The sequence below is a fragment of the Lactuca serriola genome, chromosome 7, assembly GCF_051521515.1.
Source record: "Lactuca serriola cultivar US96UC23 chromosome 7, Lser_US96UC23_V15, whole genome shotgun sequence".
In the NCBI taxonomy this organism is placed as follows: domain Eukaryota; kingdom Viridiplantae; phylum Streptophyta; class Magnoliopsida; order Asterales; family Asteraceae; genus Lactuca; species Lactuca serriola.
Window position 1 is genome coordinate 43,775,998 of NC_136414.1, and position 72,089 is coordinate 43,848,086.

The 72,089-nt window shown below is 38.0% G+C and overlaps 1 protein-coding gene and 1 long non-coding RNA gene across 2 annotated transcripts; one reads left to right on the top strand and one right to left on the bottom strand.

The window, feature by feature from the left end:
- Positions 1-52,898: 52,898 nt before the first annotated feature.
- LOC145063287 (putative receptor-like protein kinase At1g30570) lies at positions 52,899-57,432 on the bottom strand. Its single transcript, XM_079010877.1, has 6 exons — positions 55,093-57,432; positions 54,712-54,935; positions 54,129-54,264; positions 53,871-54,016; positions 53,642-53,765; positions 52,899-53,383 (listed from the first exon to the last, which is right to left on the bottom strand). The coding sequence occupies exons 1-6, from the start codon at positions 56,117-56,119 to the stop codon at positions 53,085-53,087; spliced, it is 1,956 nt and encodes a 651-aa protein (XP_078867003.1). The 5' UTR covers positions 56,120-57,432; the 3' UTR covers positions 52,899-53,084.
- Positions 57,433-57,683: 251 nt separating this feature from the next.
- LOC145063293 (uncharacterized) lies at positions 57,684-58,153 on the top strand. Its single transcript, XR_013687906.1, has 2 exons — positions 57,684-57,822; positions 57,937-58,153. It is a non-coding gene; the product is annotated as an uncharacterized LOC145063293 (long non-coding RNA).
- Positions 58,154-72,089: the final 13,936 nt, after the last annotated feature.

The window sequence follows — 72,089 nt, forward strand, 5'->3', positions numbered from 1 at the left end:
TCTTCCACTTGCTATTCTCTTTCTTGTACAATCCAAAATGATATGTTATTCTTGTCAATTCCTTCTTACAATATGGTCTAGGTAACCTATATAAATGAGCAAATGTGATCTTAATTATGTGAATATGGTGTGATCACTAATTACTTTAGGTGCTGAAAGATGCTTGAAATTTGAAACGGATTCCATTGAATTCTACCTGGGATAGTTTGGTTAACAATATTGGTGAATAAGCGGTTGTACAGCTCATAAACTACAATCTAAGCGCATGTAAAATACTATGATTTTGCTATGATTATTGCTATAAAGTTTATTGTCATTTTAAAAAAACTTTAGTTTATATAATTTAATTCGTTACATGTTAGGACTAAGGGTCTTTTTTTTCTGGCTCGTCATAGGCATTTGAATCCCCGGGACCGGCCTTAGTCATTGCAACAGATGCTCAACCAATCTTAATAAAAATAAAACTACCTAGAAGGGAATGCCTTAAAGTAGTAATAGTATGTAACAATATGTAAAAGAAACAATAAATCCTCCAAAGAAAAGTCTGAACAAATAGAATTTCATCAAAAACATAAAAGACAAAAAACTATTTTAAGTATAAAACTACCATAAACCTGTAAACTCACCAATATTAAATTGATGTTTTCAAACCGCATGTATTCTCAGGAAAATAAGTTGTGGAGGTAGCAATGTGAAAGAAGGAGTTACGAAGGAAGTGTTTGGAAGTTTCAGTTGATCTCTTATTGTTTAGTGTTGTTAGGATATATTTGTACTACGAATGATGATGCAACCTCTTATGTATTAAATAAATAAATAAAAATAATCGTTATGTTAGATCTTTAGTGTGTTGTTCAATGTATTCAATAACTACGTACCATCATCATAACGTCACATTGTCTGACGTTTCTGTCATCGGCCTAGGGTGTGACAATAACATCAAGTTATCATTATTCTATCCATGGAATGAATGGTCCATCGCTAGTCCTCTCTATTTTTGAGTTAAGGGTTGAGTTATTCCCAAACGTGAACCTCTAAGCACACTTGATTATTTGATCTCGTTTGAAGGTTGAATTGTACAGTATAACATCAAACATCAAGTGATCATTATTCTATCCATGGAATGAATAATCCATCATTGATGATGGATTTGGTAAAAAAAAACATACCCTAGCTTGGTGTAATAGAGTAATCATAATTCCAAACCTTCATTAGGTAGGACTATGAAAAATTGTTGTAGGTGGGATTGGTTGCTTTTAATGATTATAAATTATAATCATTAAAAGCAACCAATCCCATGAAACATGTATAAAAGCAACCTTGTTTTTATATCAAGTAAAAGGATATCATACTTCATTGATGACATGGCTGGTAAACAGTCTTTGACGAATCACTATCCGAATCAGAAGCTTTGATACCAATTGTTGATAAATCGACCACCAATCTAGTAGTCAATAGTCTTCATGATAAAAGTTTAATTTCACCAAATATTGTGATAATCATTTAAGTGGAATAATCAACTATTCGAACAAGCAAGAACAATGTAAAGTAAGAAAAAAAAAGATAAAAACTCCATGACTTTTACATGGAAACCCATTTGGAAAAGCCGCATACACAGGATGACGAAAATCACTTCACCATATCAGTTATATCAGTTGAGGTTACAATGTTTATGAGAAAAAGAGAAAGCGAAAACAAGAAAACTAATCCTCTATTTATAGGGAGGCTTGTCATTGTGATATGCATCATGGATAATACTTAGCGACCAACATCATCTTATAAGAAAACTCTTGTTAGCTAAGTAATGGATAAAATCTTTATTAAGTAACCAAGATAACTTCCTTTTAATTAAGGACTTTTGGAGACATGCTTTACAACAAAAATCAAAGTTTTATTGAATAAATCATAAAAAAATTTTCTTTGAGTGATTAAATTCAATAAATTGCTAACCATAATGGTTTTTATAGAATTTAAAATATTACGTAGCTTTTTTAAAAATAAACATTAAGACTCTCAGTAGTTACATAAAAAAATATTACTTCGTTAAAAAGAAATTCAAACTAGAGTGAATTTTATATAATTTGACTTATAAAACAATATTTCATAGTAAATATTCCTCACAATTTAGATGGTTCAATATAAGAAAACTAAAATAGAGAATGACCAAAACTCTTCAAATATTTGATATATGTTAGATCTTGTGAAACAAGACAATGAAAGAGACCAATAAATACAAAACATAACTTCTTGTAAGATACATTGGTGTCACCGTTTCACCCAAGAGTTCCGGAGTGGGGGCGTGGTTTGGGCGTTATCCGACATTATCGATGCGAACATCACTCGAAGGGTAACATGAACAGTGTCATTATAGTTGGTCGTGGGTTAAACCACCACGGTTGAAGACGGAGGCAATAGTCATTTGGCAGTTTACGATTTATTTATTTTTTGTGTTGTTTCGTTTTTTTTTAAATAAAACTTTACATACACTGTAAATACCGTTTATCACTTTCAAAAAAATTCACACTCTTTTTACTCAATATTTTATACAAACACAATTCAATTATGAAAAATTATTATCATCATCTTCAAATGAGGATGATGTTTTTTTCACACTTTCCTTCAAAGTGACTATTATAATGTTGGATGCACTAGTTGAAAATATGAAACAGTGCAAAGTACATGCTAGAACAAAATCATCTACAAAGTTCATTTTAACCTTTTGGGACGAGCACATGAGATTTGAATGACATGATTTTGGTTGACATTTATTGTAGAGATATATGTTGTTTTAGGATGTAAAAAAATCACTAGATGGTGCAAAATAAGAAAAGTGAAAGTTGAACAACAAAACATAAGTACTTTTAGTACCCTGTTAAACATATATATTATCTGTTAAAAATATATATTCGTTCCAAGTTTAGCAAAACTTCTTCACTAGAAGGTCTATGCTTAAGATCCACAGCTATACATGTTAATGCGAGTGCAACGCATGAAAAAGCCCCTTCTAGGGGGTAATTTGGTCCAAGACGTGGATCTATTACCTTCTTTAGCTCGCTTCTGTCTGCTAGGACTATACTTGCCCATTCTACCAAACCGATGTCAAAAGGTGGGTTCTTTCTTGATGCTCGTTGGCCTGTTAGGGTTTCCAGCAACACCACCCCAAAACTATAGATGTCACTCTTTGCACTCACATGACCTGTGATATTCAAGTGTATTGTTTATAATCACAAAATATATAGAGATCAAATTTTTGAATCACTACACTTGGGTATATGTGTTGAAAACAAACCATCATTTTTCTGGAAGTACGTAGTTTGGAGAAAATGCAAGTATGATTTCATATTTACCCGTTGCCACAAATAGTGGTAAATTTTAATATCACTTTGCTATGTACATGGTAACCTACCAGTGCTTACATACTTGGGGTCCGTATAACCAATTGTACCCACTATACGTGTAGTAACATCAATTTCCCTGGTTTCTTGTCCAAATTTTGCCAAATCAAAACCCCCTAGTTTTCCATTAAAATCCTGAAATAAGGAGTCAAACTAATAAATGGGTAACTATATATAATGGCATAAATCCAGGAGCATCAAAGTGGTTTGCTCATCACCCAAAATCTTATGTAGCTTATAAGTTATAACGACCTTATCCAACAATATCTTAGATGTTTTAACATCACGGTGGATGACTTGATTTTCTGAAGAATGCATATAAGTGAGTGCACGTGCTATTCCTATCATTATTTTAAGTCGTGTTTCCCAGGAAAGTGGTTCGGCAACATCTCGTGCATCTGCAAAATTAATTATGCATGTCACATCAAATACTTGATTGCAACAATTCAACTAAAGTAAAAATAATCCAACAAATGTATCTGAGATAGATGCAAGTATATTAATTACCTGTGAATAAGAAGTCGCCAAGATTTCGGTTCTGCATGTACTTATAAACAAGCAAGAATTTGTGGTCCTTATCATCACAGTATCCCAAGAGACTAATAATATTTCGATGACTCAACCGTCCTAAGATGCTCACCTCTGTCTGACCCAACATTTGAAGTTAAATTTAGCAAAGGATTTGCAAAACTAAAATTCTAGCATTATTTCTTTATTAAAAAGACTCCACTAGTTGCATCCACAACATAAAAACATAAATATTATATATGTTCCATTTTTACATAGGGGCAGTTTTAGTATCATCTTACTTATTCTACAGAAGTAGTTTATTAACTTTTGCTTCTTATAATATTGGGACAAAATATTTTGTTGAATTAATTTTCTGATTTTTAGATCAATGAATTAACTTATTATTTGAGGCTTTGTATGAGAAATTCTACTCTACATTCTCAAGCATAAAGAAATTAAAACAAAGAATTTGTCGTCACTCATATATCAAACTAATTGGTAAAAGCGCTACAATTTTTACTTACCTGCCAATATTGTAGATTATTGTATCTTTTAACAGCAACAGCAACTCCAACACCCTCTGTTGAAGGGACGAATGTGTCTTCGTCAAGCCAACCTAAAAACACCTTTCCAAGACCATCCATATATAAGCAAAAACTGAAGTCTCTTGTAGCCCTTTCTAAATCGGCAAACTTAACTACTTTCAAACTTGTATTTCTACTGTTGTCAGCCACTACAATATCATCATCAGCATTTCCACTGTTGCCCTTGCTTGATAGCTTTAAATCAAGGGGGGCTGAAATAGAGGTATACAAAACAAACGGATATAATCGGTTATTTTAACTCTTCCACTAGGGTTGAATATGAATAATAACAGTTCTAAAGTTTACTCATTTTTATCATAGTATGGACGTTGGGAGATGCCATCAATGTTCTACTAATTATATATGCAAAGATGGGATACGTACATGTATACAAAGAGCTTGAAATACCAGAGTTGTCTCCGTTGGTGGGGAAGAGAAACATATCACGCATTCTTCCAAACATTGTTTTGCCAGCAGCCTGCAAGGAACCATTAGCTTTTTCTTGTAAAGTTAGTACAGAATCAAGACTGACTATTACTTCAGCCATCGTTGGTCGTTGCTTTGGACTGCTTAGCAAACATCTCTCTACAATTCGGACAAACTCCTTCAGACATTTCGCTGATATTTGACCCCTTATATCAGGATCAATTATAGTCTTTAAATTGCCATCTTTGATAGAATCTCGAGCCCATGTCACTAAACCCTCATCAAGGCTCTTATCCACTGCACGTTTCCGACACAACACTTCCAACAACACCACCCCAAAAGCATACACATCAGACTTCCTGGTCAGCTTTCCAGTTATGAAATAATTTGGATCGAAATACCCAAAGGTGCCTTTAACAAGTGTGTTGACATAAGTGGATGGCTGATTTGTTGGGCCTATCCTCGACAACCCGAAATCCGAAATTTTAGCTGCCCAGCTTTCATGTAATAAGATATTTGAGGTCTTGATATCACGATGTATAACACCCAATTCAATCCCAGTACCTGTGTGAAGGTAGTCTAAACCACGACCAGCACCTATACAGATCTTGAGTCGCTGAAGCCATGAAAGAGGGGTACCGAGTTTATGGAGGTGGTCTTCGAGGGTTCCCTTTGGCATATACTCGTATACGAGGATCATCTCCTTTTCATGATTACAATAACCAAACAAAGAAACAAGATTACAGTGACGGAATTTGAAAAGCATTTCAATTTCTGCCCAAAACTCTGCTTCCCCTTGGCTGGACAGGGAATCCAACCGTTTAATGGCAGCAACAACATGACTTGATCCTTTGAAAACATTACCCTTGTAAACTTTTCCAAATCCCCCATGCCCAATTACTAAGGATTCATCAAAGTCATCAGTTGCTGAAAGAATCTCATGAAATTCGAAGACGCGGCATGGTTGTGACTCTTCCATGGAGGACGAGGTGGATGGTTGAGATTCCATGTAGTAGTAGTAGGAGGAGGAGGAGGTGGATAGTTACGATTGATGAAGAAGAAATAGACGTAGAAGGCCATTAATGGAGTTTGGTATTCATTGGTCACAAACAAAATGGTGATCTTCTTCCTAGTGATCTTCGTCCTAGGAGAGATGGAGCCCCTGTGTATATTATATAATGTTTGGAATCGTTTTCATGTTTTATTTTGAAAAAAATGTTTATTTGTATCTATAGACGTTGAAAATATCTAAAAATAGAAAACATCAACCGAAGAAGATCATATTAGCAACATATTTAACTCATACAACTATACAACTATACAACTTTTTCTTTTTTAATTTCTTAGAAAACATCAACCAAAGATGATCATATTAGCAATCTATATAACTCATAACTTTTCATTTATTTATTATGGAAATCACCGGAAAAGTCTTAAAATTTTAATTCAATTTATGATAAAGTTTCAAACTAAATTTTGTTTATATAAAAACACAGAATACCGGTTAAAACTTCGAAACAAACCCTTTTCAATAGGTTTTACAGATTTAGCCGATATTCTGTCTTTTCTCGTTAGTTTGCTTAAAATTTTGGGACTTCTCTGGAAACTACCTAATAACAAAAATATTGAGACTTTTCTGAAAATTACCATGAAATTAATGAATATTATTATTAACAAATCATTTATAAACATAACAAATATTTTATTATAAAAAAAAGAAATACACTTGTTGATAAGTTCTAGGAATAAATTGATGGTCTAAGTATTCCTCTATTGCTTATTTACCACATCAAACGCTCTACATTCCTCCTATGCATCGTTGTGGGTATGATGGTGAGATGTACTCAGTGAGTGTTCCTCTTAGGGGTGTAAACGAGCCGAGCCGAGCCCGAGCCTAACCAAGCTCAAGCTCGGCTCATTTAATTTTGAAGAAGCTCGAGCTCGATTTGAGCCTTAGAATGAAGCTCGAGCTCGGCTCGTGAGCAATTTAGTGAACTCGCGAGCCTAAACGAGCTTAAACGAGCATATATATATATATATATATATATATATATATATACACACTCTCTCTCTCTCTCTCACACACACACACGCACACACACACACACACACACACACATATATATATATATATATATATATATATATATATATATATATATATATATATATAGGCTCGTTTTGGCTCATTTAGGCTCGCGAGCCCACTAGTTGAAGCTCGGCTCGAGCTCGTTTAATAAACGAGCCTCATATTTGGGCCCGAGCTCGGCTCGGGCTCGTTTAATTCGATCTCGAGTCGAGCTTTTAACGAGTCGATCCCGAGTAGCTCGCGAGTAGCTCGGCTCACTTACACCCCTAGTTCCTCTAATGTTGGCGTTCCTCTTATGTTGTTTAACCTAACTACCACCAAACATCCATACCTCACACAGTAACAACCATAGACAAACACACATCTATCAAATGAGAAAAAGTGAATCGTGAATAATAGTTTATATGGAAACAAGTGTAAGGTGATTATCTATTTAAATTACCATTCAAAGTTTATTTTTCACTATGTGTGTAATTTGATGGTTGTTACCGAATAATGTGTCGAGGTTAGGTGGTTTTTAGGTTAAAGAACATATAATGAAAGATCTATATGTTCAAGAATCATAATGTAATGATATTTTCTAATAACATGTGATCCTATAGCGTTAGACCTAATAGAAAGTAGACATTTATTGATTGTGTATTAATAAATATTATCAACTCTTGTATTTAATTGAAGAAACATACATAGTACATCTCACTATGACACCCATGACGATACATAGGAGGAACATAAGGAATTTGAAGTGGTCAACAAACAATAGACCTAGTCGACCATTCTATTCTTAGAAATTAGAAACAAATGTATTTCCTTTTTAATAAAAAATATTTGTTATGTTTATAAATGATAGTGTCTATTAATTCCATAGTAATTTTCAGAAAAGTCATAATATTTTGGTTATTGGGTAATTTTCAAAAAAATCCTAACATTTTGAGAAAACTAACGAAAAATGGCAGAATACCGGCTAAATCTACAAAACCGGCCAAAAAGGGTTTTCTCGAAGTTTCAGCCAGTATTCTGTGCTTTTTTATAAACAAAATTTAGTTTGAGACTTTTTGATAATTTTGACTAAAATTTTAAGACTTTTCTGGAGATTTCCCTATTTGTTATTTTAACTCATACAAATAATTTTAATTTTTTACCTATAATAATAATATATTTATGTTTAACCGTAATAAGTACTAGTTTAACCGTAATAAGTACTACGCAACTTATATTAATTATCAACATATTATAATGTATACATCTATAATAGAACCTACTTATTGATAGTGCTCTACTACCGCATCATAATGGTTGATATGCGGGATTTCACTCAAGAAGTCGATTTAAGACACGTTTATTGTATTTTTAATTAATAAAAGAGGAAAATGACACAAAAACCTTTATTTATCTATTCTAATAAAACAGTAATGGACTGGACACATGACGCCTTTCGGTTAATTATTGAAATGGTTTTCCCATATATTTTTCTCATTTGTACATACGTTTGTCCATGTTCATGTGTCGTAATGGTGTATAAGTTTGTATGTTATTTATGTGACCTCTTAGATATATTTGAATTTGAATTGTATGATATCGATCTAGCTAAAACTGATTGTATTCTATTATATATATATATATATATATATATATATATATATATATATATATATATATATATATATATATATATATATATATATAGATATATATATATATAGAGAGAGAGAGAGAGATATCTTTTATATACCATTCACTTTATTTTTTTATAATCCTCCTAAATGCAAGATGTTCTCATCTTCTTCTTTCATATTCACTTAAATCGAAGTTTCTCTCTCTGATGTTTATGATTTAAAATTTCATTGTTTTTTCATATCATTTCTTCAAATATCTTGCAATGTTAGTATTATATATAAGTTTCTTTTTCATTCATATTTGTTTAGATCAATTTGAGGTTTCTTTCTTTCATGTTTATGGTTTAAAACTTCATTACGTTTTTTTGTATTATACATTCAAATATCTTGCAAAGTTAGTATTATACATTCAATTTCTTGTCGTAAATCGATTCGAGGTTAGTGTCTTTTTTGTAATAAATTTGTTAACATGATTAATGTAACGCCCGTAGATCAGGGCCAGTCAATTTAGAGACGATAAGCGTCAAAAATGACTTTTTGATAAAAGATTATTTAGAATGAATAATCTTAACTAAGTTTTAGTATATGTTACAAGGATTCCGTACATATATAGAACGCCCAAATCTGACTTCGTATGAGGAAGTTATGATTTATTGAAGTTTCGACTTAACAGTATGCAACCCGAAATACTCGATTTGAGATTGAGCGGTTTTTAGTCAAATCAATCTAAACGAGAATTGAAAATCTTGTTGTTGGTATCGAAGCAATGAAAAGTTAGGCGAGAACGGACGTCAAACGAAGAAGTTATGATTTTATAACGAAGTTTTCCTGTCCGGGCCTACTAAAAATAAATAATAAAAATAAAGTCAAAATTAGTCGACGAAGTCTAAACGAAAGTTGTAGAGCGTAGTCTCACCTACGCGTGGATATAAAGAATGTCGAAAACGGAGTTCGTATGAAGAAGATATGAATTTCCGAAGTTTATTAAATAATTAATATTTAAATTTAATTATAAAACCCGGTATTATCCGAAGGGGGAGTCACCAGGCATATTCGAAGTACGCCCAGCGTACTGCTGTACGCCCCGCGTACAACGAAGCATGACGACCTTCGCACTCGAGTTCTTCGGATGACGAACGCAATGACGATTTCGGACCAGTACGCCCCGCGTACTCCGAGGCTCCAGCCTCCTATAAATAGGATGCGAGGGCAACCGACTCCTTTGCTATTTTTCTCTCTTCTCTCTCCCGTTTTGCATCGATTTGTGTGCCAGAAATACCCCGAAGCCCCGGTAATATCCTCGAGCCCCGAAGCAAGTCCCGAGATCCCGAAGATCCCGAGAAGTGCGATTCCCGAGCCGAAGCTCTGCTCGCGAGAAGCTCGATTTTTGTAGAGATCTTCCAGATCTGCTGAGGATTACTACTTCTACAAGCCGTAGTGCTGTTTGATCGTCTTCTGATCAAGTGAGTGTATACTACCTTTCATAAACACGATAATAATACAAGTATGGTTTGAGTGTATTAAGTATATTGTTGTTTATTTGTGTGAGAGTGTAGTTACTTTCTTCTAACACATAAATATGAAGTATTTGCTATGAAATACGTGCTATGTGTTTATATATTATTTGTCTATTTGAGATGGGCGTGGAGTTGATGTTTTATACAAGTGTTAAATGATTTAAACTGTGTAAGTATTTATATCTACGAAAATGTTGGGTAGAACTTGGGTAGATGAGATAGTTGGTGACTATGAAGTTAGCGCTTGTTGAGTAAACCTTGGCGACTATGGAGTTAGCGCTTGTTGAGTAAACCTTGGCGACTATGGAGTTAGCGCTTGTTGAGTAAACCTTGGCGACTATGGAGTTAGCGCTTGTTGAGTAAACCTTGGCGACTATGGAGTTAGCGATTGTTGAGTAAGCCTTGGCGACTATGGAGTTAGCGCTTGTTGAGTAAACCTTGGCGACTATGGAGTTAGCGCTTGTTAAGTGAACCTTGGTGACTATGGAGTTAGCGCCTGATAACTATGGATTTAGTACTTGATAAATAAACTTTGGCAGCAATGGAATTCGTGCCAATTCCTTACGAATAAATGAATGAAGGATAGTTGGTTCTTAGGGTAAAACCTTAAGAAGATAATGGGGATGGATAATTGGGTTGATTGTTTGCTGATTAAATATAATAATTATATTATTGTGGGTTGAAGACCCTATATGCTCACCAGGCTCCCAAGCCTGACCCACTCAGTTTTCTTTTCATTACAGGTAATGGCACAAGGGTATAAGTTGGCAGACTTGACGAGAGATTTTGGATTATAGATCAATAGTTATAAATAACTATTGTAAGGTCTATTTTATATTGTTTATGCTTTTGGTCTGCTTCGAGCATGACATCCCAAGGTTTTATTATTTAATGAAAATACATTCTCTTTGAGAAATGTTTGGATAAATGGTTATCATATTTTTGTTTTTGGGAACAAATTCCGCAACAGTTTTCTTTAAACGATTACTCTGATTTTTAAAAACAAAGCATAAACAAATCGGTATTTTCTGGCCGTGAAATTGGGGATGTCACAGTTGGTATCAGAGCATTAGTTTAAGCGAACTAGGAATATGGATTTATTTCTAGACTTAAACTTAGAATGCTAAGCAATGATTGTGAGATGAGTGTCTACCATATTTTAGGCACGAGCACTAGTATATTTTAGGAAAGATGCCTAAAATGCTTTTATGTGCTAAATGTTATATGTTTGCCATATATGAAATTGTTTGTTTGGATCTATGGTCTGTTGCTGACCAGATCTGGAAACCTTATGTGTTTAGGATTCTAAGCGTACAAATACGATATTAGGACTAGCATGTAAACGTTTCGGAGTGATAAGGAGATTTATATGTCTATCGTAAATAAAGCTTTCTTATCTTAAATTCTCGCCCGGTGCACCGAACGTCTGTTTGGATGTACAAAACGTTATGGTGAAGACTCGTAGAGAATTGAGTAAATGGAGGAAATGAAAGGCTTATGATAGTGAACGACACCTATCGGAAGATATCGTAAGATTGGTGTCTTGCCTTTAGTTTATGTTTGATAAAATAACAGAACGTTTAGAGGAGTATGGTACGTCTGAAGTACACCTTTGATTGGCAGGATGATGGAACGATTGGTGTAATTCTTGAAGTTGTCCCATAATCTAGAATTTCCATCACCAATCGAGTTGAAGTATGATTGATGATAGAAGATACGCATGGAAGAAGTCCTAGTAGAGTCTAGGAAATTTTTTTATGATTAATTGGACACATTTGTATGTGTTAAATTGTTTGGTGATTTTAGGACTTGGGGACTGCGAGACAATACTTGGGACGAGTATGAGCAGGTGTGAATACTAGTAGAGATCTATACTACTGGAAGCACAGGACTCACGCTTGGATCAGGGAAAGTCACAAGGTTACCAAGCAGCTAGTGATTTGGTCTTGTTTTATTCAAGTATGTCGTTACCATTGTTTCGGTAATGACAAAAAAAATGACTGATATTCTGACCCTAGTGGTCATATCAAATTGAGTCCGACTACGATGAGTTTGTTACGTGGTTCAGAGAACCGAGTTCGATGTAGCATTTGACTTAAGTCAGAAGATTGAAATCAATGTGATCGATGGCATCGCGCTCGTTGTTAAAGAAGTTAGTAGCTAGAATGCTACATGCTAAAATGTGAGTATATCACATTAGAATATGAAGGAAGGTATAATCCATTCTGGAATTTGACTCTAAGAGACTTGAGTCTAAGCGTTGCATCAAACGATGAGAGGTCATTAGAACATGACCCATCGGTCTGTTACAATAGATAAAGGAAAGTATTTATCCTAAGAAGAAGAAGGAGTCCTCAAAAAGGATTTATTTTGTAACTCGAAGGTTATGATTGAAAGTCCAACATAGTACGAAGAGCAGATGCAGGATTAAGCATCAAGGTTAATACTTAGGATGGAGAGATAACTTATGGAGTCAGTATACGAATCCTATTTCGTTGATGATTTCGGGACGTAATCATTCTAAGGGGGAGATAATTGTAACGCCCGTAGATCAGGGCTAGTCAATTTAGAGACGTTAAGCGTCAAAAATGACTTTTTGATAAAAGATTATTTAGAATGAATAATCTTAACTAATGGAGTTAGAACTTGGGTAGATGAGATAGTTGGTGACTATGGAGTTAGCGCTTGTTGAGTAAACCTTGGCGACTATGGAGTTAGCGCTTGTTGAGTAAACCTTGGCGACTATGGAGTTAGCGCCTGATAACTATGGATTTAGTACTTGATAAATAAACTTTGGCAGCAATGGAATTCGTGCCAATTCCTTACGAATAAATGAATGAAGGATAGTTGGTTCTTAGGGTAACACCTTAAGAAGATAATGGGGATGGATAATTGGGTTGAATGTTTGTTAATTAAATATAATAATTATATTATTGTGGGTTGAAAACCCTATATGCTCACCAGGCTCCCAAGCCTGACCCACTCAGTTTTCTTTTCATTACAGGTAATGGCACAAGGGTATAAGTTGGCGGACTTGACGAGAGATTTTGGATTATAGATCAGTAGTTATAAATAACTATTGTAAGGTCTATTTTATATTGTTTATGCTTTTGGTCTGCTTCGAGCATGACATCCCAATGTTTTATTATTTAATGAAAATACATTCTCTTTGAGAAATGTTTGGATAAATGGTTATCATATTTTTGTTTTTGGGAACAAATTCCGCAACAGTTTTCTTTAAACGATTACTCTGATTTTAAAAACAAAGCATAAACAAATCGGTATTTTCTGGCCGTGAAATTGGGGATGTCACAATTAAGGTTTGACCTCTGACTATTATTTCAGTGTTTTGTGTTTTTGATTCATTCGAGTGTGCAAGTGTGTGATTGTTCAGCTCTTTGATTTAGGTATGTTTTCTTACTATATTATATATGACATTGTATGTCCAACATGGTAGATTGGATGGGTAGTGTTAGGGTATGGTTGTGTGTTTAGGTCGGTAAGTCAATTTGCTTGATATGTATTGATCCTAGAGGATGTTGGATGTAAGCCTTCATGCCTACTAGGAGGATAGTTAGAAGTCTAGCATGTATTTGGGATGAAGGCTTTGTGCCTATAAGCCCACTAAGGTATTGACTATGAGTTGGCTGGAAGTGTAACTGGTATTTCGGACGAGGGTATGAGCCTATAGGTCCAATAAGGTGCTTACTATGAACCTTGTATGTATGCTTTGTGTATGTGATGTGATATATTGTATTTTTGGGAATTCACTAAGTTTTGTATGCTTACAATTGTAAATTTAAATGTTTTTAGGTAGTTCTGCTGATCATGGGAAGAGCCCAACTTGACTGTACGACACGTGCATCACTGATGATTTACATTTTAGACTTCCCTTGTTTATGATGATCCTGATACATCCATTTTCATGACTTGGTTTGTAGTTTTAAACAACTTAGTATTTCTATCTTTTATGATAAAGGGATATTTTACTTTTGTTTTAAAAAGAATAATTTTTCTTGAAATTTTGGATGTTATGCAACTTTCATTGGTTGCTTCATTATGTTGACTACGGAACCAAGATTAGGGATAAAAGCAAGTTGTTTAGTCCTTTATGTTTCAATGACATTTAGTCCACTCAACTTTCGTGATGTCTTCAAACTTCTTCTTTGAATATTCTATGATTTTGGATTGGAAATTTTTGTAGTTAATATAAAAAGAAGATGACATCATAACTATATTTTTGATAAGTGTACAATTGAAGAGACTAAAGCCTTCGTAGATTGTTGTTTATATAATATGCTAAAATTTGGTTATTTACTGCAATTGATTAGGTGCATCCATTTTTATTTACTTTGATTAATTCAATAAAACTCAATATATTGTTCCATGTACATGTTTAGTATGGCGATATATGTGATAAATACAAAAACAAATACTCTTCCGGTTTACACATATGAAACCATCATAAACTTAAGTGTCGCGTATAATTATTTCATTCAACCGACTATTGATAAAGGGTGGAAAAAGTAATTGTGATGTCATCTCGAAGTGGAAAATTTTTTCATTTAAGATTAAAGTTGGGGTACATCGCGATGTCAAGAATCAAATATTTTGTCATGAAAGCTAGGAGATAAAATATCAAACTTTAGGTTTTCCGAAATAGGTTGAACAATTCAATCAACAACTTAGGTTATCTAATGGTGTATGGGGAATGATCCATACGGGAGTAGGCCGGTAAAGGACAATGCAAAAAGGCCCAAACAATGCCATAAAGGCCGGAACCTGCTTATCAAGCCAAACCAATAATCCACATAATGAATCTTCCATATAAGATCTCGTAAACAACATCCTATGTGTAATACCCAAAGTCAGGAAGGCCAAGAAAGGAAAGAAAACCCTAATTTTAAGGGACGACTTGTCGAGTCCAAGGAGGAACTCGGCGAGTCCGATCGGGATCCGGGTCAAGGAGTAAGTGACCAACTTGGCAAGTCGGCCAAGGAGACTCGGCGAGTCGGGTCTGAACGAGGAAAACCCTAATCCGGGACTTGGAGCCTATTTAAACGTATCATTCTCTCTCCTAGGGTTCCTTTACTGCCTCCCTCACCCAGAACACCGAACCCTAAGCCCCATTGTTGCTCATTCAAGCTTCCAAGCCATTTTTTGGTGATTTGAAGGAAGAAGAAAGAGGGAAATCATTGAAGCTTCAAGGATTGGCCTTAGATCTGGAGTTTGTGGAACCTTTCTGAGTTATTGAAGGTACTAAGTCGTTCCCTTCATTTAGATCTATTCTAGTTGTGAGTTTTGGGGCTTTTTAAGCCATGTTTAGATATCCCTTTGAGTTAGAAGCCAGATCTGAAGTTGCTACTTCGGATCTAAGCGCATTTTGGCCTTGTGAAGCATAAAGTATCTGCCCTTGAGTTGAGTATAGAGCCTCCTTGCCTTAAACTCTAGTTCATGGTGTATTTAGCTTAGATCTCCTTCTCTACACATAAAGTTTGCAGCTTTACGTGAGGAATACGCTTGGGAAGGGTAGATCTACAGTTTGGAGTCCATGCATGACTCAAAATCCCTCTGCATGTATAAATATCTGAATGGACTCGGCGAGTCCTTTGAGTGGACTCGGCGAGTAGCATGAAGATTAGGAGGAACTCGACGAGTGGGATGAACAGCTCGTCGAGTCGGTTGAAGATTGCCTTGGACTCGGCGAGTCTGTTCTTGGACTCGGCGAGTTAGGTCGCGAAACCCCAAACCCTTCGAGTTGAGACTCAAATCAGTGAGTCGAGTAGAGACTCGGTGAGTCAGACAGGTCAGGACTCGGAAATCGGTAGACTCGGCGAGTCATGGACTGACTCGGTGAGTCGAGTCGCGAATGGAAGGACTCTGAGCATATGAACTCGGCGAGTCAGTAGGTTGACTTGGCGAGTAGGGTTGACCTGGAAGGTTGACCTTGACCAGGACTTTGACGTTGACCAGCGTTGACTTGGTTGACTTTCGGGGGTCAGTTAGACTAAGTGTGCATTGATATTGGTAGCTCGGGAAGCTAGTGGAGCAGGAGTTCAGAGAGTTGCCGGGTAGCATCCAGAAGGTTATCAGCAAGTTCAGCAGTTCGAGGTGAGTTTCCCTTTTGTGTGAAAGGGTCTACGGCCACAATGCCGGCCCATGTAGTTATGAGTAAGAAGACTCGGGGGTTAGCCCTAGGCACAGTATGCTAGTATGATATTCAAGACGAGGTCCAATGATAGCGGGCGGGTGCCCAAGGAATGGTTTATGTTATAGTTTGTACTTGTTGTCTGTGTGATACTTGTTTGTGCCTGGTAAGGAGGCGAGTGTGGGCGAGGTCCCATATCTCACCAATAGCAGAGTGTGGATGGTGTTCCACATCTCATTAGCAACAGATCAGGGGCGAGGCCCAAGTTAGGGAAAGAGTGAGTGTGGGTTGGGTCCGTATCTCACTATTAGTAGGAGCATGGACGGGGTTCCATGACTCATCAGTAGCAGGACAAGGGCGAGGCCCAGGATAGGTGAGGCCTTAGGACAGGATCTATTAGTATGTGTTTAGCTTATGTGTTGTGATATGTTTATGTGCTATTATATGTTAGCGGGCGAGGCCCTGTGACAGGAGAGGCCTAAGTGAAACAGATCTGTATCCGAGCGGGGCTCGAAGCTAGGCGGGGCCTGGAGCGGTGGGGCCGTTGTAGCGGGCGAGGCCCGAGGCGGGGGGCGAGGCCCAAGATAGCGGGCGTGGCCCAATATGTGCAGTATGTGGTTATGCATGGTATGTGGTAGGGTGGGGAACTCACTAAGCTTCGTGCTTACGGTTTTCAGTTTTGGTTTCATGTACTTCCGGTAGCGGAGGGAAGAGCTCGGAGTGATCGCATGGCACACACCATAGATTAGGTAGCCTGGGAATGTTTTACTCTGATAACGAACATGTGTTTGGAAATTAATACTCTGATTATGTTTTGGATTGATGATTTTTCTTTAAGTAATGTTTTATTAAAAGAAGTTTTTTTAGTCTTGAATTTTGGGACGTTACACTATGAAACACTGAAAAGGAAGGATTATTGTAAAAAAGGGTTCTATCCTTGTGACTAATGGATCAATGCAAAACATGTTGGTGATTTGTTTCACTAATGTGATTTAAGTGCAATGGGATTATTTTGTGTGACCAAAAGTATCTTGATAAATATTAAACAAGTAAGGAAGGTGTGGAGTGCACACTTGTTTAAATTTATTCAACATTAAAAGTAGATTGTCATTTAGGGGCGAAGCCCCTGAACGAATGGGGGCAGCGCCCCTGGGAGCGGGGTCCAAAGGGCGGCAGCCCCTGACAGTTTTTTGACTGTTGCTAAACTGATTTATGACAGTTTTGACAGTTTTCAGACAAAGGAGGTATTTAACCATTCTGGTCAGTTTTTTCTGGTACTCACGGAATTCATATCTAATTCTCTGTTCTTTTCTCTTCTGAGTCTTATACAATCAAATATTAGGGAGTACCACCCAATACTTTGATTTGATAGTGAAATCACAATTCTCAGAATTTCCAAGGCTATTATTATCCCATTTTCTAACAAAACATAGATGGAAAGGTTATAGACTGGATTAGACTTCATCTATAAAAGAAGGTAATATCATCTCTCAGAGGAGGCAATTTTTTAGCAACATATCTCTAGAATGTGTAAAACAATATCTGACTTAGGCATCGGAGAGCAATACCAGGGTTAATTCATTTCATGTAGCGTGATTCCTAAGTGTTCATTACATGAAGTCCCAACAGAGATGATATCAACATACATGGAAACTTCACGTAGCAACATTGGCGTCATCCATATTAGGAAAATGCAAGACCAGTACATCATGCCCTCATTCCAATTCGCCTGTTAGTCCTATCAATTTGATCCCATCATTCACACCAATTATTGTAAAGACACCAATGACAAGAACGACAATAGCTTCCTCATCAAAACCACCTGCACAACTACTGTTCCACCAGATAGCCAGCTAGAAGAAGAGCTAAATGACTAGAAATTAGGAAGTGGAAAGAAAGATAGAGAAACAATCTCAATAACAGTAGAGATAACTAACAGCTCAAGCACTGGGGGTGAAACATATCCAACAGAACAACCAAGATGACAACCAAGAATAATGAGCTACTCGTACAAGCGTTACCACCCTTACTATAATAAAATCTTACAACGACAATGCTAACAAAGCCACATGCATCGTTGGACATACCATTGTCACCACCATTTCCCTATACACATTATCAAGCCTATTGGCCCTCTCAACATCAGAAAACCTATACTTTGCAAACTACACTAGGGGACCAAACAATGTCACATACCCGCCAAACAACGCAAGTGGAAAATAATAGTGGCCAAAGGAACCTTCTCAAGAATGGTAACAACAACAGGGTTTTAAGGTCAGAAAACTCACTTGTATCAAGGTACATACGAGAATACTAGTTACCAACAGGAACAAAAATACTCAAAATTTCAAAGTATGATGGAACGGGGGATCCTTACGATCATATTGAAAATTACAACTGGACAATGGACCCTTATTATTTAGATGAAAAATTACTGTATTTTCTTCATCAAAAGCTTATCAAGAGCAACACGATTGTGGTATAAAAAACTTACTAACAGAAAGTATACATGATTTTAATCAGTGAAGGAAAAAAAAATTTCGGACATTTCGTTCAACAAAGAAGATACATGAAAAATGCACAAGCTATCCTGGAAGGTAGATAACGAGAATATCATTCTTTAAGTGTTTTTATGTGTTGCTTCAATAAAGCCACACTAAACATATCGTAGAAAGAAGATAACATGGTGATCGGTGCATTCATATACGAGTTACGACCAGGGGTACTGTTCAAGAAATTAGTAGGCAAACAACCCAAGTCATGGAAAGATATGATGGAGAGAGTCCATCATTATATGAAGCAAGAAGAAGAGAAATCATAGAAGTTGATAACCAACCAAGGTGAAAAACTTAATAATAATAGTGCATCATATGCAAGGGTTCATGCCTTAGAAAATACATGATACCAAAATACGAGGCACCTTCGTCCAAATCGCTTCCTCCACCAAAGTCGTAGCCCTACGAAAACAAGTAGTAATAGTTGCAACAAGTAGTATGAGTCTATCTTGCCTATCAGGCCTACAGCTCATTGATGGCTTGCTCCTGAGCCCACATCATAAGTCTGGCTTTCCCTCGGGGCGCACAACTTATGTTTGGCTTGCTCCCTGAGCCCACATCATAAGTTTGGCTTGTCCTTGAGCCCTACAGCTTATGTCTGGACCAGACTGAAATACTCTCAATCCCTCAGTACGAGTCTGGCATACCGCCCAGTCCTCAGCTCGTATCTAGAATGCACCTGAGCCCTCAATATGAGTCTGGCATGCCCCACCTGGCCCTCAGCTCATAACTAGAATGCTGCAAGGTTTGTTGGCTACAACATGAACCAGTAAAACCTCAACCCAACACAATATTGATGGGTTTTAGTCATAAGACATCCTATGTGCTCATACAAACCCTAATGCTTGGATCTAGGTTTCTCTATTGTACATGCTTTGAATCCAAGACTATAAACCCTAATTCTAGCATATGGAAATCGATATTAACATATAATTAGGTTTAAGATGTTACCTTGATTGTTATGTTGCAATAACAATCCCAATTCTTCCTTGAATTGACTTTGGAAGGCTTAGAGTCACAAGTGTCATTCCTCTAATGGCTTACAAACACCAAGAGCAAATGGAGAGGTATAAAGAGAGAGGATAGGTATAAGATTTTGTCTCTAAGAAGCCTTAGGAAGGTTTGGACGAAATCAAGAGCCAAAGGGGGTTTATATAGGTGTAGAGATAGGGTTTCAGTCCTTATCCTTATCTAGTTGCTTGCTTACCAAGCAACCCATAAGATAAGCCTTGAATCCTTATCATAGTCGAATTCTAAGGTCCTTATCACCTCAAATTCGTCCAACCTATCCTTAAGATAATCCTTACCTTATTTTGTAACTATCACATAATTACAATTCAGCCCCTCTAATTTAATTAATTACATTTGATCACAAAATTAATTCTCAATTAATTATAGACCAATATTAATTAAACAAATATGATTTCTCCTTTAATATATTATTCTTATAACATATTAATAAATCATAATAACCTCTCTCTCTATTTATTTCTCCAATCAAGTTGCTTTGGTGAAGGCAACCCAAAAGGACCATGCACCGTCGGGTCAAGTACATACCAAAATAGTTATGGACTTAGACACTAATCCAACAGTCTCCCACTTGGATAAGTCTAATAACTATTATGCGTATGACTTCAGATCCTGATCTGCATTCGTAGCTTTCCAAAGCCGCTGTCAACTTTGATCCTATCAGATACGCGTGTCCTTAGATAAGGGATCATATATTCCTCCATTCTAGATATCGTATGAGACATGATTTCTAATCATTCTCTTTGTACTATATCTCGATTCCTGATTTATGACGACTGACTAATTGAACAAATCAAATTAGCCCTAGCTCGGCCGAGCATTTACGTTTGTCATCACTAAACCATCGAGGGGCCCAAAGATATCGCTTGTATCCTTCTTTGGATAAAAGGAACGGATAAACTTTGATACAATGCTTGCTTGCACTCACTTACCGAATTACACACAACAATATGTTTTATAACACCAAGTTACTAGTGCGTTTACATATTATCAATGTGCAACCGATTTGCAAGATACAACTCACACATCTCGGTTTCAAGAATATAAGATGTTATCGTCTCACCAATCACTCGTGATACAATTCATGGAGTGATCCAAGTGAGCGTGGGTTTAATCCAATGCTCAAATCACATTCATAAGCACTCATGAACGTTGCAACAAACATTTGCTTATGTCTAATACACTTTAGACAATCCACACACCAATTCACGACAGTCTTCTTTCATATCTACTTCCAACATATGAACGACTGTGGCCCGTTCGAATAATTCAATTATTCTTAATAAACTCAATTATTCTGGAAGTCAAAACATGCAAATGTGAAACACAAGAATAATACTAATCCCATATGGCCTCAAACCTTTGAGTATAAATAAAACTCCTTTTATTTATCACCATATCGATTACTCATTATTTGTCGTTTCGGTTAATCAACTTCTTACTTGAATTACAACACTTGTCCCATGCTCCTAGCATGCACACAATGTTTACCTATGGTTCTTACTTTGTGAAATAGACCAAATTGAGCACATTTCCAATCATTCTCATTTCACAACTCCAAATCCTTTTTCATAAGTGAAAGAATATCAAATTCTTGCTACTTATAGAATATGTTAGATTCTAACATTTTATGCAATTGTCCTTTCGTAAATTCACTTCACCAAAGTCACAAAGACTATTGCCAATGATATTACAAAGTCCTCTATCGGACATTGTTACAAGACAATTCCTTAGATATGATGTCTCTCACTCAAAGTACATTCCTTTGAACATCCTTTTACATAAAATTTTCTAATCTAGACATATATTTTCAATATTCAATTCCCAATATGGACACATTTCCATATTTTCCATATGACAACTCATTCTTAATAGAATCTTATCTATTCATAATAATGTCGATATGGTCCATCCAATATGAAACATTTCCACAATTTCCATATGACAACTCATTCTTAATAGAATCTTTTCTATTCATAATAATGTCGATATGGTCCATTCAATACCATGCTTCCAACTACTCACAAGCAACCAATCCTCGTCGAACTTTGGATTGTCCTTTGATAGTTGTTTAATTATTTTAGTCAAAACCGATTCTAGTCCCTTTTCCCTCTAAATGCGCTAGACATTTGGAAAATTTTAGAATGGTCAAACATTAAAGCATTTTCAATCGATCCTATACCCGAAGCGTATGGGACACGATGCACAATGTTTTATTTGCTATGTTCTCAAAATTCGAATTGTGAAGAGGAATGCCGTAATCATAATCGAAATTTTAAGAACACACTATGTACCCTTTACTAAATTTATTAACATTTCTCAACCTAAGCCTTTAGATTTGAAATGAAGCATAATATTCTCTCCCTTAATTATAGCAAAACAACTTTACAACCCTTACGACTTTGCAAGGTATAACTCTTGTTTTCTATAATTAATATTGCCAACTTGCAATATGTACCTTAATAATCATACAATCATAACATTTATGCTCCCACTATCATGATGATTATTATAAAACATAACACTTATGCTCCCACTAGCTTCGACATGTATTCATAAACATCTTAACTTCCAGAAAGACAATACCTATTGAATTTCTTAAGTCTATGTTTCTAATACTTAGTGCTTTGATAATCTTTTATCAAGGCTTCTTGAACTTATACACCTTTGCCTTAGATAGTTCATATGTGTGTCTAATCAATTAAGACTAATTGCCAAACCTCACAATTCAAATCATGGAAAGGGATACCGTAACCATAATCGAATTTGAGAATGCAATTTTACAATCACTATCTTCTTAAAATCTTTCTTAGTGAAAGCATTTCCTCACAATCATTTTCATGAAGGAGGAAATCTTATGACACTTAGATTTAAATGGTGTATTTGTTCCTATCCATGTGAATTTGTCAAAACCAAAGTTTATGACAATTTCAAACTCATATGGATCAAACTTTCTTAATCTCGATTTCTTGCCTCATGGTAGCACAGCTGCCCACCATGTCTTCCAAGTTGTTAAGCAGCTCACCTTTTCCTATCAATGTACTTTCCATTGATCAAGGTCCTTGCCTTTTATGCATTCAAATGAGAACTCATAGAACTCACATGCATAATTAACTCGATTGGAACGACATAGAAACATAATAATGTCAACACGATAGGTTGTAAACCTCAATTCGTGCGCTAGTGATGATTGATAAGGTTTATTTGATTTGTTCTAGAAACATTTCAAGACCATTAAGACTCCCACTGACTCCTTGACATATAAGATTCTCTTTTCAACAAATTTATTGACAAACAAATATTCAAGAGTTAGTGTAGCTTTTATCAAAACTCTTCATAAATTGGTCCTAGTTTGTCTTTGTCTTATCCAAGACATCACAACTTTCCACATTTGATGAATGTTATAAACCTTTTATACTTTTCGCTCATTGTCACAATCTTAACTTTAAGACTTGTTATTGGAATAAAGTATGATTGACTTCTTGATTTAACCATTTCTTCAATTCTTGATTCCCCTTCTTAGACATACAATTGTACTAAGACTCACTTAGAGGATCAATTGAGATATGGTTCTAAATCATTAAGACCTATCATAAAGCATAAAAGGTACTCTCCCTTCTTCTGAGAATGGAGAAACTTTTATCTTTTTACCTACTTGATTCTTCTTATTCGTTTTGCTATTGATTTAAACCTTTTTTAATCAATTCCAAATTATACTTAATCTTATAAGTATAATCATATTTACTAAACCTTAGTAAATCATGACGAATATCTTTGTTACTCTTATGGTGAACTTGATCAACACACAACTTTGTGTACTCGATCTCCTAGTCCTTCACTTGACACCTTGTCAACGAATTAGTCTAATTTCCAAATATGAAATTTCTCATTCATCATGCAACCAAGTTGCGTGATTCCAAATTTCTGTCCAATTGAAACTTGGGCGATGAGAAACTCTCCCTATTTGGTAAATTCTCGATATTTCCACAAATAACATAAATAAGAATCATATTCATTCGTTGTAGAAATATGCAAACATCAATTTTCATAACAATTTCATTGCAAGGAAATAAACAAATAAATAAATAAGTCAAACAAAATTTATTTTATTTATAAAAGCAGCGGAAAACATTTGTCCTTACAATGCAAAATCCATTGAAAACTATGTATCTCATAAAGAAAATTTCTAACAACTCTATCATAATTATCTAAGCTCAAAATCTAATCTTCAAGTCCATTAAATCAAGATCCATTTCTTATGATTAGATTCATCTTGCTCTCTCATCAAGCTTCCTTTCTTTTCACCGATCCTGCAAAACATTCAAATGCAATCTTATCACAGCATGTATTAAGAATCAATGAATAGGAACTTAACGGAGTTAGATAGTGGATTTTACCTAAAGTAGAGCCATACGTTCTGACTCTCCCATCTCTTAGATCTCTTAGGTAAATATGGCAAGTTTGTCTCCAATGCCCCTTCTCTTGGCAATAAAAGCAAATTGACTCTCTTGGAATAGGACATGGAACTACTTCAGACATTGCCTTTCTCTTATGATCAGACTTTTCGATTATAGCATGTCTTTCGTTGCCATTGTCTATATCCATGAAGGCAGATTCACCAATCAACTTTGCTTTTCTATTGCGCCAAACCATTGCTGATTCAGCAGCAATAAGCATATAGGTGAGATCTATAAGGGTCACGTCGTGGTTCATCATATAGTACTCTCTTATGAACTCACTATACGAGTTAGGAAGTGACTGAAGAACCCAATCAACAACCATCTCCTCACCGACAACGGATCCCATCATTCTTAACCTATCAATGTGTGACTTCATCCCTAGGACGTGTGCACACACTGACTTTCCTTCTTTGCCAAAAGGGCTTGAGTGATATTGAACCTTTCAATATTTCGATCTTGTGGGTTTGGGAGAACGATTTGAGGAGGAGGAGGAAGCGAAGCATGATTTCTTATTCCTCAATCGAATCGTGGAATATCATCTTCATGTGGAATGTTTGTTCCACGGGATTCGGGAAGACCATAGTTGTCGAACTTTGACATCTACAAAACGGGAGAAAAAAAACGAATTCAAGTTAGTTGATTGAATGAGTCCTTGGTAGATCACCCAAATGAAATTCCAAGGCTAGGACCCAACACAATATGCTACAACCTAGAAAAGGGATACCGTAATCTAGTTGCAGAATATTTGAAGGTAAGTGAATGACGATTCACTGATTTCCACCATGAAAAACAAATTTAAGTTTTAAATCTATGAAAACTCCTAGATCCTTTGAGATTCATTGAACTTTCAATGGCATGTTTAAATCTCGATATGCCCCTCTTGTTTGTGACTGGGATGCCGAGGATCACAAAACGGGTGTGAATAACCATGCAAACTTACATGGTGTCCTCACATGTTACAGTCACCTATTCGATGTGCCGGTAAACCACACACGCTCCACCGAACTATGACAAACATTGAGCCACCCTTTGCTACCTTTTCTTAGAACCATTTAGTGTGCCGGTAAACCACACACGCTCCACTAACGTCTTCGCAAGGGCACAAAGTGTAATTTCATGGAATTGCATCAATTCACTTTTGCCTAAGTAACTAAGATTGAGAATTTTATGAAAACATTTAGTTACTTTAGTAATTCATTATACTTATAATGGAAGGTTTTTGTCCCATCCTACCCGTTTGGCTAACGACCCTCCACTAGTCAAGAGTGCGGTGGGTAAGAGTGGATACCCATTCAATCTCCATTTTATAGGCAATTTCCTTAAACACCCCTTATAGACTAGCTTCGTAAATGAGGCCTACTAACGGTAAGACTGACTTTTACTCATACATATATATATATATATATATATATATATATATATATATATATATATATATATATATAGTGTTAGACTTTTAATGTTATATATAGTATAGGGTGTATTTTACACTTTTAAAATATTAGGTGGTCAAATTTAACAATTATACTTTTAATTCAATTAAATTTTAAACCAAAAACTTTATGGATTTATTAAACCTCTTTTAATTATACACCTTAATTAATTAATAAAACCATAAGGGTGTGATTTGAACTTTTTCAAAACTATAATAAGGTTTTAGAATTTAACATTCCTAATTAAACTTTTAATCAACTTTTAAATTCCAAAACTTGAGGGCAAGTTTTGAAACTTTTCAAAACAATTTAGTTTTAATCTTTCTTAAAAAATTTCGAATTTATGACATTTAAATTAAAAAAAATTAAATATTAAAACTCTTAATTTAATAATTATCTTGAATTAGACTATTAATTTAATTATTAAATCATAAGGGATTATCTAAATCATGAGGATAGTTACCATTTATACATTTAAGATATCCTAATCCCTTAAATATCTCTATAGATTTCGAAAATAAGGATAGGATAATGCAAAATCTATAATTACCATATTTAACAATTAGAGGATAATTACAAGATATGGGATAATCCAAATCCCTAAAATTTAGGATCTTATCTTGGGGAGGAGGCTAATTTCGAAAATCAAGGGATTAAAACAAACCCTAGATTTCGAAATTTAAGGGTTTAAGGAAAGGATTTGAAGATCTTATTCAAACTCTTGCAAATTAGGGTTTGCAAACCCTAATCTCGAAAAAAAAAAACCTTAGCCTCCTAGGGTTTATTGGCAATAAACCCTAATATGTCAAGTTCATACAATTGAATTTTTCATACATATCAAGCATCAATACAATAGAAACCAGTCTAGGCTCTGATACCACTGATGGGTTTTAGTCATAAGACATCCTATGTGCTCATACAAACCCTAATGCTTGGATCTAGGTTTCTCTATTGTACATGCTTTGAATCCAAGACTATAAACCCTAATTCTAGCATATGGAAATCGATATTAACATATAATTAGGTTTAAGATGTTACCTTGATTGTTATATTGCAATAACAATCCAAATTCTTCCTTGAATTGACTTTGGAAGGCTTAGAGTCACAAGTGTCACTCCTCTAATGACTTACAAACACCAAGAGCAAATGGAGAAGGTATAAAGAGAGAGGAGAGGTATAAGCTTTCATCCCTAAGAAGCCTTGGGAAGGTCTGGACGAAATCAAGAGCCAAAGGGGGTTTATATAGGTGTAGAGATAGGGTTTCAGTCCTTATCCTTATCTAGTTGCTTGCTTACCAAGCAACCCATAAGATAAGCCTTGAATCCTTATCATAGTTGAATTCTAAGGTCCTTATCACCTCAAATTCGTCCAACCTATCCTTAAGATAATCCTTACCTTATTTTGTAACTATCACATAATTACAATTCAGCCCCTCTAGTTTAATTAATTACATTTGATCACAAAATTAATTCTCAATTAATTATAGACCATTATTAATTAAACAAATATGATTTCTCCTTTAATATATTATTCTTATAACATATTAATAAATCATAATAACCTCTCTCTCTCTTTATTTCTCCAATCAAGTTTCTTTGGTGAAGGCAGCCCAAAAGGACCATGCACCATCGGGTCAAGTACATACCAAAATAGTTATGGACTTAGACACTAATCCAACAAATATGTCAACGTATAACAGATAACAACATATAACAGATAATCATATAGACAGAAACACAGGTAGTCCTACAGATCTACCAGACTAGCATATTGGTAACTAGCATAATTATGCGTATCTATTCTATACTCAGTATATCAGCGAATAGTAGGATAAAATGGGTCGGCCTTAGTGCCTTCGACCTGAAAGTATATTGAGGAAAACTCACCTTGCTCCATTGCTAATCAGATAACACTCAGTTGCCAAACCGAAAATCCCACACTAACAACAAATAAATCCCAATTAATAATTATGCCATAATCCATTAACCGTGGTCTTTACTCATAAGTCCCGACTCCTAGGGTAAAAGACCGTTTTACCCTTTCCTTAATGGGCCCAACCCAAACTTGGACCAAGGCCCACTAATGGCCTAACAACACAAATCGAGGCCCAAACCAAACCTAAGGCCCACTCAAAGTACTGAGGCACAACTAGAGCCCAAACAGATAATTCATAGCCCAAAGAAACAACCCAACCCAACCGAAGCCCATTCCAAAAGAGTCCAAGCCCAAAAATCCACTTACCAGGCAACACATGGTGTTTATTGGCTGAACGCATGACATTCGTAGCTGCTCAAACATCGGGGCTCCCACCCAAAATGTGTTGCGCTCCATAAGGATACGCATGGCGTTTCCGACAACTTCCAACTTCTTAATCCAATAGCTTAATCCCTTAAGCCAAACATCCAAAATCTCAAAATAGCTCAACATAAGCGACTTAATCCATAAATTCGAAGGCTTTAAGCCTTTGCATGGCTTAATGAAGCCCAATCACCGAAGATGAACTCTAAAGGTCAAAATCACTCCAAAATGTCTTAAAACTTCTTAATACCTTAAGACTTCACTCCAAACTTCCATATCTGATTCAAAGGGTCTTCTTGAGTCATAAAGTTCCTGACTTTATGACTTAGCATGACTTAATGGGACCTAAATCAAAACCCTAAGTCCCAAGCTTCACCAAGAAACTACCAAATCATGCATGGAAGGTTTATACTCATCAAGATCCAAACTTTATGACACCAAAACCCCAATAAAGACCAAATATGAAGCTAAAAGGTTCTGGAGTAACTTTTACTCACAAGAACCACCAAAAAAAGGACCAAAACCATAAAAAAAATACCACTTAGCTAGATCTATATCAAAGAGTTATCAAGGTTGAAACTTTGTACATACTGGAGAAATATCTATGCGTACAAAGCCTAGATCCAAAATCTCTAAGTCAAGCAATGCCTCTTCAAGAAGTTTCTTCTTCCTCCTCAATTACCAAAAACACACAAGAATCACATGAAGCTTAAGAATACTCAAATGGAGGCTAGGGTTTCATTCTTATGGTTAGAGAGGATGGAGGATGAAGAAAATGAGGGTTGGAGTTGAGTTAAGGTCATTAAATAGGGTCCAAGATCCAAAATTAGGGTTTTAATCTGGCCAACGAATGCCCTGCGTTCCTCAAAAGTGACCGCGTCCACTTTTCCCATGAACACCATGCGTTCCCACCTGATACGCCCTACGTAGCCGGTTTGGTCCAAAACCCTTTTAACTTCAAATGATCATAAATTTTGCACCCCTTATCCGTTTTCGATGTTCTTTATATCCACAAAAAGGTAACGAGAAGCCATACACTCCTATCAACTTACTTTTTCCTGAAATCCAATCGAAATCAAATCCAAAATTCATCAAAGGCCCGAAACAACGCCTCTACAAATACCCTTGGGCTCTAAAGCACAAACCGAACACTTTCATCACATAACCAACATTTTCCACATCCAACTGGGTCTAAATCTCCTTTTCTTAATGGCCCTAAACTTTATGATAACCGATATTCGGTTCGTAGCCCCGAATTAGGAAACGATTCGGGACAGGGTGTTACATGGTGGCGTAAAAAATTTAGTGCCTAAAAAAGGCTTCATGCTCACGCGTCGGTGCGTGGTTGGGCGTCAGAATCTGATGGCGATGCGTGGGGACATATGGTGGTAGGAATGTTGTTGATTTTCAGGATTTATTAATCGGACCCTTGTGAAGATGAGGATGATGGCAGTAAGAAGAAACTCGTTCACGAAGTTGTTGCTTGTCTTGACAGGTGATATGAACGGGCTTGTACTAGTGTACAATCCATTTATGCATGTACTCATAAGATACTACCTCACAAAGGTTTTACCCAAAGGTTACAACCCTTTACTACACGTAGCCACATGGTACAAGCTCAAAATATACTAGCATCTAACCAAAATGCTATGATACCATGTAACTTAGAAAGGTAGAATATATTTTCTTGCCCTTGATGACTGGTTAAACCCTCAATTTATATACAAAGAGATTATTTTAATAGAAAACTAGATAAAGGTGCATCATGAACTAATAAAGCCCTATTCTGCTTATATATATATATATATATATATATATATATATATATATATATATATATACATTCTAACAAGGAAAAAATATATACTTGTAGTTTTTGTAAGTGTAGTGGTTCGAAAATTTGATCTCTCTGGTTTATGGTTATACATAGTACACTTTTAATGTTACATGTCATCTGAGTGCAAAGAGAGACATCTATATTTTTGGAGTGGTGTTGTTGGAAGCCCTGACAGGCCAACAAGCTTGGCAACCACACACATATTATTCTATTTTGGTAAAATGGCCAATTCCATTCCTTGAAGACAAAAGGGAGCTAAAGAAAATAATGGATCCACGTCTTGGAAAAAAACTACCCCTAAAGGTGCTTTCGAATGCTCTACGCTCGACTTAAGATATGTGGCTAAGGATCCTAAAGATAGGCCTTCAAGTGAAGAAGTTTTGCAGAGTTTGGAACAAATATGTGCTGGTAACAAGTAATGGATAAAAGATATGTCATACTTACTTTGGGTGTCTAATGGAAAAGAACTTACTTGTTATTCGGTGTGGTGCCTTTGGTGCCTTGGTTTACATCTATTCTCTCTATACTATATATCTTATAAAACATTTAGTATAACAACTCATAGAAATGATGAATGAACTAACTAATTGTATTGATCAGAAGATATTACATTTATATCAATGAGAAAGTAATCTAACAACTAACTAATTTAGTTAAATTACAATAATACCCTTCTAACATAATTTACTAGAATAACCTCTAATATCCGTCCCTCAAGATGGATATGGAGAACATATATTTTGTAATCCCATCTTGACCATAAAAGGCTTTAACTTGGTAGTAGGTAATAGCATACTGAACATGTCGGCAAGATGCATAGCTAACTTTATTGGCATCAATTTAATGGTTTTGTCCACAACTTTGTCTCTCACAAAATGACAATAAACTTGGATATGGTTTGTGCATTTGTGAAAAGTGGGATTGGTAGCAATTTGTAATGCAACATCACTGTCAAAAAACAGTTGAATAGGTTCTTTAAGAGAGATATCAAAATCGTTCAAAAGTTGAATTAACCAAAGTAACTCAAAAGTAGTAATTCCCATTGCTCGATACTCTGCTTCAACAGATGAACGAGATACTGTAGATTGTTTCTTTGACTTCCATGAAATCAAGGAGTCTCCTACAAAATACATAATATCCAGTTATAGAACATCGAGAATCTTGGCATTTAGCCCAATCTGAATCACAAAATCTTTTGAGTTGAATAGATGAAGAAGATGAGAAGAAAATGCCTTGTCCAGGAGATGGTTTTAAGTATCTAATGAGATGAGTAGTTGCATTGAAATGTTCAACTTTGGGATGGAAATAAATTGGGAAAATTGTTGAACAATGTAAGAGATATCTAGTCGGTGATACTAAGATATAACAATCGTCCCACTAATCGTCTATATTGAGATGGGTCTTTGTAAGCTTCACATATTGCACAAAGATTGGATCTTGGCTCCATAGGAGTATTCTTTGGTTTAGCTGCCAATAAACCAGGATCTTCAGTTAATTTTAAGTTGTAATTTCGTTGAGAAACAAAAATTCCTTTTTTTGATTTTTTAATTTTAAATCCCAAAAAATATCCCAAACTTTCAACTTAAACTCGTTACTTAACTTCTCTTTTATTTCAGCAATGCCTTATTTATATGAACCAATGATGATAATATCATCAACATAAACCAAAAGAGCAACGTATGTGTTGAAGGTCATCACTAGCCTGATAGAATCATGTTATTGTCTAGAAGAAGTTAGCATGTTCTAGAATGATCTGGAAGATTATAGAACATTATGGCATACTATGGAGAAGTCTAGAAGATGCCAGAAGATTCTAGAATACTCTAGAACAAGATGGAAGACCCTGGAAGGCTATGGAACATTCTAGAACACTATGGAAGGCACAAGAATGTCTATACTTATCTAGGACATTATAGAATATTCTAGAAACATATAAAAGCTTGTAATTGATATAGAATATGGTAGATAGTTTTAGAATAGTCATGAATGTATGTAGATCTAGAAACTTCCTATAAGGAGGTGGAAACACCTATAAATAGGTGTGGAGCTCATTTGCTCCAAACCATCCCAACATCCAAGTATCCAAGAAAAGCCTCCAAGTAAGCCAAGTGTAGTAGTCTCTCAAAGTGTAAAATCTTCTTAAGTGTCTTAATAAAAGTATTGTTGTTTTCCCACACAAAGACTCGTGTTCAACAATCTGGTATCAGAGCCAGGTTTCTTGATAGTGAGAACGAGTGATTCTCGTTGTATCGTGAGTAGTTTGTAACTCTGCAAGTTTAGTATCGAAACTAGCTTGTTTGGTATTACCGAGGTACTGCCAACACGATGGGTGATCTCCAAGTCGTCAGAGGAATCAAGAAACTCAACAACAACAACAACTACAAAACGTGGGAAACATGTATGAAGTCCTACTTACAAGGACAAGATCTATGGGAGGTCGTTGGTGGAAGCGAAACTACGCCACCAGAGGAAGACGTTAATGGTGCTTTACGCAAATGGAAAATCAAAGCAGGCAAAGCAATGTTTTCCTTGAAGACCACAATCGAAGAAGAGATGTTGGAGCATATTCGGGATGAGAACACCCCGAAAGAAGCTTGGGACACATTTGTGACGCTTCTCTCAAAGAAGAATGATATGAGACTACAACTTTTGGAGAACGAGCTATTATCCATTTCACAACGTGACATGAAAATTGCTCAATATTTCCACAAGGTCAAGTCGATATGTCGGGATATTACTGAACTATATCCGCAATCCGTCATTGCAGAAGCTCGAATGAAGAGGATCATTATCCATGGACTGAGGTCGGAAGATAAAAGCTTTGTTACTGTTGTACAAGGATGGCCCGTTCAACCATCACTTGTAGAGTTTGAGAATTTGTTGTCCAACCAAGAAGCTATGGCTAAGAAAATGGGAGGCATAACACTGAAGAGTGAAGAAGAAGCACTCTACACAAGTAGAAGTCGGAGGATTTTCAAGCCACCTTCTAAAGAAGGATACAAAAATGCTGACAAAGGGAAGAGTCAGCCAGGAACCTCACAACCATGGAGATCTCAAAAGACCGACAATAAGAGTTCTCGAGGGAGGAGGTTCGAAGGCAACTGCAATAACTGTGGAAAGTGGGGCCACATGTCCAAGGATTGTTGGTCAAAGAAAAAGTCTGTAGAAAGCAATGTCGTAATGTAACAACCCGATATTTCAACTCTTTGTATTGACCTAAAAAGTCAAGTATTGTAACCATCTTGGGGTAATAAAATTTACTTTGAGAATAAAATGCCCCAAAAAGTATCTATTTAAATTACTATTATGTGTAATATAATTAAACCGGGATCATACTTAAAGAGAATGCTCAAATCCGGCTTCGTATATTGAAATTTAGATTTTTCCAAGTTCGGCTTAGCAGCAGACAGCTAAAAACTCGAATCGGAGATCGAACGACTTTTGGCCGGAATGACCTAAACGAGAATCGAAGGTCTCGACAATGGTATTTCAGCGGTAAAAAGTCTGGCAAAAACCGACGTCAGATAACGAAGCTATGAATTTTTGAAGAAATTCCTTAAACACGATGAGTTATAAAATAAATAATAAAAATAATTTCGGAATTTGCCAACGAAGTCTAAACGAAAGTTGTAGAGCGTAGTCTCACCTACGCGTGGATATAAAGACCATCGAGAACGGAGTTCGTATGAAGAAGATATGAATTTTTGAAGTTTATTAAATAAATTATATATTTATTTAATTCAAAAATCAAGTATTATCCGAAGAGGAGTCAGCGTCCTCATCCGAGGTACGCACCGCGTACCCCTGTACGCCCTGCGTACCCAAGGGTATTGGCCTCGGATCGTCCACGTCGCCCTATGCGAGGCTACCGACCCGTCCGACCCGCCCGTCCGTCCGACCCGCCGTCCCATCCGAAGCCGAGGCAGTCGAGGCTTCGGTAATGCATGACGTACGCGTATGCGCTGCGTACGAGCGTACGCCCCGCGTACGAGGCTTCTCAGACCCCCCTATAAATAGAATGCGAGGCTTTCCGAAAAAAATGCTCAATTCTCTCCTTTCTCTCACGATCTTGCCTCGATTTCCGTGCCCGTTCAAACCCGAAGCCCTGGTCATTTTTGCTCAAGTCCCGAGGGTCGATTTTACTCCCGAGATTCCCGAGAATCCCGAGAAAAGTCCGTTTCCCGAGGCGAAACTCTGTCCGGTTTTCCATCTCGCTATCTTCAAACTACCAAGTGAGTTCATATCCCCCTTCGAACACTCTTTAAATACATTTTAAATGCTTTTATACTCTTTTCGGGGAGGAATACAAGTAAACATACCGTTATTATTGTGTAAAATCTCATTTACTCATTTCTATCAAATGAATCACTTGTGATTTAGTTCTATTATGCGAAAACTCTTGTTATACTTTACATGCAATAGTTTTATACAGAGTTTTTAGTAACGCCAAAGCATCTTTTGTTGTTAAAACCGTTTCATATATTCTAAAAACTTATAATTTATGTTGGTCAAACATTGTGAAAAGGGATAAACTTTGCATACAAAACTATCACTTTAATACAGACTTAGTTGAGAATCCATGAGACGAGTATATCTTCAAACACTGCCTTTTAGATAAAAGGTATCGCTATAAGTCCTGTCTATAACCAGAGTCTCCCGTTCGGAGAACGTGTCAAATGTGTATAGATCTATACGGGAAGTCATGATCCCGCGCCCTGACTGTTAGCTACAGTCCGTCTTTTGGGGTGACAGTTTGTCATAACGCTACGACGCCTGAAGAACGTCGCTACAGGCATATTATGTTCAGTATGGTTATAAAACTCATCGGATATACAACTATTATAGTACTTTTGAATAATGAATAAGTAGTTACTACGGTTATTCATTATCTCACAAACTGAAATCTTCTAATAGGTTTATTATATAAATCTATGTTTAAAACTTTTCTAAAGCATGTGGATTGCTTCAAAATGTCAGTCTTGGACATTAAAGAAACAACTATTAGGAAAATAAGGGATTTTCTTGGTTCAACTATCTACGTTTTTCAATACCAACATTCTCATGCATTTCACACTTTTATAAGGAAATATGGGGTTTTCTTGGAAAATATATACACTCATTTTGGAATGGCATTCAATGTTTCTAAATCACTTATGAACTCACGAACTTAATTGTTGACACTTTTTCTTTGAAATAACTTGTATTCTCAGGGAATCGTTAAGCAGGTTTGGAAATCAACTTTTGGTGAATAACGCGCTGGCATTATTACTTCTTTTGAAAGATGTTTATGCATTTATCTTTTGGACATGTAATGAATACAATGATGTAAACATTTTAAAACCTTTATATATGATGGTGTATACTTTTCTTTCTATGAACTGTTATGATACTGAACATGACGTCCTCCGCCCCCGAACGTTTCCGCCGTTCTGGTTTGGGGGTGTGACAGATTGGTATCAGAGCACCGTTTATAGTGAATTAAGTATATCAAAACCATTTTTTGGTATACAACTATAAACTCATCTGGGCAAAAACACTCTGAGAAGAGTCATACTTTTGAAATTAAATTTATTTAGTTTTTGAAAAGTAAGCATGCATTCATTTCGTACTAATAACAGTTTCACATCGTACCATTTTAGAAGTATTATAAATAAGTTGTGCAGTACAGGTACGCCTTGGGACACATAATCGGAACTGGGAAGGATATAGCCTGATCAACTATATTTGTCCGAGAGCCGACTAATGTGTGCCGAGGAGTGTCTGCAGTGGACAACAAATTTTAAAACTTACCAAATCGTTACTAGAATCAAACACAAGAATTTAAATACTATAGGAGTATTTGCTATCTAAACTAGTTTAACTTACATGTTTTACATGTTTCGACTTTATTCAATTCTTATAATCCTATTTCTCGTACAGTCAAATGGCTGGATTTCACCACCCTAATGACCCCTACTTTCCCAACCAAGGCAACGGAGGATGGATCGAAGATGATCCCGAAGAGGACGAGGAACCCATAGAATTGGGTGATGACTCCGGTACTGACTCAGAGCCGGAAGTGATCGATCCGCCACCCATTCAACCTCCTATCCATGTGAGGAACTTCCAAGGACCCACTCCCGTCTGGGGAAGTCACCTCCATCATTGGAGCCAACAACAAGGCATACGCCCTCCCTACGGCATGTGTCGGGACTTCTATGATGTCCGCAGTGGAGGTTCGGCTGATCGAGCACTCCCGGTAATGGTGGGTATGTTAGCCAATCAGTCCTATCAGTCCGGGGTTCAAGCAAGCCGACTTCGGGATGTCAACGTGGAAGTGCAGGTTCACACTTCTGACATCCGTAGGTTGGACAAGATACAAGACAATGCTCAACTCCAGTCTGAGGCATTTCAGGCACAGATGATTGCAGCCCTAGCCGAGTTAAGGGAGCAACAAGCCGCTTTTGATCGGCGTCTAATGGAATCGAAGCAATCAGATACGGAGTCAAGCTCCAAGCGCAACCTACGTCGCAAATAGTGCTTGCCAGGATTTCAAATTTTGTTATAAATTAGGACTTCGGATAAGAATATTATTTTTTTTTCTTAAAACTTTCTGTAATCGGAGACCTTTAGAAAGGTCAAAAAGTTTTGTCTAAACCTTGATGTAACACAACTATATGTTTAATATATATAGGGCATATCTCTTTCTCGTTTTAATTATGTGTATTCCATGCAATTCATAAGTACATCCATTCAAACATTGTTAATGAATTAAGCTCAAAACCCTGTGTTGGCCAAACCAAATTCTTAATCTATTTAAGATAGTTAACTCAATACCATTCAACTCGCAACCACCAAAACTTATAATACCTCATGTTTCTTTTGGCAGCGCAATGCCTCCTCGTAGATCAGCACGTACCAACGCAACCCCACCACCACCTCCACCACTAACTTATGATCCGACAATGGTCCAGGCTGCTATCACAGCAAAGTAGCAGCAACCCTCCCTCAAATAAACTCCAATGCAAATGGAGGTACAGGAAGCAGCACGAATCATCCAAATTGTGGCACCGACCAGGGCCAAGTAAGGGAGTGTACTTACAAGGAGTTCTCCAACTCGAAACCAAAGACCTTTAATGGCATTGGAGGAGTCATTGCACTAATGCAATGGTTTGAAAAGACCGAAACGGTCTTCGAGATCTGCTCGTGCCAAGAAACAAGCAAGGTTAAGTTCGCTGCTTGCACCTTCATGGATCGAGCCCTCACTTGGTGGAAAAGCCATGTGAATTCAGTGACGCTCATTATCGCTAACGCCATGAGTTGGGAAGAACTGAAGCTTCTACTACTGGAAGAATACTGCCCAAGGGGCGAAGTGCAAAAGCTTGAGCAGGAGCTCTGGAATTTAAAAATGGCTGGGTCTGATCTAGTCGCCTACACAGCTAGGTTCAACGATCTCGCTGCTTTGTGCCCTACCATGGTCAACCCAGAATCGAAGAAGGTCGAAAGGTACATTTGGGGGTTGTCACCCCAGATTCAAGGGCATGTCCTAGCTTCCAACCCTATCACCTACAACAGCGCTAAACGCCTGGCGCAACGACTCATCGACCACGGAGTGAAACAGAGTACCATCACAGCAGCCGCAAATCCACCTAGGGAGGCTCAGGGCCAGAGTAAGCCTTGGAACAAGAGGAGGGGACAAACCCTCCAGGAGAACCCCAAGAAACAACAAGTAATAGCGACCCACGCTATTACTGTACCTACCAACTCTGCCCCCACAAGTTCATACAATGGAAAACTACCGAAATGTAACCAGTGCAACTTCCACCACCACGGTCTCTGCCGTGACTTTCAATGCACCAGGTGCAATAAGAAGGGTCATACAGCCCGCTATTGCAAGGAGCCAACCCAACAATCCGCCCCCACTGCTAATACCGGAGTAAGCCGCGCTTGCTTTGAGTGCGGAGACACAGGGCACTACCGCAAGGACTGCCCGAAGACAAACAACAGGAATACCGGCGGAAGAGGCCGAGTTTTCGCAATGGGACAAGATGAAGCCATTGCGGACCCCACTGTTGTTACGGGTACGTTTCTTCTCGATAACTCGTATGCATGCATTTTGTTTGATAGTGGAACGGAAAGGAGTTTTGTGAGTCACGACTTTAAAAGCATGCTAAAACCAATACCACAATCATTAAGTGAACCGTTCATAGTAGAAATGGCCAATGGGAAAACCGAAGGCACTAAGGAGATATATTTAAACTGCACCCTAAATCTAAACGATAATCTCTTTCAAATCAACCTCATGCCAGTCTCGATTAAGAGTTTCGATGTCATCATTGGCATGGATTGGCTGAGTTCACATCGTACAGACATTTTATGTTACGAAAAGGCCGTTCGCCTTAATCTGCCAACCGGCGAAACCTTCCTTGTCTTAGGCGACAAACCTAGTACCACTCTTAGTATTATGTCAAGTATCCAAGCTCAGAAGTACCTATGCAAGGAGTGTCACACATTTTTAGCACATGTTGTAGATGTGAAACGAGAAGTCCAGAACATCAAGGATGTGCCCGACGTATGCGATTTTCCCGACGTGTTTCCTGAGGACCTTCCAGGAATACCACCCGCAAGACAAGTCGAATTCAGAATCGATCTAATCCCCGGAGCTACCCCAGTAGCCAAAGCACCCTATCGATTAGCCCCGGCAGAGATGCAGGAGCTATCCAGCCAACTGAATGAACTACTTGGAAAAGGATTCATCAGGCCGAGCTTCTCGCCATGGGGAGCACCCGTGTTGTTCGTGAAAAAGAAAGATGGATCGTTCAGGATGTGCATCGACTACCGAGAACTCAACAAACTTACCATCAAGAACCGATACCCCCTGCCCCGAATCGATGACTTATTCGATCAACTCCAAGGAGCCAACTACTTCTCCAAGATTGATCTAAGGTCGGGATATCACCAACTACGTGTCCTAGAGAGTGATGTTCCCAAGACGGCCTTCCGAACAAGATACGGACATTATGAGTTCGTAGTGATGTCGTTCGGACTAACCAATGCCCTGGCCGTATTTATGGATCTAATGAATAGGGTATGTCGTCCATTCTTAGACAAATTTGTGATAGTATTCATAGACGATATACTCATTTATTCAAAGAATAAAGAGGAACATAGTCAACACCTGAGACAAGTCTTAGAGACGTTGCGAACTGAGAGACTTTATGCAAAATTCTCAAAATGTGAGTTTTGGATTAGAAAGGTGGACTTCCTCGGTCACATGGTCAGCAAGGAAGGAATCCACGTGGACCCCTCAAAGATCAAGGCTATCGAAAATTGGTCTGCACCAACCACACCAACCGAGATTCGCCAGTTTCTAGGTCTTGTCGGTTATTACCGAAGGTTCATCCAGAATTTCTCCAGCATCGCAAAGCCTCTTACCGCTTTAACCCAGAAAGGTGTGACCTACAACTGGGGAGAAAAGCAAGATGCTGCATTTCAGACTTTGAAACAAGCCCTTTGCAGTGCACCTATCCTTTCTCTTCCGGAAAGGACCGAAGACTTTGTGGTGTATTGCGACGCTTCGAAGCAAGGGCTGGGCTGTGTGCTAATGCAGAGGGGAAAGGTTATTGCATATGCCTCACGACAACTGAAAAAACATGAGGTCAATTACACCACTCATGACTTAGAACTTTGAGCAGTGGTCTTCGCCCTTAAAATCTGGAGGCACTATCTTTACGGTACCAAGTGCACTGTCTTTACAGACCACAAGAGCCTCCAACACATCTTCGACCAGAAGGAGTTAAACATGAGACAACGACGTTGGGTCGAATTGCTCAACGACTACGAATGTGAGATTCGCTATCATCCAGGAAAGGCAAACGTCGTAGCCGATGCCCTTAGTCGAAAGGAGTACTCTGGCCGAAGAGTGAAGTCATTAGCCATGTCGATCCATTCGCACCTGTCAGCACAAGTCAAGGAGGCTCAATTAGAGGTCTTGAAACCCGAAAACGTGGCAGGTGAGGCCCTTAGGGGAATGGACAAGAACTTAGAAATCAAGAGTGACGGAGCACACTACCTCATGAACTGGATCTGAACACCCAATTTTGGTGGATTCAGAGAGGTAGTTATGAGCGAGGCACACAGGACCCCATACTCCGTACACCCAGGGTCAGACAAGATGTATCTAGATCTCAAGCAACTCTACTGGTGGCCAAACATGAAAGCGGAGATTGCTACTTATGTGAGCAAGTGTTTAACTTGCGCCAAGATAAAAATAGAACACCAGAAACCCTCAGGTCTACTCCAGCAACCTGAAATACCTGAGTGGAAATGGGAGCAGATTTCCATGGACTTCATAACCAAACTGCCCAAAACTCGGAGTGGCCAAGATACTATTTGGGTAATTGTCCACAGATTAACCAAGTCAGCCCATTTCTTACCGATCAAGGAAACTGATAGGATGGAAAAACTATCAAGAACCTACATCTGGGAAATCGTACGACTTCATGGCGTACCGATGTCCATCATCTCAGATAGAGACAACAGATTCACTTCCAGATTCTGGCAATCACTGCAAAAATCCATGGGAACAAGGTTGGATATGAGTACGACATACCACCCACAGACTGACGGACAGAGTGAGAGGACAATCCAAACCTTGGAAGACATGTTGCGAGCGTGTGTAATCGACTTTGGCAAGGCATGGGATGTTCACTTGCCTTTGGTCGAGTTCTCTTATAACAATAGTTACCATACTAGTATCAAGACCGCTCCATTCGAAGCCCTTTACGGCCGTAAGTGCAGATCACCCCTGTACTGGACGGAAGTGGGCGACACACAATTGGCAAAAGGTCTAGTCCCTAATAGCACCCTCACCGGCCCGGAGATCATCAGAGAAACGACTGAAAAGATCATGTAAATACGAGAACGACTGAAGTCCTCAAGGGATAGGCAAAAGAGCTATGCCGACAGGAGACGTAAACCCTTGGAATTCCAAATTGGCGATCGTGTTCTACTGAAGGTCTCACCCTGGAAGGGCATGATACGCTTTGGGAAGCGTGGAAAGCTAAATCCTAGGTACATTGGACCCTTCGAAATCATTTCGAGAGTTGGTCCAGTGGCCTACAAACTCCAACTTCCAGTCGAGCTTAACAAAGTACATCCAGTATTCCACGTATTGAACCTGAAAAAGTGTTTGTCCGACGAAACACTTGTAATTCCCCTCGATGAAATCGAGCTAAACGAAAATCTTAACTTTGTGGAAGAACCCGTCGAGATCATGGATAGGGAAGTTAAACGGACGAAGCAGAGTCGCATTCCAATAGTAAAAGTTCGATGGAATGCTAAGAGAGGACCCGAATTCACATGGGAACGGGAAGACCAAATGCAACAGAAGTATCCGCACCTCTTCCTCAGTCCCTAAGACTTCTATTTTGTATTAAAATTTCGGGACGAAATTCCCTCTAACGGGGGGGATGATGTAACAACCCGATATTTCAACTCTTTGTATTGACCTAAAAAGTCAAGTATTGTAACCATCTTGGGGTAATAAAATTTACTTTGAGAATAAAATGCCCCAAAAAGTATCTATTTAAATTACTATTATGTGTAATATCATTAAACCGGGATCATACGTAAAGAGAATGCTCAAATCCGGCTTCGTATATTGAAATTTAGATTTTTCCAAGTTCGGCTTAACAGCAGACAGCTAAAAACTCGAATCGGAGATCGAACGACTTTTGGCCGGAATGACCTAAACGAGAATTTAAGGTCTCGACAATGGTATTTCAGCGGTAAAAAGTCTGGCAAAAACCGACGTCAGATAACGAAGCTATGAATTTTTGAAGAAATTCCTTAAACACGATGAGTTATAAAATAAATAATAAAAATAATTTCGGAATTTGCCAACGAAATCTAAACGAAAGTTGTAGAGCGTAGTCTCACCTACGCGTGGATATAAAGACCATCGAAAACGGAGTTCGTATGAAGAAGATATGAATTTTTGAAGTTTATTAAATAAATTATATATTTATTTAATTCAAAAATCAAGTATTCTCCGAAGAGGAGTCAGCGTCCTCATCCGAGGTACGCGCCGCGTACCCCTGTACGCCCTGCGTACCCGAGGGTATTGGCCTCAGATCGTCCACGTCGCCCTATGCGAGGCTACTGACCCGTCCGACCCGCCCGTCCGTCCGACCCGCCGTCCCATCCGAAGCCGAGGCAGTCGAGGCTTCGGTAATGCATGACGTACGCGTACGCGCTGCGTACGAGCGTACACCCCGCGTACGAGGCTTCTCAGACCCCCCTATAAATAGAATGCGAGGCTTTCCGAAAAAAATGCTCAATTCTCTCCTTTCTCTCACGATCTTGCCTCGATTTCCATGCCCGTTCAAACCCGAAGCCCTGGTCATTTTTGCTCAAGTCCTGAGGGTCGATTTTACTCCCGAGATTCCCGAGAATCCCGAGAAAAGTCCGTTTCCCGAGGCGAAACTCTGTCCGGTTTTCCATCTCGCTATCTTCAAACTACCAAGTGAGTTCATATCCCCCTTCGAACACTCTTTAAATACATTTTAAATGCTTTTATACTCTTTTCGGGGAGGAATACAAGTAAACATACCGTTATTATCGTGTAAAATCTCATTTACTCATTTCTATCAAATGAATCACTTGTGATTTAGTTCTATTATGCGAAAACTCTTGTTATACTTTACATGCAATAGTTTTATACAAAGTTTTTAGTAACGCCAAAGCATCTTTTGTTGTTAAAACCGTTTCATATATTCTAAAAACTTATAATTTATGTTGGTCAAACATTGTGAAAAGGGATAAACTTTGCATACAAAACTATCACTTTAATACAGACTTAGTTGAGAATCCATGAGACGAGTATATCTTCAAACACTGCCTTTTAGATAAAAGGTATCGCTATAAGTCCTGTCTATAACCAGAGTCTCCCGTTCGGAGAACGTGTCAAATGTGTATAGATCTATACGTGAAGTCATGATCCCGCGCCCTGATTGTTAGCTATAGTCCGTCTTTTGGGGTGACAGTTTGTCATAACGCTACGACGCCTGAAGAATGTCGCTACAGGCATATTATGTTCAGTATGGTTATAAAACTCATCGGATATACAACTATTATAGTACTTTTAAATAATGAATAAGTAGTTACTACGGTTATTCATTATCTAACAAACTAAAATATTCTAATAGGTTTATTATATAAATCTATGTTTAAAACTTTTCTAAAGCATGTGGATTGCTTCAAAATGTCAGTCTTGGACATTAAACAAACAACTATTAGGAAAATAAGGGATTTTCTTGGTTCAACTATCTACGTTTTTCAATACCAACATTCTCATGCATTTCACACTTTTATAAGGAAATATGGGGTTTTCTTGGAAAATATATACACTCATTTTGGAATGGCATTCAATGTTTCTAAATCACTTATGAACTCACGAACTTAATTGTTGACACTTTTTCTTTGAAATAACTTGTATTCTCAGGGAATCGTTAAGCAGGTTTGGGAATCAACTTTTGGTGAATAACGCGCTGGCATTATTACTTCTTTTGAAAGATGTTTATGCATTTATCTTTTGGACATGTAATGAATACAATGATGTAAACATTTTAAAACCTTTATATATGATGGTGTATACTTTTCTTTCTATGAACTGTTATGATACTGAACATGACGTCCTCCGCCCCCGAATGTTTCCGCCGTTCTGGTTTGGGGGTGTGACACGTAACTTCCAAAAAGGAAATAGAGGATGAATGGGATGCTGAGGCACTATGTGCTATAGAAGTGAATAAGACTAAAAGAGGAAGGCTAATGTTCATGGATGTCAGGGTAAATGGAGGATACACCAAGGATTTGGTAGATACAGGTGCATCCCATAATTTCCTTGCTAAAGATGAAGCTAAGAAGTTGGGCATCAAATACACCAAAAATCCAGGCCGGTTGAAAGTTGTCAACTCTTTATCCAAGCCTATCATTGGTGTTGCATATGGAGTACCTCTTAAGATAGCAGAATGGGAAGGCACCATAGACTTGACAGTGGTGCATATGGATGACTATCATATGGTATTGGGATTGGATTTTCTAGACAATGTACGACCCTGGTCATTTGAGAGAGATGATACCATGCATATCACCAAGGGTTCAATAATTCACATTGTACCCTTGAAGAGAAATATGATTGGATCCCGAATGCTATCAACTATGAAACTCAACAAAGGTCTCAAGAAGAGTGAGACAAAGTTTATGACAACCTTGGAGGAGGAAGACGTTCATTGGAAGATGGATGCTCCGAAGGAGAATAATAACATGACATCACTAGAGTTGCATAAAAAGTCTCATCTTAGACGAAAAATGGAACATGTGATGGAGAAACTGGATAAGGTGAAAAAGAAGAAAAACACATTAATTCGTAAGAGCAAAGTAGAATTTCTCAACAGAGCAATATCTAAACGAGATGAGCAGATCAATAAAGGATCACGTCATAACATGTTAATATTGTGGGAATATTCCAAGGCTTGTAAAAGGGACAACTCACATGCTTACAAGTTTCTCAAAGGGAGGCATAAGAAACTACACAAGACAGTTCAACAAAGTCAGGAACACTATTATGCTGCAAGAAAATGAAACCACGAATGTCGTTGTCAACTACGAAAACAATATACAAAGCAACGACTGCAACAACTAAGAAAAAACCAAGCATGTGGAAGAGAAAAAGTTCTCAAGGAAGAAGTCAATATGCGACAGATCAAGACTGATAAACAAATAGCAAAATTATTCACCAAAGGGCTGAGTAAAGGAAAAAGTGAAGGTTTTAGATGTCATCTCAACATGATACGAAGAATGGGGGCTAGTGCTGAGGGGGAGTGTTGAAGGTCATCACTAGCCTGATAGAATCATGTTATTGTCTAGAAGAAGTTAGCATGTTCTAGAATGACCTGGAAGATTATAGCACATTATGGAATACCATGGAGAAGTCTAGAAGATTCCAGAAGATTCTAGAATACTCTAGAACGAGATGGAAGACCCTGGAAGGCTATGGAACATTCTAGAACACTATGGAAGGCACAAGAATGTCTATACTTATCTAGGACATTATAGAACATTCTAGAAACATATAAAAGCTTGTAATTGATATAGAATATGGTAGATAGTTCTAGAATAGTCATGAATGTATGTAGATCTAGAAACTTCCTATAAGGAGGTGGAAACACCTATAAATAGGTGTGGAGCTCATTTGCTCCAAACCATCCCAACATCCAAGTATCCAAGAAAAGCTTCCAAGTAAGCCAAGTGTAGTAGTCTCTCAAAGTGTAAAATCTTCTTAAGTGTCTTAATAAAAGTATTGTTGTTTCCCACACAAAGAGTCGTGTTCAACAATATGTTGTACCAGATCCTTTATGAAAAAGTAAATAATCTGAATTTGATTGAGTGAAAATAGAATGAATCATAAACTGCGAAAATCTTTCAAACCATTGTCTAGAGGCTTGCTTTAGACCATAACTTGACTTGTTCTATTTACAAACAAGTCTTGACGAATCTGATTTCAAACTCCTTTGTGTGACATTAAGACTTGGTGGTATACCCATGAATACTTCCTCATGTAATTCCCATTTGTGAATGCATTATTCACATCCAAATGCACAAGATTCCACTTTTTAATGGCTGCAATTTCTAGAAGCATCTTAATTGTAACAAGTTTGGAAAATGGTGAATATGTTTCAAAATAATGATGCCTTCTTTCTGATCGAAACCTTTGGCAACCAGTCTTGCTTTATATCTTTCTATTTCCCCATCACTGTCATGTTTGGTTTTGTATACCCATCTGCATCCCACAGTATTTTTACCATCAGGTAATGACTCAATATTCCATGTATTGTTAGCTTTCATAGCATCTAATTTGGATTCCATAGAATTACACCATTCAAGGTATTTTGAGGCTTGATTATAATGTTTTGGTTCAAAATTGCTAGAAATTGGCATAACAAAGATTCTATGTCTATTGGAAACTTTATCAAAAGACAAAACACTTTGTAATGAAAAAGAAAGATCAGAATGAGAATTATTTTTGGAATGAGAAACATTATTGCAATGAAAATCTCTTAAGTAAGAAGGAGGATTAGAAATACGATTAGTTCTTCTTATTCGATTGGGCTGATAAGAATTTCTTCTTATGATAGTAGGTTGGGGATTCATGTCCTGATCTTGATTCTCATTGATGGAATTTGAAAATTCTATGGTAATACAAGTAGATACAAGAAGCTCAATATCAGAAAATGAATGTGGTAAAACTACATTATGAAAAGGATCTGATGGAATGTTAGTAGAATTTGGGGACAAAATGGAAAATATGTTCATGAAACACCACATCTCCTGAGTAAAATATTTGTTTAGTACTGAAATCAAGAAGTTTATAAGCTCTCATATTCGAAGGATATCCAACAAAAACACACATTTTGGCTTTTGGATCAAGTTTGAGTTGATTATTATTGAGAGTATAAGCATAAGCCAAACACCCAAAATGGATGAAGATAAGAGTATTCATGAATTCACCCCAAAAATGGATTGGTAGTTGTGATTGAAACAATAAAGACCTGGAAACATTGAGCAGATGCTGGTGATTTCTTTCAATAATCGAGTTTTGTTGTGGCTTCCCAACAGAAGATTTTTGGTGTTCTATTCCTTTTTCTTCAAAATAATCTTTGAACTCCAATTCTCTAGCATTATCTGTTCTAAAAGACTTAATCTGTTTTTTTCAAACTGAGTGAGAATGAAAGCATAAAACTTTGGTATAGTATCTTGTATATTTGATTTCTGTTTCAACAAGTATATCCATGTATATCTACTACGGTCATCAACCAAAGTGGCAAAATATATGTATCCAACATGTGTATGTACTGTATATGGGCCCTAGGTGTCACAATGAATCAAAGAGAATAACTCATTACGAATATGATTCACAGATTGAAAAGGAGGTTGTTTTTGTTTTGCTAAAGGACAAATTGAACAATGTTGATTTATTTGTACTTATTAGACAAATAATAGTACTAGATAGTAATAGGTAATACTATAAGGGTTAGTATGTAAATGTGTAAATGTATTAGACTATATATATATATATATATATATATATATATATATATATATATATATATATATATATATAATCATTCCCTGTACGCTTTGACATAATAACAATACAAAATCTATTATCAGGTTTGTTTTGGTATCAGAGCATTCTGTCGTAGGTTCACAAAAACCTAATCCAGTCGCCAAACAAGTTTCTTGTCGTCGCCACTTCTTCTACTGAGAAAAAAAACACTTCCATCACATAAAGAGATTTCATCCTCCTGTTTCACAAAAACCTATCTCCTCTTGTTTCTTTTTTTTCTGTTTCTTTTCATTTACATGGCTCCTCTAATAGCCTTCACCACAACTAAGAAGACATCCCATAATTCTCACAAATTCGGGTTTACCCTATCTCCTACAGATTATGGTTATTGGAAAACCATAATTCAACCCTTTTTGGTTACAAATGGTCGTCGGTTATGTTGATGGGACGATACCTTGTCCGGATCAATTGAATGCAACAACAACCGGAAAAGAAACTGTTCGGGAGACCAATCCTAATTATACGGTGTGGATAGCCAATGGTGCTCATGTACATATGTTACTTCTGTCAACTATATGTCAACTGTATCTGCGGCTTCCTTTATACATGTTCAAGGCTCTACATCTCGAGATATGTGGCTTTCTCTTGAGCGTGCTTATGCTCTACACACATCCTCAAGGGAATATACATTAAAAACTCAACTCCTGAAACTCGAGATGAAAGGTGACGAAACCTCCTCTTCTTATCTGAACAGGGCTCAAATGTATGTTGATACCCTTGCCAATATCGGTGAGCCTATGAAAGAAAAGGACCTGGTCATGCTTGTTATCTCTGGCCTTCGAGACGAGTATAATGGTCTCAAATCTACCATTCTTGCTCGACAAATTCCCACTACTTTCTCCAAACTCCATGGCCTTCTTGCAGATCATGATTATATGGTACGAAAATCTGCCCCAAAACATGAAGTCTCTCTGGTTCAAGCATTCACGACTACCACCACTACAAGTCAAAATAACACACCACTCCCGGCGCCCTCATTTGACCAGTTGTAAGCATTACAACAACTATTGTCTCAACTGGCATTCAAGCTCAACCAACCAACAACTTAAATGCTCAATCTTTCTTTTCCAACACGTCTAGAAACAACCGTGGCCAAGCACAAAATAATAGACGTGGACGAGGCAACTTTAATCGCAACCAAGGAGATTTCAACAATAAAAATCAAGGTGGAGGTAATCGTAGTCAATTTTCTTGGGATTCTATTCAGAATACTGTTTTTGGGACATGTAACGGGTGCGGAATAGGCCATGTCTCGTCTCAATGCCCAAACTGTGATCCTACCACATTCAGGAGACCACCACCCTCGGCCAACTATGCTGACTACCGCTCACAAGCATCGACCTCCTAGCTCACTGATATAGGATCCAGTCATCATGTTACTCACGGTCACTCTGGCTTTGACAATTCTGAGCCCTACTATGGCGAGGATAACCTCCATGTTGGCAACGGTAAAGGCTTACCCATTCTTCACATAGGTTTATCTAAACTTTACTCACCCAATAAATCATTTTCTTTAAAAAATATCCTTCACGTCCCTAATATCAAACAAAATCTTATCTTTGTTCAAAAATTTTGCACTGATAATCATGTTTACTTTGAATTTCACTCTTCTTTCTTTTCTATAAAGGACACGGCAACCTACACTACCCTCCTCACGGGTCCAAGTAATGAAGGACTCTACTCAATCAAGCTAACCCAGATTCAACCAATACCAGAATTTGCTTTTTCTGCTATTCGTGCTTCTTCCCAGACATGGCATCAACGACTTGGGCATCCTCATCCTCAACTTTTACAGTCTATGATATCTACATACAAATTACCTTTATCAAATAAATATTCTAGTTCTGTTTGTGACTCATGTTTTGTTGGAAAATCATCTAAATTACATTTGTTATCTTCATCTTATAAAAGTTCACATATTTTGGTTCTTTTTTTTTGTGATGTTTGGGGTCCTGCTCCTGTTACCTCTATTGATGGTCATCATTATTTTCTTCTATGTGTTGACCACTATTCTAGTTTTATGTGGTTATTTCCTTTAAAATTGAAATCTGATGTCTTTACCACTTTTAAGCGTTTCCTTTCCATGGCAGAACGACAATTTCAAACAAAACTCAAAACTGTTCAAACCGATTGGGGTGGGGAGTTTCGAAATCTCTCCTCATTTTTCTCCTCTCTCGGTATCATTCATAGACTTTCCTGTCCACATACGAGTGAACAAAATGGATTAGTTGAACAACGTCATTGCCATGTGGTGGAAACCGGTCTTACCCTTCTTTCCCAATCTACTTGTTTTTTGTGATGTTTGGGGTCCTGCTCCTGTTACCTCTATTGATGGTCATCATTATTTTCTTATATGTGTTGACCACTATTCTAGTTTTATGTGGTTATTTCCTTTAAATTTGAAATCTGATGTCTTTCCCACTTTTAAGCATTTCCTTTCCATGGCAGAACGCCAATTTCAAACAAAACTCAAAATTGTTCAAACTGATTGGGGTGGGAGTTTCGAAATCTATCCTCATTTTTCTCCTCTCTCAGTATCATTCATAGACTTTCCTGTCCACATACGAGTGAACAAAATGGATTAGTTGAATGACGTCATCGCCATGTGGTGGAAACCGGTCTTACTCTTCTTGCCCAATCTAATATCAAGTACGAGTTTCGAAATCTCTCCCCATTGTACTCAATGAAACAGAAATATCAAGTAATTCCTTATGGGATTTAAACTTTTATTTGAGGGATGTCCTAGCCTCTTATGTAATACATCTAATGAAACATTGTTAACTCTGGAATTAAGACTTTGAAACTTGTCCTTCTTGAGATTACCCCATCTAATATCAAGTCCTTCATGAGTTTGATATCTTGGATCAAGGCATGATTACAAGTGAAATACACAATAAATCTTTGTGTTCTTGTTAATGCACCAATTGATATAAGGTTCATATCAACATCAGGTACATATAACACATTCGGAAGAGTAATAATTGGATCAAGTTGAACATCACCAATCAATTTCACAGGTAAGGAAATCTTAAACTTTTAGAAGATATGGGTTTATTAGCTGCAAAATCAACCCAACAACCTATGGATCCTAAGTACAAGCTACCTATTTGAAGGTGATCTCTTACCAGATGAATTTCAATGTAGAAGACTCATTGGTCGTCTCCTATACTTGACAATAACCAGACTCGATATTACTTATGCAATACATAGATTAAGCCAATTTCTAAATAAGCCTAGAACACATAATTTACATGTTGCAACTCATTTTCTTTGATTTATAAAGTCAAATCCAGTTCAAGGCTTATTTTTTCTTCAAACAGTTCATTACATTTGAGAGCTTTCATTGATGCTGATTGGGCAGGGTGCAAAGCAACAAGAACCCATACGAACTCAATTCCAACTTGCAAACATATTTAGTAAACCATTACCACGTGCCAAGATCTTACCTTTAATGTCCAAGATGTCCTCAAAAAGCATTTTTCAATGGGCATCTTGAGGGGGGATATTAGGGGTATTAATGTAAACTAACATTGAGTCAATTTGTTAATTACTGGTATGATCTATTAGTTAGTGGTTACGAGTTGGTTATGTGTATGTTAGATCAAAGATGTATTGTAACAAGTGTGTGTATATATATAGTTTGTAATCCTTTCTTAATCAGTAATGAGAAATTAAGCTCCCATCTCACATTTCATTTCTGTCATACAAGTTAATTATTGGCATAGGTCCTTAACAAAACACACACAACACACACTAGTCACGTATACATGTATGTGAAATCAATAGATAAAATATAGAGGACTACAAAGCACACTCTTATTCATATCAATATATGTTATATAGCTTCCTAATGCCCACGTGAATTCACAGATTCACATGAAACAAACCATACTACTTTCTTCCTAAAGACCTATACAACTCCTTGAATCAGGTCAAATCAAATACCAATTCAAGTAATAACTATTATCTATAACATAAAACATAAAACAATAATAATTATTAAATCTAAAGTTTCAGGCATGCATGTGAGCTATGCCTAACGAACCGATTAACCCAACAATCACCCCCTTAATCGATTTGTTCATACCGTTCACTCACAACAACGCTGAATCCCCGTCTTCTAGAACCATCCTGACTTCTCCCGGACACCTGACCTCCACCTTGGTCACATCCAAAGTCCTCCATACAATCCTGACTTTTCCCGGACACCCGACCTTCACCTCGGTCACGTCCAAAGTCCTCCATACCCGGCTGTTGTTTGTCACCACACAGAATCCGTTTTCTCCTAACACTTCTGTGAAACGAGAGACTTTTTTCACCGATCAAGAAAACAAAGCAACCCGCTTTTCCCGTCTTCTTTCACCTGCAAAACGAAACAAACCCAAAGCCACCTGCTTTGATGGATCTTTTCTTTTCGTTTACTCACGCAACTTCGGTATCTCTCTCCATTTTCTGGTTACATACCCACAACCTACCGCCGGAATCACCACCTTGTCAGACACCACCAAAAACTAAAGACAGCCGGCAAAGAAACCCACCAACTGAAACACCTTCTCCGCCATTAACCATTGACAAACACCAGCACCTTCACAACCTCTGCTATCTCGAACCTTCTTGTGTGATACGACCTTTAGTTTTCTGCTCCCCGCAACAAAAAAGGTCACTGCCAATCAACCGACTCTGTGATGGTAGCTCCGCACCCGAAAGTTCCTACCCTTTGAAAGTCGACTCTCAAAACGGCCTTGTACCTCTTCACGATCCCTAGGCTCTGATACCAATAATTGGCACAGGTCCTTAACAAAACACACACAACACACACTAGTCACGTATATATGTATGTGAAATCAACAGATAAAATATAGAGGACTACAAATCACACTCTTATTCATATCAATATATGTTATATATAGCTTCCTAATGCCCACGTGAATTCACAGATTCACATGAAACAAACCATACTACTTTCTTCCTAAAGACCCGTACAACTCCTTGAATCAGGTCAAAGCAAATACCAATTCAACTAATAACTATTATCTATAACATAAAACATAAAACAATAATAATTATTAAATCTAAAGTTTCAGCCATGCACGTGAGCTATGACTAACGAACCGATTAACCCAACATTAATATGTCTCTGATACCATATTACAGCTCATAGAAATGATGAATGAACTAACTTATTGTATTGATGAGAAGATATTACATTTATATCAACGAGAAAGTAATCTAACAACTAACTAATTTAGTTAAATTATGATAGTACCCTTCTAACAGAATTTACTAGAATAACCTCCAATATTTAGTCTTTCAATTCAACAAGTTTTTAACTTCTAAGAAGTATACAGGATGTAAAACACAACATACAACTACTAGTTTCATAAAAAATTTCCAAAAAATTAGTTTTGCAGGAAAATATATACCCTCTTAATTTATATAAAGTGTTTCAAAAATCGTTACATTAGATTTAGCCTAATTTACTGTAAGACCCGTTTCATGTTCAGATGTAAGTAGTAGCTTTAAAATGATTAGATGGAGTAAACTAGAAAGAAATATTAAACTTTAAGTATGTTTTCATGTTTTGATGGTAGTAGTAGTAGTAGTAAAGTATAATGTCTTAATTGGAAATAAAGTTGGTATAACCTTCTTCTTAATTAGTTCCTCTTGGCATTAAGGTGTATGCATGCATATAAATATCCTTTACAGTTGAAAACAGCTCATTTGTAATTAGTTAACAAAATCATCTACAAAGTTAGTTCAGTTTAACCTTTTGGGACGAGCACATAAGACTTGAATGGCATTTTGATTGAATTATGATCACATTGTGGTTAGTGGTATTTGAAATGGACATTTATAGTAGAGATCTGTTGTTTTAGGATGTAAAAACAGATTTCATTGAGTAAAGATTCTAAAAAATCACTAGATGCTGCCAAATTAGAAAAGTTAAAGTAGAACAAATAAAAGAGACCACATCAAACAAAACATAAGTTCTGTTAATACCCTGTTACACATATCTTTATCCATTATCTTTTAATGACATATATTCGTTCCAAGTTCATTAACACTTCTTCACTGGAAGGTCTATACTTTGGATCCACAGCTACACATGTTAATGCAAGTGCAACGCATTCAAAAGCACCTTCTACAGGGTAATTTTGTCCAAGATATGGATCTATTATTTTCTTTAGCTCGCTTATGTCTGCTAGGACTGAAGTTGCCCATTTTACCAAACCGAAGTCAAATTCTAATGCCCTGTGGCCTGTTAACGTTTCCAGCAACACTACTCCAAAACTATAGATGTCACTCTTCACACTCACAAGACCTGTAACATTAAAGTGTATTACAGCCACAAAATATGAATATCAAATTTTTGAGTCACTACGCTTGGGTAAATTTGTTGAAAGCAAACTATCATTCTTGAGGAAGTATGGTCTTCTGAGAAAAAGTACAAGCAATTTATCAAAAGGGCTCGATCTTATGTTTTGCAAGAAAGATTTGTTTTTTTTAACAAAAACCAAACAAAATAGTTGTAAAAGTTCACTCATTCATATATCAGTTTGCTACATGGTAATTAACCTACCCTTGAATGCATACTCGGGGGCCATATAAGCAAATGTACCCTTTATACATGTAGTTGCATCATTTTCTCCTGTTTTTGGTCCAAATTTTGCCAAATCAAACCCCCCTAGTTTTGCATTAAATTCCTGAAATAAGAAAGAGTCAAAATAAACACGGAACATAATGGCATAAAACCAAAAGCATCAAAGTGGTTCGCTCACCACCTAAACGCATAAGTAGCTTAAAACTACCTTATCCAACCATATATTAGTTGTTTTAACATCACGGTGTACGACTTGATTGTCTAAAGAATGTATATAAGCGAGTGCACGTGCTATTCCTATCATTATCTTAATTCTTGTTTCCCAGGAAAGTGGTTTCGCAACATCTCGTGCATCTAAAAAATAGTACATGTCACATCAACTACTTTATTGCAACAATTCAACTTTAAAGTAAAAGTAATCCAACAATAGTATTAATTTGTCATAGATGCAAGTAAAGTATATTACCTGTGAATAAGAAGTGGTGAAGACATCGATTCTGCATGTACTCGTAAACAAGCAAATATTTATCTTTCTCATCACAGTATCCCAAGAGGCTGATAATATTTGGATGAGTCAACCTTCCTAAGATTGTCACCTCCGTCTGATCTCACAACATTTGAAGTTAAATTTAGCAAAGGATTAGTAAAACAAAAATTTTAACATTTCTTTATTAAAAGACTCCACTAGTTAGTTGCGTTCACAACATAAAACATAAATATAAGTTCAATTCTAGCTGACGCATTACATTTTTTAAATACCATTTCTTATTATTTAGAATGCCAGGAACTTTATTATCAACTCTTACCCTATCATATGTGTATAAATTAAAACTATGGAGGTAACTCTCCATGAAACGTAATCATGGCATGTTCTACAGAAGTAGTTTATTAACTTTTTCTTCTTAATATTGGACCAAAATTTTGTTAATTTTTTTATTTTTGGATCACTGAATCGCTTGTAGTTTGAGAAATTCTACAATACAATCTCAAGCATAAAGAAAACTAAAACTTCATCATTCATATCAAACTAATATGTTGTAATTACTTACCTGCCAATATTGTGGATCATCAATATGGTATCTTTTAACAGCAACAGGAATTCCAACACCCTCTGTTGAAGGGATGAATGTGTTTTTGTCAACCCAACCTAAGAATACATCTGAAAACCCGTCTGCATTCAAGTGAAAAGCTTCACTAAATTCTCTTGTAGCCCTTTCTAAGTCGGAAAACTTGAGTACTTTCAAACTTGAATTTCTACTGGTATCATGAGCCCCTACAATGTAGTCAGCAGCATTTATACAAACAGACGAAATAGCTTATGGACTGTAGGAGATTCCAACAATCATCAATGTCCTGCTAATATATGCAAAGATGGGACACGTACAAATATTAAGAATGTATACAAAGAATTCAACATGAGTTTGAAATACCAGAGTTATCTCTGTTGGAAGGGAAGGGAAACATATCAAACATTCTTCCAAACATTGTTTTGCCCGCAACCTGCAAGGAACCATTGGCTTTCTCTTGTAAAGTCAGTACAGAATCAAGACTGACAACAACCTTAGCCATTGTTGGGCGTTGTTTTGGACTGTTGAGCAAACATCTCTCTGCAATTCGAACAAACTCCTTCAAACATTTTGTAGATATCTGAGCCCTTATATCAGAATCAATTATATCTTTCAAATTGCCGTTTTTGATTGAATCTTGAGCCCATGTCACTAAACCCTCATCAAGACTTCTATCCACCGCACGCTTCCGACACAACACTTCCAACAATACCACCCCAAAAGCATACACGTCAGACTTCCTAGTCAGCTTTCCAGTTGTGAAATAATTTGGATCGAGATACCCAAAGGTTCCTTTAACAAGTGTGTTGACATAAGTAGCCGGCTGATTTGTTGGGCCTATCTTGGACAACCCGAAATCAGAAATTTTAGCAGCCCAGCTTTCATGTAACAAGATATTTGAGGTCTTGATATCACGATGTATAACGCCCAATTCAATCCCAGTACCTGTGTGAAGGTAGTCTAAACCGCGAGCAGCACCTATACAGATCTTGAGTCGCTGAAGCCATGAAAGACCTGTATCGAGTTTATGGAGGTGGTCTTCCAGTGTTCCATTTGGCATGTATTCATATACCAGGATCATCTCTTTTTCATGATTACAATAACCAAACAAAGAAACAAGGTTACAGTGACGGAATTTGCATAGCATTTCAATTTCTGCCCAAAACTCTGCTTCCCCCTGGCTGGACATGGAATCCAACCGTTTAATGGCAGCAACAACATGACTTGATCCTTTGAAAACATTACCCTTGTAAACTTTTCCAAATCCCCCATGCCCAATAACTAAGGATTCGTCAAAGTTATCAGTTGCTGACAGAATCTCATGAAATTCAAAGATGCGGCATGGTTGTGACGATTCCATGGAGGACAAGGTGGATGGCTGAGGTTCCATGTAGGAGCGGAGGACGAGGTGGATAGTTAATATGGATGAAGAAGAAATAAACGTAGAAGACTATTAATGGAGTTTCGCATTCATTAGTCACAAACAAAATGGTGATCTTCTTCCTAGTGATCTTCGTCCTAGAAAGAGTGATGGAGCCCAGGTCGTGTATATAATGTTTGTAATTGTTTTTATGTTTTATTTTGAATGTTTATTTGTATCTATGTAGACGTTGAAAATATCTGAAAATAGAAAACATCAAGTAAAGATGATCACAAGCAACATATTTAACTCATACAACTTTTCTTGTTTCTTATTTTTTTTAGAAAACATCAACTAAAGATAATCATATTAGTAACCTATTTAACTCATACAACATTTTTTTTTAACTCATACAACTAATTTTTAATCTAAATTTAAGTTTTAAGTCGTAAGTTTTGCAATTAAAAGATATTCTTCCAGAATATATTTGGTCTCCTGTTTTTCCGCTGTTCCTTCGTGTGCTTTGTGGTTGACTATCTCACATGTAGCTTGGTGAACTAGGTATAATCAGTAGGCTAAAGTTCTTATTCTAGTTTTTTCCTATTCCCCTGTTTTGTCTTGTTCTCTTCTTCCTTCCTGTTCTCTGTTCAGTTTCCTTCCTCCGGCAACAAGGTTGCATAAGGTATCAGGTAGATACCTTACAATAATAATAATCTATTGATATTTAACGGTAATACCCACAATATGCAACTTTTATTAATAACTACAGTATGCAACTCATATTCATTATCAACATATTTATATTGTATATATCTATAATAGAACCTACTTATTGTTGATATGTAGAAGTTCACACAAAAGATCCTGGCTCAAGGCACATCCAATACATTGTTAGTTAATAAAAAGAAAATGACACAAAGTCCTTTATCTATTTATTCTAATACAAGAGTAATGGATTGGACACATGATGTCTTCTGGTTAATACGTTAAATGGTTTTTCCGTCCATTTTTCTCTTTTGGACATATGTTTGTCCATGTTCATTTGTAGGGTCTCTAAAGTTTAAAAACGTAATTACATATATGATCTAGGGTAAATTACATAGATGGTCCCTCTAGTTTAGGGCAATCTGCATGTTTGGTCCCTAACAACTTTTTTTTTTAGTTCGGACCGTCTCTACTTTATATTTTTGTTGCGTCTTCGGTCCCTACCAGACTTAATAAGACCATATTGCCCTTATTTTGTTTTTTTAATTAAATTGTTATTTATTTATTAATTTATATTTTATTTAAATAAAGTAAAGAAATTAAATAGTTCAACACTCACCCTCAACCTACCCACTTGTAAACCTAATCAGATTTATCTATTATTTATTCTATCTCCCTCTCCCTTCTCTAAACCAATGTAAAAAAAAAAACTCACTAGGCTACCGGACCAGGCAGGAAAACGCTAACCGTCGTCGGAAAACACTGTACGTCGTCGATATGTAGCCTAAAGCCGTCGATCTGCACTATCAACCATCAACACCATTGATAAGCACCATTGACTGTCTCTGAATGTCGTCGGAAAACTTCAAACATTGTCGATCTGCCCTCTTAGTCTGTCGATCTTCAACATCGAACATCTACTCCATCGATCTACACCACCAAATGTCGGCTCCATCGATCTACACCATCAATCTTCCCTCTAATGTCGTCGATCTACCCTCTAACCACATTCGTATCCGCCATTGTAGGTTTGGATCTGCACCGTCATCGACCTGTGCCATCACACCCACGAACACTCTCCTTTCTCGAATATTTCTCGTTTAATTTTTGGTTACGATTTCTCAATCGACTGTTTTTTTCAGTGGCTTAGGTGGAGATGTTTACTCCGATGGCAAAGGTGGTGGTTTTTCGAATGGGTGGGGTGAGGATTAAAGTGGGATGGAAAAGAAATAGAATGGTGGAGGATGGTGCAAATCGACGACGGACTTGTGCATTTTTTTCGTTCGTTTTTTCGGTAACAGAGGTGGTTTTTTAATCCATGTACTTTTTCTGATGAAATAGATATGTGTATTTTTTCCATAGGGTTTTTTTCTGTGTTTTTCTGCCATGATTTGGGTAGAGCAGATTTTTGCATCTTCCGATGAGAGGTTTGTGATTTTCCGAAGAGAGGAATGTGATTTTCCTGCGACCGAACAAAAGGAGGAGGGGGAGAGGAGGAGCGTTTGGTGGTGTAGGTTCTTGAATCAAACCAATATATATATATATATATATATATATATATATATATATATATATATATAGTCTATAATTTTGTCATTTTTGGTTTCATATTCATTGATTTATAGTCTCCTAAAGTTGGGATATCAAAGCTACGAATTTTTTTTCCTCAGCTTTATTTTTTGTATTTTGTGAAATTTTAAAACATGCATTCGACCCACTTTACCTGGTTCCTCGGGTTTTCGGTTTTAGACCCACTTTACCCGGTTCCATTTGACCCACTTTGATATTTCCAGGTTTTGCGGTTCTAGACCCACTTTACCCGGAACTGAACCGGAACCGGTTTCTATATACCGGTCCGGTTTTCGGTCCTAAAAAATCTCGTTAACCAGTTCCTGGGTTTTCAGAGTCCGGGTCCATCGGTCCGGGTTTGGACCCACTCTTATCCCTATGTGGTACTTTGGGGAGAACTCACTAAGTTTTGTGCTTACGTTTTTGGGGTTTAAATATTTTTAGGTACTTCCAGTTTCAAAAGGAAGAACCCGACTTGATCGCATTGCATCCCTTGAAGACTTTTTCCGCAATGATTGTTTATGATTTTACTCTGCTGTTTTTAGAATACTTTTACTCTGATCGTCTTTTGAGATAATATACGAAGGGTTTTGACTTATTTAAAATGAAAATTTTACTTGGTATTTTTGGGACATTACAAACCACCCCTGACTAAAATGTCTTGTGGTGTTAATGAAGTATATTGGTCTAGGGAAAAGGATTGTATGTACATTCGCGTACTTTATCCCCCCCCCCCCCCCCCCCCCCCACAATGTTTGTCTTTATTGACTAACACCAACTGACAAGGAATCCCCGAAAATTTATAGTCAACTCATTGTTTATAGTGATCCTTCAGGATAGATCTCATAAGATCATTGTTATAGGATCAGTATGTGAGGATCGACGGGATGGGTAACTAAGGGTAAAATGTCTTGTAGATAATTATGTTGTGTTGTTGGACAACAGTTGGTTTTGAAGGTTTATTAATTATGCATTGATATCATAATAATATTATGGGACTGAAAACCCTATGTATCTCACCAAGTTTTCCCAAACCTGACCCACTTAATTCATATGCATCAAAGGTAGAGTGTTAAGGCTGTTGGATCTTGAATAGGATGTCAAGTGATTAAGAGACAGTTTGCAATAGTGTTCAGGACTGTTAGGTCTTTACGTTGTAATTTATATACTGTATTCATTATGACATCCCTAGATATTTGTATTTTGAAACAACATCTTTACTCAAGATATTTTAATAAAACGAGACAGTTTTTGCATATGTTTTATCGGACTATGATTTTTGGCAAACAAAGATAATATGGTTTTGAAAGTGTAAAAGAAAAAAGTTTTTTTCGATTATGGAAAATAGGGGATGTAACACCTTTCTTTATGCCTAAACAAATGTGCTTATAAAAATCAAAAAAGAAGAATGTAAATTCTCCAATAAATCATAAGAACTAGGGATACACATTTGACCTGATGGAACCAGACCGGACAATAATAAAACTGAAACTGGGGTATTCAGTCTGGTTCTCAGTTATTATACCCCACTAAATCGGTTCTCGGTTCGGTTCGGGACAAGTTTAGAACCAAACACATTCCCAAAGAGAACACATACTTAAAGAAATGAACCAGAACCAAGGTATTCATTCCTGATCCCGATTCACCATTTCCCACTAAATCGGTTCTTTGGTTCTCAGTTCGGTTCAAACTGTATCTGAACTAATGCTCATCTCTAATAGGAACGTCTAATTAAGGTGGATCCATGGTCATGAGTTATATATAATAGTCTACTTTACCCATTATGTAAACACTGAGACTTTATTCCAACCCCATATAGGGCTTATCGTGCCTTTCCCTATATTGGTGCATGAGGTCGACATATTGCAGATATCATCTTGTAAAATCGTATTATATCCTAGGGGATTCAAAATGAAATGAGGTCGTATGCATTGCCTATGGACCAACCACCTAATCCTAATCCTAAATATGGTAAAAGTTGTAATTTCTACAATGTTGTAACAACGTAAATTTTCAAAAGAAATTTTCATTTTTAAATCGTATAAATCCTCATGACACATTTTATTAAAATCTCATTTGTTCAATTCACAAAACATAACTCCATGTTTTAGTAATTTATAATCCAGAATCCTCATAACTCTTTCTCTGGTGTGTACAATCAACCGGTGTCGTCCCGCGATCCTGAGAACCTGAAACACATAACACATAACACTGTAAGCACAAAGCTTAGTGAGTTCTCCAATATACCACATAAAACACATATTAGCCACTCGAGGCTATAACTCTATAGACCCTCTGGTCCTAACTCTGTGGACCCTCTGGTCCTAACTCTGTGGACCTTTCAGTCCTGACTCTGTAAACTCTGAAACACACACACACAACATAAATCACATAGAAAAAATGCAGTGCATCACATCACATAAATAGCATACAAAATACTCTGTCACATAACTCTAAATACCACTCTAGGTAAAGTATAGTGAGAAGACTCACCTCGAATGAAGAACAACTTCTATAAACACTGCTGCCACGCACCGACCTCTAACTCTGTGCCAAACCTACAATTATCTCAATTAGGAGCTAAGTCCAACCTCTCATTTATCGGGTCTAAAGATAGACCACCTACCAACCCATTAATGCTCTAAACCCATTGGGCCCACCAAGGCCCAATAATAAATGGGCCCTCACACGGCCCAAAACCCAAACAAAAAGGCAAACCCAACCTAAGGGCCCCAAAGCACATATATACACTTCCCTGGTCCAAGACTCTATTGCATGAAGCCCAAACTCCAGGCCCAACGCTCAAGGCCCAAAATCAAACTCAAAAGCCCACAGAAGGAGTTATGCGGGGCGTACCTCCTTGGTACGCTCAGCGTACCCAAGCGCGCCTGAAAATGATTTGGGACCTCAACCTACTACGCCGCACGTTCTGAGACTTACGCCCAACGTAAGTCCCAGAGTTATCCTTCCTCTATTTCTGGTCTGAATAGGTTAATTCATGGGCTCATATCACAGATCTAGGCTCTCTACTGCCTCTTAAGTCATAAAGTCGAAACCTTTAAGCCTTTGCATGGCTATAAAGGTCACCAACCACTTCCAACATATAACATCTTTCCACATTAAGCCCTAATCTCATGCATGACTTAGTCTCAACGTCCAAGATTGGATTTTTATGAACCCACAATGCATAATACACTGAAATAAGGCAAATTCTAGCTTATGGAGGCCATTTGCTCAAAAAGTCTCCATCTTGGGACCAAAAACCCTAAAAATCGGTCCAAGAAGCACACAACCATAATAACAAGGAAAGTTATGAGATTTTTACCTCCAAGTGAAGCTTCTCCCTTTGTAGAACTCAGATCCAAGCTTGCACTCCAACTTCTAGCCTTCACAAGAATCTCCTCTTCTTCTTTACTAACACACAAAGGCACTTTTAGCTCCAAAAACACCCACGCCAGCTTAGAACGAAGGTTGGCTTCCTTTTAGGGTTTCACTCAATCAAATGGTGGCTGAGGATAAGGCCATAGCCTTCTTTATATAGGGTTGAACTCTAAATTAGGGTTTTGCATCTTGGCCGGTTACGCCCAGCGTAACGTTGGTACACCCAGCATACTTCATGGAGTCCGCGTTTATTATAAGCGAATGAGTACGCGCAACGTACTCCTTAGCAACATTTTCCATTTAGGGGCTTCTTTTGACAATTTGGAGAAGAGGACGGGTTTAACAGATATACCCAATTTCCCGGATGTTACAATTCTCCCCCACTTGGATTAGATTTCGTCCCCGAAATCGCTCCTTGCCATACATAGATCGAACCCAACTACCCGAGCTGCACTACCGAAGGTCCTTGAACCATACAACAATCACTTCCACAGATACTCGATCCCACCAGGGTCTCTTGACCTAAAAGGGCAGACTCAACTGCCGCTGCAGTACACAATCTAAATCTTCAGAGTTTGAAAACTCGTGTGGTCTATCTCCCTGCCAGATCATACTCGAATCATCATCCTGTTAACCGCTCGCCGACTAACAGACTCTAAGAACACTCTTCCAATCCTGATTCCCTGCTCGATCCCGATCACAATTTCGAAAGGACGGAAAGATAAAAATATCCCTCTTTCTCCAGGACCTACCGCAAGCACCAACATCAAGATTCATCAGAGGGGATGAACCCAAAACTCTAATCTTGGACACCAGAAAATGATCATGCTCGCTTGGGAATATTCTCTGACTTTTATAAGCCCGATAGATGAACCTCATGCTCACCCATCCCATAACCAAAAAGGTTTCACCGATTCCCATCTTAATTACGGTCTCAACTCTTCGTGATGCACAAGTCACGCAGTTCGCTTTCCCTCAAGCGAACACTACACTCTATTTGAAGATTGAATCACCCCTAAACTCTGTTGATTACTGCTCAATAGTTCCGTGCATCCCGCTACACCTCCAGAACTAAGGCCCTGACCTTCTAAGACACTCGATGACGAACAATACCCCTCACATGGAACCCACCTTCGATTCTAGAATCTCATCTCGTCTATCCAACACACCACCAGGACTCAACTCAACTCGATAGTTTGGTCCGACCCGTAGTTGGAACCACTCGTCCCAAAGACCGACTCAACTCATGACTCGTGACTCACAACCCATGCGTACTTCACTTATCCAATTCCTTCGGATTGCGATGTCTACACCTTACCCAGAATATAATGATTCCCGATCATTGAGGAGACCCCAGTCTCACCCCTGGTCCGACCACCAGGCTCCCAAAAATCCATAAGTTAGGGCTACTCAAGCCTAAAACTCTTCTGTGTCATGCTCTGATCAAGAGTGCTTCATCGTGACAACCTCTTGCTAACTAATGCGTACTACGGCTCCCCATAGCATCACAACAACCTCCTACTGACTAGCGAGTACTACGGCTCCCCATAGCATCACAACACCCCCTCTCTGACTAGTGAGTACTACGGCTCCCCGTAGCATCACAACACCCTCTCTCTGACTAGTGAGTATTACGGCTCCCCGTAGCATCACAACACCTTCTCTCTAACTACTGAGTACTACGACTCCCTGTAGCATCACAACACCCTCTCTCTAACTAGTGAGTACTACGGCTCCCCGTAGCATCACAACACCCTCTCGCTAACTAGTGAGTACTACGACTCCCTGTAGCATCACAACACCCTCTCGCTAACTTGTGGATATTACAGCTCCCCGTAGTATCACCATACCTCTTTACACTAACTCATTAAACTGCAGCTCTTCGCAGTCTCACCCCACTAACTCTTACCACTTCACAATTTCATCCTCAGCTCGACGCCACACTGCGATCATTACTCATGATCTGCGGACCATCCATAGATAGGTGCACTCACCTATCCGAATTATGCACCACTAACTGACGACAATCGTCATAACAAAACACCTTTCCTTGCTGCAATCCATAGCCTTAGATAATCAACTTGCCGTCTCAACTCACGACCCCAAAATTATCTGAAACCCAAGACGTTAAATTCGGATACCTCGATACACCACCCTAGAACCTCACGATGTCTCGCCTCAGCCACTGATCTTCCTGATATACAACCTGAAATTCGAAATATTTCAAATTTTCACTTTGAAATATGGAGGGATCGTAAACGAACTAGAACATATTGATGACAATCTGAAACTTCTTCCTATCACTCATACCCAAGCCAGAATACTCATAATGACTTTGAAATTGGTTGACTAATCAACTCCTGCCCTTCCCAAACTGCATAACAGCCCAACATTAGACCAACATTCCTCAACCAACAAATTACCCTACGAGCCAACCACCTTGATCTCATCATTATAACCTCAAAGAATTCCTATCCACCACAAGGTCTCCGACCAATGGTCACTTGCCGTGGATCCATTCAGCCTTTACCAAACATATTCCTCATGCATTATCTCGCTCTATACCTCACTTCAAACACCAATAACCCTGATCACATGAATCCGCATCGCAGGTCTCTATATCCAGATCTCTAACCGATCTCGAATAGATCGCTGGTCCTCTCAACAAAATACCCGGTACTCCCGTACTTAGGGTTCGAACCATCACCAATTGGTGCACCAACACTCTATCCCACAGACTGTCTCCGCCAGCAACATCGCACCCTATCCCGCAAGGTGCTACGCAACGCTCGATGATCTCCTTGACAAAGATCAAACAACTTCAAATACCCAAATCTCATAGGAAATCCTCAGAACTTACCACCATGACCGCCTCTAGTCATTCAGAATCTCACATCATACCCTCACCGGACCTCCCAAATGTCCAGTATTAACCCTGACTCCTAATATGGAAATAATGAACTATCATACTCTTCATCCTCAACTCCTCGTCCAACGCTCTGACACGTCCCTTATCATATTAGCAGAAACCACATTTCCACTCTCTATACCCATCAAAGACAATAAGAGTCACCACCCTGACATACTCCTCTTGATCGTCCAATGCTGCAGCTAACACATGCACTACTATACTCCAATAGGGTGTATCTTGGTCCTTGACCAATCTCAATCCCCACTGACAACCTGCTCAAGCTATATCATTCCCTTGCGACAGACCTACTGCCAGATACTCTGATTGAAGATCACCATCAATGCGATCCCACAAGACTCACCCCCAACTCATAAACCAAAACCTCAAAACCTTCTTACGTCTCCTTCTGGAAACGGAAATAGCACCACTCGGGTTACAGAAGGTGACATCTCTACTATCGGCCGGTTGCCCAGATCAGACCGTATTCTTCCATAACGTACCGTTACTACTCATCTCTGAGTCTTGCAACTCTATTGGCATATCACCAACAATCCCTCGGAGCTAACTCGATTTCCCTATCAAGGGATGCTCCACTAAAACTCGTTCGCCCTGGCCTTCTGGGCCCACATCCTATCTCATCCGATCATAGAATAACCCAAACACAACAGGATAACTGGAAAAGCACAAACACTATCCGCTACGAAGCATGGTACTCGAACCATGACATCACCTCTCGCTCTGCTGCCGATCATGGTACCCAAACCATGACATCACCTCTCGATCTGCTACTGATCATGGTACTCGAACCATGGCATCACCTCTCGCTCTGCTACTGATCATGGTACTCGAACCAAGACATCACCTCTCGATCTGCTACTGATCATGGTACTCGAACCATGACCTCACCTCTCCCTCTGCTACTGTGACATCCCCAAATTCACGGCCAGAAAAGACCGGTTTTGTTTATACTTATTTCAAAATCAGAGTAACCTTTTAATAAAAGAGTTGCGGAATTTATCCCAAAACAATAATATGATAAAGATTTATCAAAAGCATTTCCTTAGAAATGTATTTCATTAAAAGACTCGGAATGTCATGTTCGATACAGTACATAAGTATAAACAATACAATATAAGCCTTACTACATTATTTCATATCTACAGGCCTATATTTGTAATCCCTCATCTCAACACATCACAACTATGCTCGAGCGCCACTACCTGTAATACATAAAACTGAGTGGGTCAGGCTTGGGAGCCTGGTAAGCACATAAGGTTTTCAACCCACAATAAATAGTTTATTAATTTCATCAACCAACAATAACCCGATTACCCGTTCCCGTTATCCTCACATTACGTCCCTAAACACCTATCATAAGGGACCTATCCTAAGGATCATCATCGGGATGGACACTACTGCTAAGGGGGTTCCTTAGCAATAAATGTCCTAAAGGCAACCATGTGGGGGATGGAGTACACCGGTGAACACATCGTTCACAACACCTACAGGTTGCGAGTCTGCTAGCGTTCCACTGGACTATCTAGAAGAGTCTATGGTCGTCATCCATACTCCGCTAGATGACAAAATCAACAACATCAACATCGAGGCCTCTCATCATTTTATCACACATCGTCTTATTACATCCACCCATGTTTTAACCCAACATTATTGTAGATATAAAATACATATACAGTTTAAATGATTTAAAACTTATATAAAAACATTCATCCAGCATAGATAGCAAGTATACAGATAATATGCACACACATCACGTAATATATAAAATACTTCATATCTATGTGTAAGATGAAAGTAACTATGCACTCACTTTAGTAGCGGGAGTAGATAGAATCTAAAAACGGTCAATGGCTCGTGATCGTCGGGCTCGGGACGCAGAACGGCTTCAGAAAACGAGAGAGAGAAGGAAGATTTGGTGTAAGAAGTGAATGAAGTCAAACTTGCTATTTATCGGTTGATTTCGGCCCATTCACGTCGTGAGAATTCATTGCTCACGTCGTGAGCCATGGATGAATCACCTCATAGCTTCGACATTTGCGTTCTAGGCTTGAATAGTGTCTGTTTGACTCCTCACGTCGTGAGAATTCATTACTCAAGTCGTGAGCTTTTGAGTTATCGTTCCCGTAGACTTCTAGCTTCGAAATGTGGCTTTTTGACTCCTCACATCGTGAGTCCAGTCAATTTAGGGATTCTAACACGTGTCATGCTCTTAGACAACTGTATCTTCGGAAGGTCATAACTTTTGCATACGAACTCTATTTTTGTCGTTCTTTATATCCACGCGTAGGTGGAGATGTACTCTACAAATTTCATTTAGACTCCTAAGGATAAAAAGTATTTTATCATAATCTCACTTTTTATGTTTCCCAGTCTCGTGCCGGTTTTGACGCGAAACTTCGACAGGTCATATCTTCTTCGTTATAACTCGGATTTCGGCGTTCTTTATATCTCCGGAATCCTTGTCCCGACCACTACAACTTTCTTCATAGATATTAGACCTATTTATTATTTTATTTTTGACGCTTATTTTTATTCTTAACTTATTATATCTTATAATTAAGTATAAGACACATAAAATCACATAATATTCAAATAATTCATATTTATTATTTCAAAGTAGGTTATAAGTGTTGACCCTAACTATTACACCATTAAATTAATGCTTAGCCTAGAAACACAGGCGTTATAATTCTCTCCTCCTTAGGATGATTCCGTCTCGGAATCATGCATCAACAAATAGATGTGGGTAGCGACTCATCATGTCACTCTCTGTTTCCCAGGTGAGGTTTGGCCCATTCGTATGTTTCCAGCGCACAAGCACTAAGTCAACCATCTTGCGGCGCAACTTCTTAGTCTTTCGGTCAACAGTCGCCTTAGGCTCTTCAATTAGCCTCTTATTTTCATCCATCCTTAACTCTGAAATTGGAATTATATCGGGAATTTCTCCTATAAACTTCCTCAAGTAACAGACATGGAAAGTGTTATGAATACCATCTAGTTCTTCCGATAACTCTAGCTTGTAAGCTTGGTTCCCAATCCTCTGAAGAACTTTGAATGGTCCTATAAACGTTGGACTCAACTTTCCTCTCTTTCCAAATCGTATAAGTCCCTTCCATTGTGAGACTTTGAGTAAAACCGAATCTCCAACTTCAAATGTCAGCGGTCGTCTTTTCTTGTCAGCATAACTCTTTTGACGATCCTGAGCTGCTAACATCCTTTCCTTGATCACTTTCAGCTTTTCAGCAGTCTGATGGACTATCTCAGGGCCCATAAACTGCTTTTCTCCAGCTTCAAGCCAACAAGATGGCGTACGACACTTTTGTCCATACAACGCATCATAAGGTTCCATCTTAATGCTCGAATGATAACTGTTGTTGTTGGAAAACTCTACCAGAGGTAAGTGCTCGTCCCAGTTACCTTGGAATTCTAGGGTACATGCTCTCAGCATATCTTCCAGTGTTTGAATCATTCTTTCGCTCTGACCATCAGTTTGTGGATGGTAGGTTGTACTTAAACACAACTTCGTACCCATTTCTTCCTATAGACTTTTCCAAAACCTTGACGTGAAACGACTATCACGATCTGATACAATCGTTAATCGTACACCGTGAAGTCTTACCACTTCCTTCACATAAGCATTTGCAAGCTTATCCATAGACCATTTCTCATTGGCTGCTATGAAGTGTGCACTCTTTGTGAAACGATCCACGACTATCCAAATCATGTCGTGATCGTTCTTCGTTCTGGGCAGTTTAGTCACAAAATTCATGGTGATATCTTCCCATTTACCCATAGGTATAGGTAAAGGTTCTAAACTCCCATACGGTTTCTGATGTTGTTCCTTAACCCTTGCACATGTTACACATTCAGCCACATACTTTGCAATATCGAGCTTCATCGTCGGCCACCAGTAGTAGGGTTTCAAATCCCTATACATTTTAGTGCTACCTGGATGAATCGAGTACATGGTTTTGTGAGCTTCTTCCATCAGAAGATCCCTTATTCCTCCCATATTAGGTACCCAAATTCTATCTTGGAATACCTTCAATCCTTGTTTATTTGTACCGAATACCAACGTTTTGCCTAAACATTCTTCCTTGCGGTCATTTTTATTCAAAGCTTCTTCCTGAGTTTTCTTGATACTTTCCACAATCGTCAAGACACCTTCAATTCATAACGATCTTGGCCTTTTTCTTTCAAAGTTTACTTTTCGACTTAGAGCATCAGCTACAACATTTGCTTTACCAGGGTGGTAAAGTATCTCATAGTCGAAATCTTTGAGTAACTCTAGTCAACGTCGTTGTCTCATATTCAATTCCTTCTGATTAAAGAGATACTGGAGACTCTTATGATCAGTGAAAAGTTTGCACTTCGTGCCATAGAGGTAATGCCTCCATATCTTTAGGGAAAAAACTACCGCTGCCAACTCCAGATCATGAGTGGGGTAGTTCTTTTCATGCTCCTTTAATTGTCGAGATGCATATGCTATCACCTTTTCTCTTTGAGTTAGAACACATCCTAACCCGACTCCCGATGCATCGCTATACACTGCGAAATCTTCAACTCCATCGGGTAGAGAAAGAATTGGTGCTTCACACAATTTCTTCTTTAGCTTCTTGAATGCCTCATCGTGTTTCTCACTCCATGCATATGTGGCTCCTTTATGGGTCAAAGCTGTCAATGGAGCAGCTATCGAAGAAAAGCCTTGGATAAATCTTCGGTAATATCTAGTTAATCCCAGAAAGCTTCGAATCTCCGTGGGACTTTTTGGTCGTTCCCACTTCATTACAACTTCTATATTTGCTGGGTCAGCCATTATTCCCTCTTGGTTAACCACATGACCCAAAAATTGGACTTCTCGAATCCAGAAATCACATTTGGAGAACTTAGCATACAGCTTCTCCTTCTTCAGAACTTCTAATACTTCTCTCAGGTGCTTGCTATGCTCCTGCTGACTCTTTGAGTATATTAGAATGTCATCTATGAACACTGTTACATATTTATCGAGGCATGGTTTACAAACCCTATTCATCAAATCCATAAACACTGTTGGAGCATTGGTCAGTCCAAATGACATAACTAAGAACTCGTAGTGTCCATATCTTGTTCTGAATGCAGTCTTCTCAATATCTGGCTCTCTCACCTTCAGCTGATGATATCCTGACCTAAGATCGATCTTTGAGAAATAGTTCGAACCTCGCAACTGATCGAATAGGTCATAAATCTTTGGAAATGGATACTTGTTCTTCACCGTTGCCTTGTTCAGCTCTCGGTAGTCTATACACATCCTCATGCTTCTATCCTTCTTCTTTACAAATAGCACCGGAGCTTCCCAGGGTGATGAACTTGGTCTAATAAAACCATTGTTCAATAACTCATGAAGTTGTGTCATAAGCTCCTTCATCTCCGTCGATGCTAGTCGGTATGGTGCTTTCGCTATTGGTGTTGATCCTGGCGACAAGTCTATTCGAAACTCCACTTGTCTATCAGGGGGCAATCTAGGAAGATCTTAGGGAAAGACTTTCGGATAGTGACACACCATGAGTATACTTTGTATCTCCTTCTTCTCCTTCTTAGTACCAATCATAAATGCCAAGTATGATATGCATCCTTTGGACAAACATTTTCTGGCTTTCATCAAGGAAATAATTCCAAAATTTACTCTGTGTTTGTCCCCGTACACCATAAATGACTCTTTTCCAGATGGGTTTACTCTTACCATCTTCTTCTTGCATAGTATCTCAACATTGTACGTACTAAGCCAATCCATTCCTAGCACGATGTCGAAACCATTCAACTCAATGGGCAGTAATTCTGTAACACTCGGATTCCCAGGTATGATATTTTGTTCCTTTATTTTTGGGTTTTGTGGGGGAACTCGGCGAGTTGGCGTCTAGACTCGCCGAGTATGGTCGCGGATTTGTACGCGAGTTCACAGCTGGACTCGGCGAGTTCATGAGTGGACTCGGCGAGTCCATGCTGTTTAATGAAACCCTAATTTCCAGGGTTTGAGACCTATTTAAAGGGCCTTATGGCCGTCATTTTCGGCCACCAACCCCCAGAGAGAAACCCTAAAGAGATCTAGAGTGCTTGTGAGGAAGGAGAGGTCAATCTTGAGCTTTGGTGGGTGTTTTTGCAAGAAGGAGGTGTTCAAGGCAAGAGGAGACTGAAGGAGGTGCGATTTTGGTGGTTTTGAGCTCATAGAGATTGCATTGAGGTATTATTCTCGGACCTTCTTCGGTTTTGATGTTGATTCTTAATGTTAGGGTTTTCTAACCCTTTTAGAGGTTGATTAAGTGATGTATTTGGTCCCTTCTCGAGTTTGTGTTCTGGATCTGGACCCAAAGTGGTCCAGAGACCTTAACCCTTGGAGCTTTATGAGTCATTTGGGGAGTCTTGAGCTTGGAATGTCATTTTTGGGGCTAAATCACCATCTTGGACCATTTTTATGTTATATGTGTGTCAAGGTCCGAACTTTAAGTGATTATCATGCTTGGGGAGGCCAGATCTATGATTGTATGGAACATATTTGACCTCAGAAGTTGTTTTGAGTTTGTGCATGGCATGAACTCGCCGAGTCCGAAGAACAAACTCGGCGAGTAGTATGAAGGTTGCCCGTTAATCACTCAGTGAGTGGACTTGTCAGGTTGGGGGAATGACTCGGTGAGTCAGGGAGACTCAGGGGGACTGAGTTCAAGTTGGAACTTGCCGAGTTGTTCTTGAGACTCAGCGAGTTGAGTCGGGTGGCCCCGCGATTCATGCCAGGTGGAACTCGTCGAGTCAGGGAAGTACTCGACGTGCCAAGAGAGGGTCTAAGAGAGTCAGTGGACATGTGTAGACTCGTCGAGTCGCCCTAGTGCACTCGCCGAGTCGGGTCAAAGTTTGACCGTTAATCTTGTTGACTTTTAGGGTTGAGTACAGTTGTATTTATGAGAGTATTACTTTATGTGATTAGGCGGAGGCTAGATCACACTTCTTCCGAGTCAGATATTTACCGAGACATCGAGGTGAGTCTTCTCACTATACGTTACCTAGAGTGGTACTATGTGATGACTAGAGGGTCTTATGTGTTATGTATGAGATTATGTGCTATGTGATATTTGTATGTTGTATGATGATATAGATCGGACCAGAGGGTCCAACGAGCTATGACCGGACCTAAGGGTCCAACGAGCTACGGGACTGGAGGGTCCCGCTGAGACACATTGACCGGAGGGTTGTATTATAGCCTCGAGTGGTGTATGTGCTGTATGTGGTATTTTGGGGAACTCACTAAGCATTTATGCTTACAGTTGTTGTGTTATGTGTTTCAGGTACTAGTGATGAGCGCGGGAAGGCGCCGACATGATTCGTACACACACGCATTGGAGTTTTTGTAGAGATTCTGGGGAGATGTTTTGCGATAATAACATTTGA

Coding starts and splice junctions, on each gene's coding strand:
- LOC145063287 (XM_079010877.1), bottom strand. CDS start 56,119: ATGGAACCTCAGCCATCCACCTTGTCCTCCATGGAATCGTCACAACCA. Junction 54,265..54,711: donor ATGATCCACAATATTGGCAG/GTAAGTAATTAC, acceptor TTGTGAGATCAG/ACGGAGGTGACAATCTTAGG. Junction 53,384..53,641: donor CCCCGAGTATGCATTCAAGG/GTAGGTTAATTA, acceptor TTAATGTTACAG/GTCTTGTGAGTGTGAAGAGT.